We start from the raw sequence: 53913 nt of genomic DNA, 5'->3' as shown, positions 1-53913 counted from the left end.
CCTTACATTGATGCAACAGAAAAGACTTTAGGGAGTATTTGGCCTTGGTAGTTCTTCCAGCCAGTCATTGAAGAGGTGGAATCTAGTTGTGCATTCAGACACTAAAGATGAGAGAGGCATTAATTGCTCATAGGTTATTTTTCCTGAGGGGCTAATTATGACATTGATCTGTTCTTGGAAATTACTAAATTAGCTTTTAAGTTGTTCTCTGTAGGCACGTCCGTGTTTTTCACAGATGGATTCCCAGTGTTGCGAAGATGCAGGCAACAAGGTGTTTCCCAGGGAGGTCAGGGAAGCATAGGGAGCTTCAGCCTCTGTTTTCAGGGCTGTAGCTGTTCATGGTTCAGTGTAAACACCCTGATCTCGTATCTGAGGGCGGATCAAAGTTGGGCTGTTCCAGGTCACAGGATAACAGGCACACCCATGCAGGGACCTTGTGGCACGCTCATCTGAGATGTGGGAGACATGGGTTCAGATTCTCTGCCTGGCTCAGACCTTGGGGGACTCGAACTTAGGGTTTTCTGTATTTCTGAGTGCTGTAACCACCAGCATCCTGGCTTGTTTTGGGGTCCTTGTGTCTCTTGTGAATCATAGAAAATGAGGGCTGGAAGACCTTGGGAGGTCACATCTCATCCAACCCCTGCTCAAAGCAGGACCAGCCCCAACTACATCATTCCAGCCAAGACTTTGTATTCAGCACCTTCAAGGATGGAGACTGCACCACCTCTCTGGGTAAACTGTCCCAGTGCTTCACCACCCTCCTAGTGAGAGTTTTTCCTAATATCCAACCTCAACTTCCCTTGCTGCAGCTTGAGCCCATTGCTCCTTGTCCTGTCATCTGCCCCCACTGACACCAGCCCAGCGCCATCCTCTTTGCAGCCCCCCTGCAGGGAGGTGAAGGCTGCTATTCAATCCCCCTTGGTCTTCTCTTCTGCAGACTAAATCAGCCCACTTCCATCAGCCTGTCCTCACCAGTCCTGTCCCCCAGCCCCACAACCATTTTCATTGCTCTCCTCTGGACTGTCTCCAGTGTGTCCACATCCTTTCTGCAGTGGGGGCCCACAGGTGGACACAGGACTCCAGATGTGGCCTCCCCAGTGCTGAATAGAGGGGAAGAATCACCGCCCTCCATGTGCTGGCACCGCTCCTACCGATGCACCCAGGATGCAGTTGGCCTTCTTGGTGACAAGGGCACATGTGCCAATAGACTTTTTATCCCAGTTCTCTCCTGGTTCTGTCTCGCCAGCCCTGTGCCAAGCCTGTTCCTGTGCTGACCTCCCTACGGATGCTTACTTTGCTGATGCTGCTGGGTTTGTGGTGCCCTCATTTTTAATTCCCTGGTGTGAAGAGTGGTGTGGCTGAATCCCAAACTGAGCCTGGCACTCAAATGCTCCCCTCTAGGAAGGGGTGTGTATGCCACAGGGGCCTAACTACACTCCCATCACCATTTCCTTGCTTGTGCAAAACAACTTTCCTCTAATTACATCTTAATGCCAGATGACTTAACCCTGTTGATGGAAAGTCTGACAGAGCCCTGACTGGTTACCCTGAATTACCTTCCCTGCAGCCCTTTGGGATTTGTGGCTGTGGATCTTCATACTTGATGCTGAAACGATAACGTTCTTTTAGAGATGCATAGCTGGAAGTAGTGTTGTCCTCTTGACACATTCCCACTCCCCAGTACAAAGGGGCTGAAATAGGATCACATGCTTCAAGCTGTCCTGGAAGCCAGGAAGGCCTTCCCTTCCCTTCCCGAAAGAAGTTTTTATATTCTAATCCTGTTAGCATTAGCAGGTATGCAGAGAGCTGCCGTGAGCTCACACTAGAAGTGAGCTGATTATATCGGTTGCCTATTGGATTTGGCACCAACTTCAAAGAGAAATGACACTGTTGACTATTGGCCTTTTTTGGCTGTTGTGGCAAATTTTACTGATTGCAGATAAGTGTGCCTTCTGGCCAGGGCCCTGGATACCTGGGTTCCCTCTCTCCCTTGGGGCCAGGGCCCCCGCATGTCTGGGTTCCCGTGGGAAATGGTGGGTTTCCCCTTGCAGGTGGGGAGCATTGTAGCCTGCAAGGGGTCCTGCTTGGGGCTGAGGGGAGCGGGAGGCAGGGGGCCCACATGCATGTGCGCGGTTGCACGCGTGCACGTGGTCAGGCATACAGCTGGGTGGCATGGAGAGCAACTCCCTGCAGGTAAGTCTTTGGAGGGAAGGGGCATGAGGGGTTGCAGATTGAGACCATGACAGTGAGAGCAGGAGTGGGGCAGCAGCTGGGGGCAGTGCATGAGACCCAGGCCCAGGGCAGGGAGCGGGAGGGAGCAGAGTGCAGAGCCCCAAGCCCACAGCGAGCAGTCCGTATCTGCCCTTGCCTTGCACGCCTCCGTTCTGGTTAGAAATGTCCTCGTGCTTAAAAATGATGGTGGCAGCACTCGAACTAAAAGCTTGTTTGATGAGCTTCATTTCGGGCGGTCCCATCGCCATTTTTAGGTGCCAGGACTTTGGTACATGTGATGCAGGAGGCTGCTGGAGCATGCAAAAGGTTTATTTATGTCAGTATTTTAAAACGCCTTTCATTATTACTAAATGTCAGTTATCGGATCAGCATTGGCTGATACAGTTGGTTAATAATTGGCTATCAGTCAAGAAAATCTTTACTGGTGAATCCCTAGATCACACCAGCTGATCTGTATTTTATCCTAGCTTGGGTAGAAAAAAAGATTTGTATTTTAAAACACACAACTTCATGCATTTTTATTTCTATACTGCTCTTCCCAGCAGGGCAGCTTACAATAAGAGAACAGATGGATTTATAAAATAGGAGAACAAACAGGCAAACAAGGCACCTAGTGTATGAATGTCAAACAGGAACCTCCTAAACGATTTCCCAGTTTAGCTCAAGGTGTGCTTTGCTGTTTTGGGGTAACGGCATCTAGTTTGCTGTGAATGCAGTGTGGTCCCGCAAGGCTTTTAGTAGTTATGATTTGAAAAGCAATGTTTATAAAGTGAAAGCGAGCTGATAACACTTGTGAGTGAGCTGATCATACTTGTGGTTCCTTCCTATTAGGCGATGTACTTCCTTTGTTTCAAAAACACCCCCTTGGCAGCTTCCAGCAGCACGGCCGCGATTGCAAGGGAGATGACAAGGACAGTCCACGTGGTGCCTCCCAGCCATTCATTTTCTGCTACTGCACATGTGAATGACCTGGACTCGGGCACTTTGCCGGGTTATAGAAGTCGCCATGCATAGACAGCTAGGCTTTCATTTGTTACCTTTTTTTGGTGTTCGTTATTCATCGCTGCATTTCTTTCTGGTCCCTTGGCTTGTGGAGGGGATTTGTGCTGCTCTTAGGAGTTCTCGAAGTGCCCCATTGCTTGAGGTCAAAAGCTTGGAAATGGGTTCAGGGGTGTTTCCCACCTGGTACAGCGACGTGTGACCAGCAGGACACGCTTGGGACGGAGCTTTGTGAATGTAAAGATCCAGGTGAGGAATCCCAGAGGCTTGCGGTGCAGGTTGAGGAAGGCAATCGGGGCCCTATCATGGACTCCGTATGGCCAAGGACTTTGGGTTGCATTGGCGACCAGAAGAACCCTTCCAGTCTCAGGCGGGGAAAGGCATTTCCAAATCTCTGGAAATCTGAGTCTGTGATTGACAGAGAGGTTGGCGCTCTCTACAGTCCAAAAGGGAAGGAAAGGAAGCAGAAACTGTGCAGCTGGGTGTGAGACATGGGGAGAGGATGGATTCTGTGACTACGCCCCGACTGGTTTTGCTGGTTGAAGGACTGAAAGCTGTAGCTGCCTGTGCACTCGGGGAACCCCTCCCTCGTACAGGTAATGACGGGGACAGTGTAGACGGAGCAGGGCTACGTGTCGGCTTTGAGCCAAGGCTGTAGGGAGGGGGTGTCCCCGGGTAAGGAGCCAGAACAAGCTGCTGCCACTTCTCGCTCAGCATTCATTCATCCTCTTCCTCCACGCAGGGCAATAATAAATTCACGTTTTCCCTTAAAAGCTGACACATCCTTGCGCTTATATGACAAAATCTGAATCGTAGAGAAGGGCTGGAAGGACCTCGAAAGATCAAGTCCGACCCCCCTGCTCTGGGCAGGAATACTGGTGGAGTCTAGGTCCTTTCAAAAAGGAGTTAATTCAACCCAAAACCATAACCTCTTACTCTCTGATATTGACTCCGGGCCATCTAATGATATGGGTGTAATGTTTTCATACATTTAATGCTTGCAGACAACTTTCATCTCTAGAGTGTCTCCAAACAGGCACGAGACTTGCAGTGTTTGAAATCGGTACACGTGAGCAGTTAGGTTTATTTGGCACCAGCCGTATTTTTCCAAATAGTGCCTTCCTCTTGAATTCAGAGACTGACATTTGTAAAGTTTCATTTTTAATTTGTTCAGAAAGCATCAGCCCCCGCTGCTGCCAGATACCTTGCCCTGTAAAGCATCATCAAAACATTGGCAGTCTCACACTCCTCTTGACACCCCCTTTCAACAAGGCTGTGTTAAACTTGGTGGAGGTAGAAACGGAGTTGTTTGCTCTCCATTGTGCGTGCTTTGCTTGGCACAAATTGCATAAACACAGGGGAGACCCAGTAAACGGGATTAGCACGCACGGTTTCAATGCTAGAACAACGGAAAATCATCTTGGATTGGGTGTAGTTGTTGCTGCGTCGTGGGGGCATGTTTTAATTATGGCATGAGAAGCTGGATTGCCTGTTTTTCGTGGAACCAGCTTGATCCCTTGCAGCCCTGAACTAAACCAGCAAATCCTGTTTACAGACCAAGTGGGATGAAAACATTATTTTGCAACTTCCTGTTTTGGTGTTTTCCCTTTGAGTTTAATTATGGTGTGCTGCACTGATTTGGGGAAGGGGAGGGAGGGAATTCTGCAATTATAGGTTTCAAGTTATGGGCAGAAAGGAGAAAACAGACATTGTTGTGTTGATTATAGGCTTAGCCTGCTCTTTAATCCTTGCCATTACTTCCGAGGGCTTTGGTACTAAATCATCTCCTGCTGTAACAGGTACCTGCGAGATCTTACGGTTGTTTTCAGTTAAAATGTGCAAATGCTCTTTCAAGCACATGCTATGCGGTTCTGTACCTTGTTTCAACACAGAACCAGTAGCAAAAATGGGAGAGCAATAGTCTGGCACACCAGAAGTCTTCGTATTTTCTGCTGTGTGCGTCTTCTGAGAGATGCTGCTAACAAAGACCCCAATGCAGCTTTAGTGTGGATCTGCTCTGAATGAAAGGCACAGACAAAAAGTCAATTTATGCAAAACCTGAACTGGTCTCTGCTGGTTTCACACCTGGAACGAAGGCAGGAGGTGATCCTCCGTGTTCGTGATGAAGGCAGGGTGTTCCCAGCATCTGACAAATAGGCTGCTGCCTACACAAGTGTATGCCTTTCTGAATGAGTCGGTCTCCAAGGTGCTGCCCTGCCCTGACTTCAGACTAACATAGCTAACTATCTCTGTGCACAGATGCAATGTTTCCAAAGCTACCAAGAACATTAACAGGAATTTTACTTGGTGATTAGTCAGTATGTATAGAGATATTTTAATCTCATAATAAGATTTTCCCCCCTCCCCTTCCCCAAGTTAAAATTTGCTGGTGGTTCCTTTTTTAAGAACTTCTGTTTTTATATATTTAACCAAATCCAACTGTGAAAAGTCAAGTCATTTAATTGTTTTTGGTCCAATCTAATTAAAGCCTCCTTTGTACACTCGCATTGATTTATATTGTTTTTTTGGGGGGGGTTGGGGTTTGTTTTTTTTTAATAGAGAAAATGTCAGGCCCTGGCATAATATGGCATTGTTTGGAAAATATTTAGACATCAGCAGAGATGTTTTAGCTGCATGAAAGGATCAGACATGCTGGACTGGAAAGCCTGGATTTTATCTTAACAACTGATTCATAACAGTCTCATTTAGCTCAATCTCTTTGTGGCGGGGTGACATTTTGAACTCGTTAGATATGCTTTAAAGCTCCTCACGAGGTAAGCATGGACGTACCTTTCTAGCGCTACCTTTGCCTCTTTTTGGCAGGGGGAAAGCAAAATGATTGACCACTCTCTCCAGGTTGGATGATCATACAGCGACGTATCCTGTGAGCGGGCCAGAGCATTTCTTTCCTTGTGACCTGAGTCTTTTGCAGGGCCCTTGGACTGGGATGCTTCAGAGCAGTGGGTGGGAGAAGGAGGAAAAAATAAACCGTGCCTGGCCCTGGACCTACTGTTTTTTAGTCTTTAATTTGTGGCATACTTATATGTTGCTCTAGAGAGGTGCATCCGTCTGTATGGGACGCACAGGGCTCCATCCTTGCGTTACTTCTGTTTGTAAGTATAAAGTCCGTTGGGAATCGGCCCGAAGATCTCTCTGAGCATGCATGGACAGCTGATGCTGAACTGTTCTCTGCTTCAAAGGAATTCGTGGCCTTGCTAGACCCCATGCCTCCAGCACAATGACCATCAACCTTTTTAGACTTGGAGGCACCCCTTGGAAAACACCAGCTCTTGGGTTTCTCAAGTCTGGTTGAGAATCGCTGCTCTGGGAAGATGGGAGCTTTGTTCCATGTGACTGGGCACGCGTAAGTGGCGATGGTGGGAAACTGTTGAACATCGGTGCAAGCTGTCAGCAGCCATAGCCTGCTTGACCATGCAGCACAGCAAGCGTTGGGAGCTCTTACCTTCAGAGGCTTTTTTAAACCAAGCTTTTGTTATTTTTGGCATCTCTGACCTTTCCTCCTGAAAGCCCTTGAGCAGGCCCAGGAAAATCCCTTGATGTAGCTCTTGTGGCCAATGCTCAAGCTCTGTTGGACATGGCTCATGGCCGTCCCATGCTCCAGAGGCTCTCAGCATAGTAGTTACTCATCCCAGGAAGCTACAAGTTGCTGCATGTCCTTCCCTTGCCAGTGAAGAGTCCAGAGCAGCGATTCTCAACCACGGTGCTGCGGCCAGTTTGTTGGACTCTTAACAGGCCGCACCGTGAGCGCTTCTGCTACGGCCTCTGTGGTGCCTTGAGATCCTTTCAGTGGTGTCAGGGTTGCAAACATTCATGTGATTAAACCCAGAGATTTCAAATGGGAATCTGTTGCATCAAAAATATTCTGGCCTGTTGGGTCTTTCCGGGTTCTTTGCAACAGAAGAGTTGCTCTAGTATTTTCCGGTAGTCAGAAAGAGAGAAAACGAAGGGATGCCTCATGTCTAGAAAGGTTGAGAACCACTGGTACTCTTCAGTTGTCACAGCATGTCCTGGGGCTTCCTGCAAGAGCCTCATCACTCCTGCTTTGCACCTGGGAGGGCAGAGGTGCATGTGTGTGGGGGGCAGGGGGAGTCAGTAGATTGACTGATGCAGAAACTAGCACCATTTTATAGAAATATGGATGACAGGAAAGGCCATGCTTATGCGAACAAATCACCTTTAGTCCTTCTGGCTGCCCTGGGGCTGCTTGTGCTGTGTGCCAGTCATTCAGCTCTCAAACATGCCCCTAGTCTGTCCGCACTGTTCAGGGATTGTACTTTATCGGGGATGGTAAAGGAGTGTGTGGATCTTGCAACAGGGTAGGTGACTTGCTTTGAGCAGCAGTTCAATGAATGCTCCCTCCTTCTGCATGGTTAATCAGTTGACCTGACTGATTATTGGGTAATTGCCGAACTTTCACGCTTATCCATTATTTGTTCCTGTGTTTCCGGCTGAAGTACTCGGAGAGCTGAGCAATGAAAGCTGGAGGTGACTTTTCCATGACTGCTGCAGTATCATTTTACTAGTTGGCTGCTTGACAGCGCAGCATTGGAAATGAAATCTGCATCCCTTCCAGGGGGTGTTTTGCTTCTGCAAGGCATTTGCAGAGTGGATTATCGCACAATGGCATCGCTGATGGGCGCTGATTGTGCTTGCGGGCTGCATCTGATATAGTGGATATTGTGGATATCCGCTGCTGTGACTTCGGGGTGCTTGTGTGTATTGTACAGTCCCAAGACTTGTGCACAAAACTTTCAAGACCGCCTTCCAGGTGCCAGGGACCCGGCAGCAGAGCTGCGTTATGGGCAGATAACATTGAGTCGACTTCCAAGACTTCTTAAAGAAGTGGGGTTTTTTGATTCTCGACTTTCCAATTTGGTTGTTTCACCCACTTCAGGAAATATTTGCTCTGCATTAACTGAACGTTGACAGTATTCTCCTCCAAGTAGACACCCCCTGTACGTTTGGCAGCTTAGCAGCTCTGGACTTTTGCACTGTTGTCATGTTTGAGAGGCCTTCCAAACCCATTTAGTGCTATGATTTTTAAGTCTGTTTGTACTTAAAGAATCAGCAGCAACATCCAGGCTCATACAGATTACTTGGCCTTTCTCTCATATTTTTCCCCTAAAAGTTTTAACTGGTTTGTTCCTAGCAGAAGGGAGACAAATGCCTTATTTTACATAATTGCACAAAATGAGGGTTGGAAGGGCCTGTAGTGGTTACATGTAGTCTAACCCCCTGCTCCAAGCAGGACCAGCTCTAGCTACATCATCCCAGACAAGGCTTGGTCTACCTGGGTCTTCAAAACCTCCAAGAATGGAGACTATACCACCTCTTTGGGGAGCCTGTCCCACTGCTTCACCACCCCCCGGTGAGAGTTTTTCCTAATATCCAACTCAACTTCCCTTGCTGCAACTTGAGCCCATTGCTCCTTGTCCTGTCATCTGCCCCCACTGAGACCAGTCCAGCTCCATCCTCTTTGCAGCCCCCCTGCAGGGAGGTGAAGGCTGCTACCAAATCCTCCCCTTGGTCTTCTCTTCTGCAGACTAAAGCAGCCCATTTCCCTGAGCCTCTCCTCAAGTCCTGTCCCCCAGCCCCCAACCACTTTCATTGTCCTCCACTGGACTCTCTCCAATGTGCCCACATCCTTTCTGTAGTGGGGGCCCACAGGTGGACACAGGACTCCAGATGTGGCCTCCCCAGTGCTGAATAGAGGGAAGAATCACTTCCCTTGACCTACCAGTGCAGCCCAGATGCCATTCGCCTTCTTGGCACCAAGGGCACACTGCTGGCTCCTGTTCAGCTTCTTGTCCCCTGTCACCCCCAGGTCCTTTTGTGCAGAGCTGCTGCCCAGCCCATCACCCCCAGCCTGCACCGGTGCATGGGATTGCTCCCTCCTAAGTGCAGGACTTTGCACTCGTCCTTGTTGAACCTCCTGCGATGGTTTTTTTTTTTTTTCCTTTTGGCCCAGTCCTCCAACTTGTCTAGGGAACTGAATCCTAGCCCTACCCTCCAGCATACCTACTACTCCTTCCAGCGTGGTGGTATCCGTGAACTGAGGGTGCACTCCATGCCATCTTCCAGGTCCTTGATGAAGATTGTGAACAAAACCAGCCCCATGACCACTCCCTGGGGCACTCCACTTGACACCAGCTGCCAACTAGATATTGAGTCAGTGACTGCGAGTGGGAGCTTACTTCACACAGAGCTTTTGTTTCCACCTACACCAGTTAACACGACTCTGGTGCAAATGCTTATTAAAATGCTGTGACGCAGATTTTGTTTTCCTAGCCCTGGAAATCTGAACATCCCTCCCCTGCCCCCAAACCACAAACGGCTCGGCTTTCTTAGCAAAACGTGAAGCACTGCATTGCTCTTCTGGTCCTCTCCCTCTTCTCTGATCTTTCAGCTCTGCAGGTTTATTCAAAGCTGCTTCATGGCTGATAAGACCTGTAGCCACTTCCTTTTTGGGTAATTTGCTGCTTAGGCTCTTTGACCCTAAATGGATGCAAGGTAGGAGCGGAGTTTTATGGGTCCCCAAGCAGTACGTGCAGGGCTGGCCTTGTGGGAACAGGGCTGTAAGAGGTTTTCGTCGGCCACTGGAAGAGAAGTCCAGGAGACCTGGACGAATGCTGGTATGTCAGCCCATGGAAATGGAGAAGAGCCAAAGCTTTGGCGGGGCTGGGTGAAACTGAATAGAGAAGCAGTCTGACTTTGAACAGGATATAGTCTTTAATTGGAGTCATATGGGTTGGTGCAAACAGAGCCAAGAGATGCAGCCAGCCAAGTATTTCTGTTGCTCCAGTGCTGGGGGGGAAGGGCTCTCTGGGACCATCTCTGAAATTTGTCTTGGAGAATCAGGCTCTTGATTTCCAGGCATTTATGGAAGTACTCTATGGAGGGCATCCGCCTCCCCAGATCTTGTGGGACGTTGCACGTAACCCTGCTAAGTGATCTCTTGATCGGATAATGGACAAACGCTGATTTCCTACAACTTTTTCCTTCCAAGGCTGCTATGTATTGGTTTTCGATATTGTAATCGCAATACTGTCTCTTCTAGGGGAGGGGGTGGTGGGAGGCATATGCTGTTATTCCTGGCTGTTCGGGGCTGGTACAGTACAGCCAGTCGGCATCGCTTCTCCTGTTCTTTCCTACAAAGATTTGTAATCTCCATGCTTCTGCTTTGGGCCCAAACCCTTTCTCTAGTCTTTAGTGTACTGATGAGCTATGCTATTGCCAGGCCACCAGTTTTTCCAATGCAACCTGTTCTGACCTGTGCTTTTCAAACAGTCCTTTTTTCCAAATTTTACTTTTTAAACTTGGCACACTCAGGAAAAGCTTATGTTCCCCAAGTGCCATTTATAGCTGCTGGAGGTTGACTTGCTTCACAGTCATAAGACAGCTTTTGGGGTGACTTAGGCTGTATGTAATCACTTAACTTGTTGTGTGTTGCTTTTTTTTAAATTGGTATGGTTCTGTTGTGGAAACTCTGACGGCAAATAGCTCCTGGTATGTGGATTTTCAAGGAAAACATCTTGGTGTCATAAGGCAAGGGGCTATTTGTCAGAAAGCAAATAAGATCTATTTATTTATTCATACAATGAATATGCTGCTCTTCCCCCATAAAGGTTCAGGGTGGCATATGGGAAGAGAACAGAATAACTTGAAAGGGCAGAAATACTGTAATACTCCCAATGTTGTGAGATGGCTGCACTTTTGCAGGGCAGAGATTGCCTGCACACTGTCTCATTTGTATATGAGGGGGCAGGAGGCTTTGTAAAAACTGTTTTCCTGCCCCCCGATCCGTTTTGGAAGACTATGTTTGCAATCGTGCTGCGTGCGACAGTCTTGCAGGGCTTCTATTTTCCTTTGCACATGTTCATATCCCCAGCAGACAAAACAAGCAATAATCATAAGGTTGACCTAGTCCCCGAAATATGGCATTTAGGAGCTCTCTGTTTAAATTTAAAACGTGTGAAAGGGGACCCGGCCTCTTCGGTACCGTTAATCATTATGCTGTCTACTTAATGTTTTGACAACCTTGGTGGCTCTTCTCGTTTGACACGTTGGGAGACAGGCTGGCAGCAGCCGTAAGCTGAAACCCGGTGGTGTTCAGAATGGGATTTGTTGTAAAAGGAAAATTTTTGAAGTGCCAGGCGTGCGCTTTTCCTAAATTAAAAGCGGTTCCATTTTTGTTGAAATACAACCACGCATTCCACTTGCCGCAGGGCCGCAACTTTGTCTGCCATCAGCTGACCCGAAAGCTGCTTTCGGTGTCGTGTGGTGGCGGGGCGAACTTGTCTCCTGCCAATATTTATAACATCCTATTTAACAGGACGGAGCATGACCCTCCTCTAGTGTCAGTCAAAAGTTAATTGGACTAATGTGTTCGTTCCTTGAAGGTGGATGCCTGTAGCTCTGAAAACCGTGGCTCTGCGGTGGTAACGTGTCATGCATACTTGTCTTATTTGCTAGCAATAAACCTAAAATATATGACTCGGAGGATAAGCACGCATGGAATGTATTATTAGCTATTCCTTTCTATCGCCCGGCTATCAAGTACTGGACAATCAGAAAATAGAACGGGGCTGATGGGAGACTGTCTACATATTGTTTACGGGGTATTTCAGACCTGGGTGGTATTTACTGCGAGTCTGAGTCACTGTGGTTGTCTGTGCTGCAGCAGGGGAGCTGCAAAACTAGACGCCGGGGGTAGGGCTTCCCTACGGGGACAGCCACGGTGACAGCCACAGTACAAAGCGGGACTGGAGGAAGAACTGCTCCGCCTGCCTCGGCTGTCTCTGCACCCTTGGAAAAAGGAGGGGAAGCTCTTATCCAAAGAGTTATGAAGTCTGAAGAAGATCCTGAAGATGGAGAAAACGTCCTGGGGGAACCAAGCTAAGTGAAGGATGGAGCAGAATGAATGTCAAGCAGTAGACATAGCCGGTGTCCTCGAGCAGCCTGCTTTGAACTCCGGCTGGGCGCTTGCTTTGTGAGCTTCAGCAATTTTAAACTGAATGCAAGATAAATTATTTGCTGCTGGCAGCAAATTCTAGGATGAGCTGTTGGTTTTCCTGTGCTGCAAAAAACACAGTAGGTACCTTTTGTGTTTCATGTTACTGGGAGACTTTTTTTATAGCAGCTTTCTCATTATTCCACGTGTCCCTCATTTTCATCAGCCTTAATATTGTCTGCTTGTTGGGAATTTCCAGGCTAAAATTTTAAATGTGGAGCTGTTCTCTGAAGTGCTTAACAGGCACTTGGGTTACTGGACCATAATAAATTGACATAATGATTTCTAGAAAGAGATTATTAATAAACCTTCATATAAATTGTACTCTCTCTTACACTAATACTAAGCATTTTTACGCTAATTATCTTAATCTTGAAGATCTTAATTGTGGGTTTAACATAACAGACCTGTTTCATTTGAAAAAGGGCTTCCATTTTTAAAGGCCCTTGTTGCATTTTTGAATTCATTCCTTCATGTTGAAGGTCAAGCCTGAAAATCTGACAGTCGAAAGCAGCTGTTTGCATACGGAGCGGTGCAAGTCTTGCATTGGATTGGACACGTTGAGTGCTTAAAGAAGTGGAGAGTATTTAGAAAGGAGAAAGTGCTGCTTGTCTACATGGTCCATATTTATATTCTGTGCAATTAAACTCTTAATAGCTCATCGCAGCTTCACAGAGCTGCGTGGAAAAAAACTGAGCATCGCACAGGGGGTCTAAGCAAAACAGCTTCCCTCTCCAGGAATTTATTTATTATTTATTTACATGGTTTTTTGGAGGAATGATACCAAAATGTGTTAATTGTCAGTGCAAGTAAGGGTAGATCTGAACCTTAGATTAACCAAAGTGTGTGTATGTGCACCTGTGATCTACTTGGGTTACAAGGTGTGAATCTACCCTGCCGTCCACTACTCTTTAGACTAAGAGTCTAAGGGGCTAACTTATAGCAACTAGGAGAGAAATTCCAACGCAGTGGCTTTTTACAAGCAAACAAAAGCCAGGGTGCAGATGCATTGATCTCCCTGCATATTGGTTACTTAAGGTACCAGCCATAATGGCTCGGTTATTTTTACCAAGTGTCCTACTAGGTATCCGTTGCTTACTGTTGCATTACAGCAGACGAGAGAGGCTCTGGTCATGCTCACGGCTCCACTGTGCACCTTCCGTGGTGCAAATTCAGATTCCTGCTCCAAACCTGCAGAGAAGACCTTGTAACTGCCCATTGGTCTTACTACTTTACTGAGTGACTAGAGACGGATGTCTTGCTGCGTGATTCCCTAGACCTGCCTGGTTTGAATATGCCCAAAAGCCTCTCATGTTCCTTAATTCAATCTACCCGCTACCCCCATGCTGGGAACACTTGATTTTTTTTTTTCTTTTGAACCCCTATTTTTGAAGTGGATACATTTATATGGATTTCAGCCTTATTTTCCTCTGTCTTGTTACCTTTTCTCTGCATGCTTGTAAAGTCTCAATGTCTTCTGTTATTTAATGTGCTTCAGAATTTAAAGCTGCCAAAAAAAAACAAGGAAAGTTGCCTGCGGCATGCAACTCCAGCGTTTCATGAATGTCAAGTTTGCAGTATTTGAAGTGAGAAAGTGGCATGTAGGGGTCTGGGGGTGGGGAGTGTCTCGCTCCTCTGCTTCGGGAATTCAGTAATTGGCTAAAGATTGACTTTGCATGATCATCATCTTGCTGAAAGAAAAAGTTTCCAAACTAGCATTCAGTGAGTTGGTGCAGCTGGAAATAGCAGTGGTACTGTTTTAATGACTTTTGTAGAGAAGCTGGTCTCTGTGTAGCTCAGCGTGCTGCTATCATTCCTTCATAAGCCTTCTTCTTTGGCCACCGGTCTTGCTAATAGGAATGGATCAGTCTGAAACGCTACATAAAAACTTTTAAGCTCGGAGTAGGTTCCCTTTTTTTCCCCCCCTGCAAAGTGTAAGGCGGCTCAAGTGGCTTCGACCAGGAGATCCAAAAACTGGGTTGCTAATGTGGGTGGATTTGTCAAGTTTCTTGGGTGACAAGCTACGTGGAAACATCAAAGGTGCATACACATGTCTGCGGGACCAAATCTACAATCACACGGCTTGCTTTTAAGGTGTTTGGCTGTAGATGGGGTCCCCACTTGCACACGCATTCGCCGGTGCTGGATCCAAGCTGCAGTGGATGGTGGGGGGCATGGCCTATTGGGAGGGTTTTGGCCGGGGCGGATCGGAGGACTAACAATAGCTTGGTTGGGGGGCGGGGGTATAGGAAAAGCACAGCCTGGGTGCTAGGGTTGGGGCAAGTGGCCTGGCTCCTCCAGCCCTGGGGCTGCTCATCAAATGTGTGTACACATTTGGTTATGTTGGGCTTGGTGTAGCCCAATCAGTGTAGCGCACCTCCTTAGGTGAACTAAGTAGGCTGGCTGGTTCTGCCCAATCTAAATTCCCCAAATGTATGTGCAGTTCAGCACTTGGGTCCACCTAACCCTAGTTAGTTTGATATAAGTGTACCACCAGCAGCCACCCCAGATGCTTTATTCTCCTGGCATTGAGGGGAACGGGTACGGTTTTCTCATGATCGGTCTAGCCTCGATACTCTGTAGGAAACTTGCAGCGGTTGATCTTGAGATGTCAGCTCCCTCATTCTCATTTTTTCTCAAAACAGGGCTAAGCTTTGAAGACTGCACAAAGATGACTAGAATTTCTATCCTAATGGCAGCTAGCAGCCCTGGAAAGCCGTCTTCTCTTGTTCATTCACTGCCAGCAGGGGGTTTTCATGTTAGACTGGGAAAAAGGTACCTAGCTGGTTCCGTTCTGGTCCAGCTAACTTTAAGGGGCCGCGTTCAAGGAGTATTGTTAGGAGTTGTAACTTGGATGGGATTTTTGCACTGAAATAAGTGGGTGTTTGGAAAGGTATAAGCAACATTGACACTAGTGTGCATCGGTTAGGTTAGATATCAGGAGGCGCTACGTCACGGTCACGGTCCCAGCGGCTAGGGTCTGGAACCAACTCCCAAGAGAAGTGGTGCAGGCTCCTACCCTGGGGGTGTTTAAGAGGAGGCTGGATGAACACTTGCTGGGGTCGTTTGATCCCAGTACTCTTTCCTGCCATGGCAGGGGGTCAGACTAGATGATCCACTCAGGTCCCTTCCGACCCTAGAAACTATAGCTATATTATACGCTGCCCAAGAAGGGGCCTAGCCACAAGGTGCTGTAACCGAAAGCTGACCATTCCACAGGTACGTTGGAATTACGCATTCCCTGTAGTCCATGCTGGTGCCCGTTCTCCTCTGTAGGGCCTGAGTGCTGGCAGCCACAGCCCAGCCTGCCTTTCCTAGGACCCGCCTGAGTTTCAGCCTGAGTCCCAGTGTCCCCAAAGAGCCCCTGAAATGGGCCTGAATTAGAAACATTGGTCCCAAATTTATGGCCCCCCCTTGCAAACGGGTAGCTGGCAGCACTTATGCAGCTGGGGAAACTGAGGCATGGCAATTGAGTGACTTGGCCATGGCCGCTCAAGACCCCTGTAGAAGAGGAAGGAGCAGAACCCACTTGCCTGGCCCCTTGGCCACCTCCATGGTGTGTGGCTGTGCCGCTTGCCCCACAAGCCCCTGCCTATCCTTGACTGGGGTCTGGGGCTCAGGAAGAGAGACATGAAGGGCACCAGATCCTTGGAACTCTTTTTGAGGGGGGCAGCAGGATGGATTTCAGGGACTTTATCTTGGTCCTGACCTGGAGTCAGCCCCACTGGCCACACTCTGCATCGTGGTCCTCTCATTAATGGCCTGATCATGCTGGTTTCCTTTAATTCCCTTTTCTCTAGTTGCAGTAGTCCTCTCCTTCCCATATTGCAGTGAGGTCCAGCACCTCATCACTGCTCCAATTAGAAGCCCGTCTGCCAAGGTCCAGGATGGACAGCTTTAGACTCATTCTGGCTGAGCTGGAAGTCATGGGAGAAAAAGCTTGGGCTGGCTAGCTGGTACATGCTCTGCACCGTGTTTGCACTAGTTTGCCCCCCTGGGGTTGGAAGATCACACTCCTGGGACAGAAGAGGGGTTGACTTGGTGCCAGAACCACCACCTGGGCAATAGAGTTCAGGGTGGGGAGGGGCCATGTGCATCCTGGGATACTGGAAGTCTTCAATTTAGGCAGAATAGTTGCCTGTAGTAGCCACACCTTAATGGAAGAGAAGCAAAATTAGGTGGACTAGAGATGATCCTGCTCTGGAGTGGCATAACCTTAAGCCACTTAAAATGTATCAACCCCTGGACTAGCTGGATGTTAAGAGCTCCGGAAGCCCCATGTAACAAAGCCCTTGGTTCCTGCTCTTGCAAAACTGCTTTCTTTGATCCTCTGATCTGTTGCCCACTTGTTTGTCATTTTGCCATTGAACAATCCCCATCCTTTTTTTTTTTTTTTTTTTTTTTTTTCTTTACTATTTAAAAGCCTTGTGTTAATGTCACAAATTTAATTGCAATACTGAAGCAGGAACCCATTGCACTTGGAGGTTAAGCTGTCTGGAAACATGAAGTTGTATTTTTTTTATTGAAAAAAAAAAAGAGGGAGAAATCATAGCTAAGGACGGCTTGTTCTGCTCCTGTTTGACCGTTGGCAAAAGAAATGAAAGGGAGGGCAGCACTGACAGCATGCATCTTGATTGCGTTAGATGCTTTGAAAATTTCTAAGCCCTTTACATGGATGATCTTGCTAACATTTGTTGCACGCTACTGTAACACTTAATGTAAAGAGTGGCAGTATCTTCCACATCAGTAAAGCAAACTCATTTTAAGAGCTTGTATTCTCCAGAAAGATATGCTTGCATGTCAGCATCAGAAGCAAGTGCACCGGGGTCAGTTGTTTGAGGCAGAGGCTTGGCGCGCAGTTTTTTTCAGAGATAGAACTGGTCTGATATCCTGAGACTTGGCATGGATGTTAGCTACTCTTATCTGAAACTACAGGAGCTGGCATAAGTACCACTTAACTTGTATCACGGAGCTGCCGAAGGGCGCTGGATGACACTTCTGTATCCTAAATAGTTGCTTTCCAAGTCAAACGTTCACTTCCCAGGCCTTGGTTCTCCAGCCAATTTAATAGTTATTGTGAAGACATTTTGCTGAAAGGTTTGATCTCTTGCACAAGTAGAACATGGTGTGCTGGCTGGCAAGGGGCAGAATAAGCGTTTCTGCGGTTCGTCTCCTGTCCTACATCTGTTTCTGTCTAGTGCAGGAATGCACTAGATAACGTGACTAACACATCGTTGTACGTGGCTGATCTCTCCTCCACTCTTCAGCTGGAGAATTGTGCATCCACAGCTGCATTTTGCATAAGCTTGTTTTAAAAAAAAAAAAGTGTGTGGTGTGTGTATGTGGGCACATGTAACACACACACATGCTGAATATATACTAGACAGTGGAGGTTTCCAGCTTGAGTTGTAATTTTATTGAAAGCATTTTGCCTGGGAATTGAAACCTAGACTGTGCCTAGCTTTTTCCTGGGGCAGCCGAGAGAGGTTCAGGTTCTGCAGTCACCTCATGCATGCATTCTTTTTTTTTTTTTTTTTTTTTCTCAATCCTTTCTTTTTACAGCTGAATACAGACTGGAACAAATATGACGATCGGTTGATGAAAGCAGCTGAAAGGGGAGATGTGGAGAAAGTGTCGTCGATCCTTGCCAAAAAGGGAGTCAATCCCACTAAACTGGATGTGGAAGGGAGGTCTGCGTAAGTAGCTCCCAGGAATCTACGGGGAGGTTGTCTTGGTCCCATCTTTACCCCTCTCTGCACAGGGTGTTCTCATAAATTCCCACCATGCTGGAAACCCTTCTCATTACAACAGGAGATTTTAAACCAAAGAAGGAGATGTTAAACCAAATATGCAAATGGCATATTTTTCTACAAGAAGGCCCAACTGCATGGACTCGTATAGAAAAAATCACACTTCGTCTGCTCAGGGCTGTCAAACCTCCTGCAGACTGCAATGAGAGCAAAGATAAATCATTCTTTAGTGCCTGCTATCCTCCATGAAAGAAATGCCTGAACCCCCCTGGCTTGGAAGGCCAAAGGGCACAGCTGTTACCCTCAACTCTGCTCCTTGAGGTAGCGATAGCCTGAATGAAGTGCATTTATTCCCGTGGGCAAGGTGAGGCTCTTGTAGGGTGGTGGAGAGGGAGGAAGAGGCAGAGAAGAGAGATTGTAAAGCAGGAGGTTAAGGAAAAAAACATTTTGCTGAAATCTGTGCAGCAAAGGATAATTCCATGGATGTAAGAGACTTGGCCCCTAAAGGTAACAGCGGGTGACCTAACCATCCCTATTGTCTTTTTGTTATACAGATGAATGGTGTATAATCTGGGTGTATGAAACACACACACGTACGCACGCGCGCATACCTCGGAGATACCGCGGGTTCGGTTCCAGACCACCGCGATAAAGCGAGTCACACAAATTTTTTGGTTTCTCAGTGCATATAAAAGTTATGTTTACACTATACTGTAGTCTGTTAAGTGTGCAATAACATTACGTCTAAAAAAACAATGTACATACCTTAATTAAAAAATACTTTATTGCTAAAAATGCTAACCGATGGAAAAATGGTGCCGATAGACTTGCTCGACGCAGGGTTGCCACAAACCTTCAATTTGTAAAAAAACGCAGTATCTGCGAAGTGCAATAAAGCGAAGCACAATAAAACGAAGTGTGTGTGTATGTGTGTGTGTGTGTGTGTGTGTGTGTATAATAAAAATATGAGCTTTATTTGTGCAACAATATAGACAATTTTTTCTATACTCTGCAAAAAAAAAAATCTTAAACTTCTTCTGTGGTTTGGGACCCGTCTGTTTTCAAATTTTGTACAAATTTTATTTGATGTGAAGAATAATGTGGAGGTTTGCTAAAACCTTTTGATTTCTCTATTTTAATCTGGTCACAAGTGTTGAAGGGCCAGTACAATCGGTTTAAAAAAAAAAAATAAAAAAAAAAAAGGGCAATCTTCAGAACTAAACTAAAAATGAGTTTTTGAAAAGCATTCTCCAGATATTACTGCTAGCCATTTGGGGTTGAATTATAGCCTGTACTTTCAGGCTGTTCAACAAGTTTTGCATTGTATTATTTGCAGTAGGTAGTAGAAATGCATGTGCTAGGGAGGAATATTTTGTAGTTCAGTTTAAAATAGTGCCTTTCTGATCCTTGCTGAACTGTTCTGGTTTCTGGATCGTACTTTGTCAAAACGTTGTTTCTGCCAAGTACAGGGGTCTTTGGCTATTCACTTAGCTATTCTGTTTTCAGTCCCTTCCCCCCCCCCCCACCTATGGCTCATGGTTTAATAGCTTTCCAGGTTTAGTGAATGGATATGTGCATGATGAAATGCAAGTCTGGAGGTAGAATCAGTATTCTCCTGGAATGCAGCCGGGGGATCCAGCTGTAGCTTTTAGAAGTTGCTTATCACTTGGCTTAAATATTTTATGGAAGAGTGGTAGCATGGTATTTGTGTATCCAACTCTTATCTGGTTAGAGGGGGTTCTGGTCCATGCCTGTTGGTGGGCTGAGCTACGTCCATAGATCCTGATGGGTAAACTAACCTCAATAATTGCTCCGTTGTCTGGAAAAGAAGCTCCAGTGCTTTAAATGATCCTCCGTGACTGTGGTATACCCTACCTTCCTCTGAGTCCCTAATATTTAAAAATAGAGAGGTCCAGACTTCTGTGTCCCACTGTTAAAGCATTTCAATTCTGCACCTGTCAAATCCCGGAGAGCAAAGCAGGGATGGCAATGTGGAGGTGGTTGGACTAAACAGGAAATGTGTCTGGACCCAGTGGATTTTGAGAGGGGTGAGGTGCAGAAGGAATTGTTCTGTACCCGAATTGATCCATGATCTTTAATACTTGGGTTGGTGGTTCAAAACTCCCCTGGTTCTTGTAATAGTTAAGTTGGCCTTCCCTGTTGTTCATAAAATTTGGACAGAAGCCTGGGTGACTAAAACTCCTTCGGAGTATGAAGGAGCCATGCTTTGAGCATTTAAATGCTTCGTCTTGCCAAATTTGACATGATTTAGAAGTGGACAGCTTGTCTAACTTACTCGTTCTCAGGTACACACCCAATAACCTTACCTGCAAGCCAAGAAATGACTGCTTTCTGCCTTGTAAAACTCTGTCACTTAAGCCTAGAAAGGCACAGTTTTATCTCTTTCCATTTTAGGTTTCATGTTGTAGCATCAAAGGGAAATCTAGACTGCTTGAATACCATTCTTCTACATGGGGTTGATATCAAAGCCACTGATGCTGCAGGTATGTTTTCTCAAAACTTTGAGACCATGTTTTCAAAAATACTAGTGTAGGTCGATATCCCATCCTGAAACAAAATTACTTTGTTAAATGTTTGTCATTTGCTTTACATTAGATCTGTCCTAAGCAGTCTTCCATTAGCACTTCTTACACCTGGTATAAAATGTGTCGTGGTTTCCAACCTTTGAAAATTGCTACAAATTTAGATAACTTTGCAGGAGTAAGGCCAGGGTGGATGGACCACTGTTGCCCTGCTGCCCCCTATTTAAAGTGCAAAGAGCAGGGAGTGCATAGTTTGATAGCAGCTACAGGCCTTCTGAATAACCAGAATCAAGCCGCAGTGAGACGTACACTGCACGTACCTCATTAAGTGATACTGAGCCTAAATGAGGTATGAACAGTTGAATTAACAGGCTCACTTCAGCTAAAGGGCTGTTGTTAATGTAGGATAACATATAGGATTGAGAAGATGGTTTGTGCCCTTTGCATGGTTTAAATGGCTGCTTATGCTAGTGTTATCTTGTACTACATGTTAGTTCCCAGCCTAATCCCATTACGTACTTTTTAACTCTTAGGGAGAAACGCATTGCATCTAGCTGCGAAATATGGACATGCTCTTTGTTTGCAGAAGCTCTTACAGGTATGAAAAACTCAACTAATAGATGCTATGTTTTCACAATTTGAATGCTGAAGAAAGAGACGCACTTTTTCAGAGATGCTATCAGTACACAGACTAGTTGACTTTTAGAGCAGGGGAGTTTAAGTAGCTACTTGACTTGTGCTTGCCCCAAAAGTCCTTTTTATGAGTTTTCTTAATTAAAGAATAAAGTATTTTCCCACTGCTGTGTGAATGTCCTGCCCAAAGACTAGCCATACACATGTGGAGCTGTAGAATAGATTCTGCTAAAAGCTGTTGGATGCGTTGTATTTTAAAAAAAAAAAAAAAAAAAGGTGCATTTTATTGCATATTCAGTGCCACTTCATAGCAACACCAGGTGTTTTGGGGGGGACTTATCTGTATACATGTGTATTTAAATTATGGTGTCCCTTTATGTCTTTGAATTCGACATCGGACTGGGAAGACAGCCTGGGTTGTCAAGTCCTGCTCTTGTAGCAATCAGGTCCCATAACCTGGTGTCATAACATGTTCAAGTTCCATCTTGAACTCCTTGTTCCTGCTGTTCCAGAACCTTAAGACTAGTTTCCAGTTTAATTCTTTTTTTTGTGACTCATTTGCTCTGTGGAAATTCATTATTTTAAATGGTTCCTTTCTTTCCTTGGCATCTTACTTGTCAGCATGCCAGCATGTGCACTGGTAACGATGCCATTTGTGTTGGCTATGGGAAATATATAATTATTTCAGCTTGATGAAGAAACATGTGCAGTGGTTGGGAAAGTGCTAGGAAAAGTGCCTAGAATGTAATCCTTTGCAAATAATAACTGTGGTTACCTTAGACATTGCACACGCACACTGACAGTGTTGAAACTCATCAAGTATGTGCTCTTTATTTCACTGCACATGTTCAGTGTTAAACAAGGCATCTGACTTTATTTGATTATACCAATTTTTAATATTTTTTTTGTGTGGCTAAGGTACATTATAAATAATCCTCTTCAACAAGTCGAGAGTTCAAAATATAAATTTTGGCCTTCTCTGTAAAGTTAGAGAAATTTAATATAATTTTGTTTGCCTTAGTTTCTCAGAAATCCTGATTTTTCCAAACTGAATTCACTTCTCCAACATAATTGTTACAGGTAGTTTTGAGTTAAGAGCAATGTAATTCTATTTTTTTTATTAGCTCTTTGATTTGTAGGACAGGGAGGTCATGCATGCTAAATAAGGGAACTGAATCTTGCTAATCTCAATCAAGAATTATTATTTTAACAGTTCAATTGTCCAACTGAAAATGTGGATTTGCAGGGCAGGACTGCTCTTCACGATGCAGGTAAATTGGGCATTGTTCTATTCTGCTAATTGCTATATGGCATTTCACTTCATGTTGACAGGTTTGTTTTTTTTTTTTTTTAGTCAGCCTCATAAAACATTGTGGTAGAAAATATCTATCATGCATGTTTATCTTCATCTAATTATATCACTCAACTGTGTTCAAGATAGCTGAAAGTACTTGGGCAGTTGTGTTGTCACATGATTAACATTTATGACAAAAAAGGTTGGCTGAAATAGCTGTTGCTTACCCTGAGCTAAGAAAAGGGATCTCTTTCTTGGAAGGAGTGTGATAAAATGCGGTTCACTTTTTTTTTTTGGATCTGCTTGTGTGAGAGGGGAAGGATTATTTAAAAAATGTTGACGCTGTTTTGGACTCTAACCAAAATGCTTGTATGGGGATTCAGAGCTGTCATGGACTTTGCCCTCCTTAGGGGAGCAGAGATTCTGACGTGCCGCGAGCTAACGGAGAAAAAAGACTATTCGGTCTTGGAACCAGCTACAGGGCTTGGATTTTGTACTAAAATCTAAAGAATGTACCAAGAGGCAGTGTTTCGGGTCATGGGTATGCAGTGCTAGCAGACCAAAATAGCTTAGTCTTGACCTTTCTCCAAGTCTTGCCAATACCCTGTGCCCTTTTCTTACCATTTTAAACACTCACTGTGTTCAGCTCAGTTGGCACGTGCTTTCCAGAGCATGGTACCCGAGCTCATTAAATCCTAAATGATAGGCACCCTCCATGTGTTTCTGTGTGCCTTTGCAGTTGCCTTTTTAGTGGGGAACTGTACATTATAAACCATCCATGTTGGCTTACAGTATTCTGGAAGTGGCTGTTACAGCTGCTATATCCCAAACAACATTACTTTTTAGCAAAGTGGACACTCAGCGTAAGACTGAGGCCAACTGATTTAAAAGTATAGTATTCTCGGTGTTCTTCTTGATGAGCTTTTTCTCTACAGCTGATGTTGAGCCACGCTGATAAGCGTAGATGGAGTTTTCTGCGGAGCCAGTCTTGTCTCAAAGTGCCACGCTTTTAGATCTTAAATGCTTGAATGTGTGCAGTAAATAGACCCATTATCCTACATGGATCAAAATACAAGCAGCTGACGTTTGTTTCCTGCACTTCGCTCCATACGATGTTGGCATCGTTCATGTAGCGTGCTTTAGGGGTGTGCATGTGCAGTAGTCCCTCTTGCACCACCCAGTATCTTTCCTGGCTAACTCAAGGGTAGCGATGGGTTCTCGGGGGTCTTTCAGGGTCTGTCGGACCTTGAGAGAGAGTGACTGTGCAGTGGAGCCTGGTAGCTGACTGGGGCTTTGGGTATTGTGGGGGTTTGTGGAAGGCTGTGCCCAGATGTATAAATAGCTTTCTTCTCCTTGTTTTGCTCTTGAAAGCGATGTCGGACTGTTCCTCTGGCATACAGTTACTGTGTGATCATGGAGCTGCGGTGAATGCCAAAGATGGGGTAAGTATATTGCTCTCTCCCCTTGCCTGAATTGTCCAGGGCTGCTCATGTCTTGTCTTCCACAATGTGTCCTTTCATTCACTTATTTTTTCCTTTTTTCCCCAGGATGGGAGGACACCACTGGTGCTGGCCACTCAGATGTGTCGTCCGAGCATATGTCAGAGTCTGCTGGATAGGGGAGCTGACCTCAACTCCAGAGACAAACAAAACAGGTGATGCATGCAGCTGGGCTGTGCTGGAAGTAGGTTTTGCATTGTTGAAGACCAGAGCTATCCCTCAGCTTTCAGTCTTTCAAGTTTACACAGATTCACAGAGGTCTAGGGCTGGAAGGGACCTTGTGAGATCATTGGGTCCAGCCCCCCTGGTTTGGGGAGGAAAGACTGCAGGGGTCAAATAACAGCAGCAAAGTATGCATCCAATCTCCTTTTAAAGATCTCCAGGGTAGATGCCTGCACCATCCTGTCTGGGAGTCTCTTTCAGAGTCTGGTCACACAAGTTGTAGGACAGATGTTTCAGCTGTGCAGTTGCATGATACCCTGTCTTATGAATATTGGTTAGATAACTCACTGTGGCAGTGGGTTATCTAATCAGTCCTTGTTTCTACCAAAGCCTGTCTCAGTTGAACTTCCAGCAGTTTTTTCTATTCTTCAGTGTGTAGATTGCTGGCTTTGTGCAGCTGAAATGCTGCCGATTTGTGCAGTCATGTCAGGTGGCTGCTTGTAGTGAACTGGAAGGAGATGGATCCCACAGCTGGAAGGTCAAGGTGCCTCTCCTACACTTAAAAACTCATGACTACCTACCTGCACACTACATTCATAGGCTCCCTGCTACCCCTCTGTGGCCCCTGTTAAGGTTTCTTTTTTAAAAGCCTTTAAGTTCTTTCAAGGCCCCTGTCTGACTTTGGTGCTTTTGAGACATTTATTATGTGTGTGTTTGTACTCTGATTTTTCAGATGCAAGCTTTTCATCCCCTACTTATTCCTGTGAAGAATAAAAGTGTAGAGTGCTAGCCCAGAACATGGGTGCATATGAAACCTGCTTCTCAAGGGCATGTGCACTCCTTTTGGGGTGGGATTACCTGTGTGTCCAGGCACCTTCCAGTGTTTGGCCCAAAGTTTATGGCCATTTTGAACTGAGCAGCTGGGTAATAAACAAACAAAAAAAAAACCACAAAAAACCCCACACAACTATCTTTGCTTTTCTGAAACCCATGACAAATCAAGGAGAAAACAAAGACTAAGTCTTATTTCAATTTTTTCCTTTAATCACAGTTATGTCAATGGCGTTAAGCTGTCAAACACCTTACAGATTGGTTAACCAATCATTTGATTTGGTTTTTCTTTTTATTGGGGAAAGTGTCTTGTCTGTAAACAGCACAGCCTTTTGTCACTGAGTTCACAAAGTACTGAACTGCTCTTTTTGAGTAACTGTCCATCAGAAATATCTCATCTTCCTCAAGTGTCTGTGTGGTCTCTTTCCCACCCCAGGACTGCTCTAATGTTAGGCTGTGAATATGGCTGCAGGGATGCAGTAGAAGTGTTGCTCAGAAACAGTGCGGATGTTAGTTTGGTTGATGCCCTTGGTCATGACTGTGCTTACTATGCCAGAATTGGTGACCATGTTGACATTTTGGCCCTACTAAAGACTGCCATTGAGGATTCCAGCAAAGGTAGGAAGAGCATGCCTGTATTTAGAAAATGTTTCTCTTTCTTTTTGTTGGATTGTTTTCCCCTCTCTCCTCTTGATGTGTTCAGATGTATCATTTCTCACACAGGGACCATGTCTGTTTTTGAGCGGGCAGGTGGTAATTATACTCTTTATACTTTTACTCTCTCAAGAATTTTGGAGTACAAATTGAAATTATAGGGGGAAAATGACTTCTTGGAAATGAATGCCTTCAATATAAGAATGTGTTTGGTATAACAAAGCTATTAGACACTTCCCTCCCCGTTCGGAATAAAATGACAAGTTTCCCTAGGTGTGGCATACTCTGTAAGGATATGCTTTTAAGAAATTGCTACTCTTGTGAGGCTGTAACTAGTCTGAATTAAAAAACAAACATGGAAATGATGAATTTGAAATCAGAGGAGATGACTTGTTTAGCCTACAGCTGAAACAAGTCTAGAAGTCGGACTCATGGAAGCCAGTCAGTCATATTTATATTGAAACGATTTGGCTTTGGATGTCTGAATATTTTTTCAGGTTATCCTGAAATCAATGTGAGCTGGTAAATACGTGCAAAAATATTAGTAGGTTAATGTCTACTCTGTGGCATGAGTTTGAATGGGAGAGAGCCTGCGGACAGATGTGCTGTTTGAAGTGCTTGGAGTGCCAGTGAGCATGCAGATGTTGATGCTTGAAGAAGCCCTTCACATGTGACCTTCAAAATCCAGGAGCCTTTTGCAAAACAGAATGCTACCCTACGTGTCCGCACCCTCCAGCGCAGTGCGACAGGGTTGCCTGGTCCTCTTGCCTTCCGCCCTATCCTGCTGCCTCCACCGGTAGTGGGTTGGGAAGAGAGTGGGGCAGAGGCTGAGCCAACGAGCGCTCTCCTCTGTGCTTGTCCTTGGGATCCTCTGGAGACAAGGAGGGATTCAGGGGTCCATGCTTTTCAGCCCCGTGGCTGGATACAGCTGCTGCTGCATGCTCTTGTGGCCTCTGTAAAAAGCACTCCAGGTGTTGGGGAAGGTGGGAGGGTGCATGTCCAATGGACCTGAAGCACTTGAAATTGGAGCAGGATTTGGAGTGCTTCAGGTGCCATCTATCCATGCCCAAAGATGACTCCCATTTTTGTGTGGTGTTTTTTTTTTTTTGTCTTTTTTTTAGTGAGGGACCTCACGAAGAAAGGGCAGCCTGAACAGAAGGTAAGGCTTTTCTGTGCCAAGTCGCTGATTTCCTTTCCTGATTATAGAAGAAGTTTATGTCTGTTGCTGCCACTCCATTTTCTTCCTTGACAATGGTTCCATCTTTGGGAAGATAGGCACACCCGTTCCTCTCTGCTCACTTCTGATGGTTTCATAGAGGAGGAAACCGCTAGTAATATAATGCGGTTTAATATAGATTTAATATAATCTAGTAGATCTTGCCTGACTAACCTAGTCTCTTTTTATGACCAGGTTACAAAGCACTTGGACGCAGGAGTAGGGGTAGATATCATTTACTTAGACTTCAGGAAGGCCTTCGGTACGGTATCCCACCCCGTACTGGTGAACAAGTTAAAAGGCTGTGATTTGGATGATTACATAGTCCAATGGGTGGCAAATTGGCTAGAGGGTCATACCCAGAGACTGGTGGTGGATGGGTCGGTGTCGACCAGGAAGAGAGTGGGCAGTGGGGTCCTGCAGGGCTCGGTCCTTGGACCGATACTCTTCAATATCTTCATCAGTGATTTGGATGAGGGAATGAACTGTACTCTGTCCAAGTGTGCGGATGATATAAAACGGTGTGTCTGCTTCTCCCCACAGGAGGGCAGAGAACAACCACAGGCAGACATGGACAGGTTGGGCAAATGGGCAGAAAACAATAGAATGTGATTTAACAAGGAGAAATGCAAAGTGATGCACCTAGGGAAGAAAAATGTCCAGCACACCTACTGCCTAGGAAATGACCTGCTCGGCAGCATGCGAGTGGAAAGGGATCTTGGAGTCCTAGTGGACTTCAAGATGAACACGGGTCATCAGTGTGATGAAGCTAACGGCACTTTATTGTGCATCAGCAGATGCATGACAAACAGAACCAAGGAAGTGATACCTCCCCTCTGTCAGGCACTGGTCAGACCTCAGCTGGAGTACTGCGTCCAGTTTTGGGTGCCGCACTTCAAGAGGGATGTGGATAACCTGGAGAGGGTCCAGAGAAGGGCCACTCGTATGGTTAAGGGCCTGCAGGCCGAGCCCTACGAGGAGAGACTAGGGCACCTGGACCTCTTCAGTCTCTGCAACAGAAGGTTGAGAGGCGACCTTGTTGCTGCCTATAAATTCATCATGGGGGCGCAGAAGGGAATTGGTGAGGCTCTACTCACCAAGAAGCCCCTGGGGGGTCACAAGAAATAATGGCCATAAGCTAGCAGAGAGCAGATGTAGACTGGGCATTAGCAGGAACTTCACGGTTAGAGGGGCCAAGGTCTGGAATGGGCTCTGAAGGGAGGTGGTGCTCTCCCCTACCCTGGGGGTCTTCAAGGGGAGGTTGGATGGGCATCTGGCTGGGGTCATCTGAACCCAGCACTCTTTCCTGCCCAGGGCAGGGGGTTGGACTTGATGATCTATTGAGGTCCCTTCCGACCCTAACATCTATGAATCTATAATGCATTATTCAGAATGAGTGGGGACATCCAACATTGTTTGTCAGTAAAACCTCTTCTGTTGTCTGAGCTCTGTACAAGCAATTGCTGAGCATACCAGCGACTCTTGTCTGCCATTAGTGCGCTCTCACCAAGCTCATTGCTTTGTGGAGTAGGCTTGAGATGCTTTCTTGCCTACATGAAAGACAGAAACTTTATTCTGAATGTCTCTTGAGCAATATTTTCTCCAGGCCTTTATTATTCTTTATAAATTACCCTCTGTGGCTAATGCTGAAAAGCTTATCAGCATGTAACCCAAGTTCTCCGGGGGTTTTACCTTTCACTGAAATTCAGTGAGTGGTAACCCTGCTGAATAGCCTTGCCAACTGGCTGGGATGGAAAGGGAATTCATAAGCTAAATTGCTATACTTGCTAAAGAGAGGTGGCTGCTTTTTTCCCCCCCCCCTTGCTTGTTGTCTGCCATTTGGTCTAGTCATATCAAAGTCAATGTGAAACATTTCTGTGCTGGACGGCTATATCACACTGCAGAAATATTTTGCTGAATAATACTTCACGCTGGCAGGGGCTCGGTAGGTTCTTTTCTTAAAACTGTTTGGTCCCTATAACAAAAAAAATAATTTGTCTGCGTGGCTCGGGCACTTCAGTGCCGATTCTCCTTTTGTACGATTTTCAAATTTGTCAGCCCTTCTGGCTGCTTTTCTGGTCTGTGGTTGCAGCAATGAATCTGGACCTTGCTCTTTTAAATAGGTGGCATGTTTGTTAGTTTGGGGGTTTTAAGTTTGACTCGCATCGTGGTTTAACTCTGTTGCGATGGTGGCAAACGTTTGGACTGTGTGTGTTGTTTCCCCCCACCCCACAAAATAAAATCAAATCCTCCCAGACGAAGTGTGAACTAACACTGCCCTCCTGTGGAATATATAACGAAGGCACGGTGGCAACTGAAGTTGGAAGGCAGTGCCTGCACAGCAGCAGCTCTGCCCAGAGCCGAGTGCTCTCGGCAACAGAACTAAGCCTTCCTCTGTTTAAATCCCCTATTTCATGCTGCCACAACAGGTTGCTAGCACACCCCAGAAATGGAACCAGCAGCAGGCACAGGGTGAAGTGAACTTCCAACCGTATCAGAGGGAACACCTGACTATGCAGGTAAATCGGAAAACCGTCTGCGTTGCTGTCTAGGCTCACAAAGGATTGGCGTTTGGTTGCCCATTGGCACGTGTGAAATGCAATGTCTCGCTCACAAAGTTGGTCTGACTGTACTGACAGTGCGGTCTAAACCCTTCACTGCAAAACTGTTGGTGCAAAAGTGTTTAGAGTTATACATGCCTTCTGCCTCCATGGAAAAGGATGCTCATCCATTGAGTCAGACAGCCTGATGCTGAGAAATGATGTATGCCCTGCATTGAGCGTGCTGTCAGGGAAGTGAGAGTTTCTGCTGTCTTGCAGGACGGGCTGTAGTAATAAATTGCTGGCTCAAGCATTGGAGTCATTCCCCATAGGCAACAAGTGCGATGTTTTAAAGCCATCCTGCACGCAGCTTCACCAGTCTCTGGTGTGACTGGTGAGCCAAGGTACTCATTTCTCTGGCAACAACAAGCAAATTTGATTTTTTGAACTGTTTCACCTTTTTGCATCCCACATGTGTATAGTGGGTGCTCATAAAGCATGCTGATCAGAGACCTAAATTAGCTAAATGACAGTTTTTGTCAGCGCGTTGAGCTATTGATAGATGGCAGCGTCATAGGCCGCTAACACTCATATGAACTTCCTTTGAGCACTTCCCTGAATGACTAACTTAGGGAAGATATATTTTTTAGGCATCTCGCCAAAAAGAATGAATCAGCCCGTTATAATTGTGTCTGCTGATTGGCATTAATGTCCTCCTCATTAAGAGTTTCATTTACATTAAGGAAAACAGCCACTTCAAAACTGCGGCTGTTATTTTGAAACATGGTGGGTACTTAACAGAACGACATAAGAGCAGTGGCCTTAAACCTGAGAACCTGACTGCAGTCTATCAACAGGGCTACTAAAGGGCACACCTTGTTATACTGCACATCAGGGAGGGAGTAGTAGCATTAATTATGATTTTTTTTTCTTGGTTTAAATTGAGCTCTTAATTTTATTGCATATTTTATATTAAGAATATGGCTTTTCAGTAATGGAGCAGATTGTTAAAAGTACTAGTGGTGACTTCAGAAAGCGTGCATATGTCTGGATTTGACAGAGAGTGCTAGGCTAATGGAAAATAGAGTAGATGCACTTATGCTCGTTTTAAAATACATGGCTAAGGCTTCATCTGTGCCGCTCCAGACATGCTGAGTTAAAAGGCTATCATTATGCGTCATGCAGATGAAGAGGCTTTCACGTTACATCATTGACCGTGGTGGCTGGGTTTCAGACACTTTAGCACGAGTTAAATCGCTACCTGTCAACATGTACAAGATAAGAAACAGTTTTTGAAGTATCTGAGTATGGACAGGCAAAGATTGTGGTAAGGACTGTGCAATATATCTAGAGACAAGCTTTCAAAGTCACTCTAAATCCTTTTATATGTAAGCACTTCGGGATCAGATCTAGGTTGAAGCTACAAATATGTTAGAGATCTTGTTAAATAAGAATAGGTCTTTTGCCTGACTGTCCTAACACTTTTATGTTTGGACTTCCCTCTTCTTTATTTAAGGAACTGGAGACAGAAAATAAAGATTTGAAAGACAGATTGAGAGAAGTTCAGCAGGAACAGAGAATGCTACTAGACAGATTCAATGGACTTCAACTACAGCTGAACGAGGTAAAAATAGTGTCTGTGTAGTCTCATTGAAAAGCCATAATAATCCCCAGACTTCACAAGACCAGGTTCTGCATAAACCTCAGAAAAGGGTGGCTTTGCCTAGAGTTGTGCCCTGCAAATTGTCAGCATTTTTGCTTATGTAAGAAGCAAAAATGTACTGGCAGGTTGTTACTTTTAGTAAATTGGGTGTTCTGTTAGAGGGTTCTCTGCTTTGATAACCATCTGAAAACTGAATGACTTTAATTAAAGGAAAAAAAAATACAGCTCCAGACTTTGTTCATCAAGCAACATCAGAGTAACAAATGCATCCCTTTCCAGAGGATGAGAATGCTTCGTGCAACGGACTGTCACTCTGATGTTTTCAAGGATTTTTCAGTACTCATTTTACTTACTCAGCTTACTGGGTGTGTCCACATGTGTTTTTATGCGCACCCAAACATAACGCATACTAGCCTAATGTGCTTCAAGGTGATTTAGGCATGCGTCTACATGTGCACGTGCTAAGGTGCATTAGCATGGGAGTGCGGACTGACTTAGGACTAAAGTTAGTCCTGAGTCGGTGGACACGTAGTGCGTTAATGCGCGTTAGTGTGTCTACATGGTCACCAATGTGACTTAGCTATTCACGCATAAATTTGATACCTGCTTTATGCAGGTATCTAATTTAGGCTTGAATAGCCTAAAATTGCCATTTTAAGGCACATTAAGGGTGCGCTTATGGAGACGCGTGCCCTTAATGTGCCTTAAATTGGGCTAATGCACATTAAATGTGCACGTGTAGATGTACCCAATGTGTCATTTATTAACCTGATAATGTAGATTCTTAGAACCATAGAAAATGAGGGTTGGAAGGGACGTCAGGAGGTCACATCTACTCCTACTCCCTGCTCCAAGCAGGACCAGCCCCAAATGCATCATCCCAGCAAAGGCTTTGTCTAGTCTGATCTTAAACACCTCCAAGGATGGAGACTAGACCACCCCTCTGGGTAACCTGTTCCAGTGCTTCACCACCCTCCTAGTGAGAGAGTTTTTCCTAATATCCAACCTCAACTTCCCTTGCTGCAGCTTGAGCCCATTGCTTCTTTTCCTATCACCTGCCCCCACTGAGAACAGTCCAGCTCCATCCTCTGATACGTCTCGCATAGCAGGCATTCCTACTGCTCAAAACCAGTCTGACTAATGGCATTTTCTGGTAGCTGTTAACACTTCCCAGGCAAAACTGTCTAGACTCTGTCGTGGTTACTGTTATAGCTCTAGGAATAAATTCTAACCTCATGCATGGCCATAGGTAGGTTTTTTTTTTTTTATATATATGTGACTGTTGCTTGCTAGTAACATTGATTGGTTGTGGGGTATTTCTAGGAAGTGGATGATAGGAGGGACAGATTAGTATGGGGTTTAATTCTAAACTGGAAGGTGGCAATCACATTGTCACCTGCTGGCAAACCACTTGCAAACTTATAATTGAAACGTGTTTGAACTTACAATTGAAACATGGTCTCTTGTCTGCCTTACAGGAGCAAATGGTTGCTGATGATCTTGAAAATGAGGTAAGCGAATGTCACTCCCTTTCCTTGGTGATTACTAAACCCCTTGGTGAGGGGTTGTGAAGATCGGATTGGGTTGGGGCAGCAGCCATGGGCTCGGGGGGGCTGTGCAGGCAGTGGTCTGGGGGGGCCCAGCTGGGGCTGCCCAGCAAGAAGGGGCTCCTCTGCCTTCCGTGGGAGCAAGCAGCAGAGCCACCTCCTTGTTCTCTGCCCCAGGCATTTCCCCGCCCGCATCCCCCTGCTCCCAGCTGTGGGCGAGGCTGGGGGGGTGCTGTCTGGCCTGGCATGGACCCTGGTATCTGCTGTGCAGGCAGCATCTTGCCGGGCATGGCCATGGCAGCAGGAGCAGGATGGGGTGCATGGAGCCAGCTATCTCCCTCCTGGGGCTGTCCCGCTGCCCAGCTTGAACCCTGCACGTGACTGCTGGTGGCAGAAACAGCTCACCTGGGTGGACAGGTGGGGGTCCAAGTTGGGGCAGGCAGGCAGGAGCCTGCAGCCCAGGGCGGGCAGGGAGCTCAACAGCCACAACTTGGTAGCCAGCCCTTCGCAGCCCAGTAGCAGGCTGTGGTCCGGTGGTTGGGAACCCCTGCTCTAGACAATGAGCAGTGACTTAGGAAATCAGAGTTGTAATGCACGTTGTTATTATCAGTGAGTTTTTTTGTTTGTTTTTTGTTTTTTTGTTCTGCCATATCCATCTCCATGTGCTTCATATATGTACAGATGTTAGTATCGTAGCGAAGCATATGGAATCGGGAAGTGAGGGGTTTTCAACGTTAATTCTGGAGAAATGTCCACCAGGGTTTTCATTTTGGGGTTTTATTACATGTTTTGAATACTTGTGGGCTGAGCTAGTGCCGAGTAACTGATCTTAAACCTGGAATTTTGTTTGCAGAAAGATGAGCTGAGGAGACTTCTGACAGCCAAAGAAAACCAACAGGAAGAGAGCCTAAGAACTATTGACACTCTGAAATCTAAGCTTAAGTACTATGAGGTATGTGAATTGAATTACAGGAAATGACATCTATTAGTAAATGTTGAAGCAATTGTAGTCAAACTCATAAATGTCTCGTCCCAGAAGTCATTACACACTGCTTAAAATGGATCTGGAAATGAGTATCAACATTTCATCGTCTAGAGACAAGTAGAATGAAATGAATATTTATCTTACTTTAACCTAAATTACAGCAATCTTTTTTCCCCTTTGTTTCAGGGTGACTACATGGGGTCTGGAAGCAATTTTGGCAACAGTGAGTATATTTTATTTTCAGAACTGACCTTGTGGATTGTGCCATCTCAGAAAATCCAAGTGAAACTGTTGCTTTTTATTTCTGTTTACTTTTTTTTTTTTTCTTCCAGTCTTGTAGTCTTAGCTGTAGCTGCACTTAGTAAGTGGGTCATGCTGCCTTACTTTCAGGTTTAGGGTTTATATGAATCATGTACCTGTCTTGGATGGATATAAAAATTACCATATTTTCTTGAATTTAAGACAAGGTTATTTTTCCACATTCAGCATGGGGGGACCTCTCTTGGATTCAAGGGTGGGGAAGCGGCTGTTTTGGTTACAGCTCTAGCCCTGTCCCAGGGTCAGAGTCAGAGCCGTAGCTACTGCCAGCCCCCCCACCACATGCTTCCTTGATGCTGCTTTCCCTATTGCAGCGGTGGGAAGGGATGGATTTGAAGAAAACCCTCCAATAATTAGATTCTAGGCATGGTAAATTATAACATTTGTAAGTTTTCTGTATATGGTATCTAATTATTGGGGGTCATCTTGAATTCATAGTTGCCTTGGATTCCAGTAAATGTGGTAATAAGATGGAGGGATGGGATGGGGATGGGGAAACACATGCACATGCCTACACACAAGTAGAGATGGTCTCATGTAGCAGTTGTTCTCCAAAAGGAAATGTCAGCTATATTCTGAATAGAGAGAGGTAAATTTTAGTATCTTGCATGATGGCATTAGTTAAGACCACACAACTCACTGGCCATGTTCAAGAAATGCTCGTTCAGATGAATGGGCGCAGAGAAGGGCTGCTAGGATGATCAGGGGACCCCATCCTGCCAGAGGAGAAAAGACGTGGCTGCTTTAGCTGAGCCAAAACAAGGCTGAGAGAGGATAGGTATCAGGTAAACAGCAGGTAGGGAGAAATCCATTTAAGTTAAATGGCACATGAATAAATGGGTGTAGAACTGTAGGGAAGTAGGGCTGGAAGGGACCTCGCAAGGTCACCTTGTCCAGCCCCTTGCTCACGCGGGTTCAGTTATTGCGATTTCTTAGACTGGTTCAGGGAGCAGATTTTCTCTTGCCTCTGATCCACATGGGTTACCTTCTTTGCTGCCAGGGGTTCATATCTTCCAATGGGTGTTTGTGTTCAGAATAGCTCAGTGGCTGTTTTGACGTTGAACACTTGCATGCATCAACCTAATCCCTAATGTAACTCCGTTAGCAGGCTAGAATTCTACCCCAGGATGAAGTTCAGCTTTCTTACTCCTATTTTGCTATTTTTAAGTTTAATAAAGTGCCTTTTTTTCTCCCTCCCTGCCTCCTTTTTGGTGAACTAGGGAAGGAAGATATGCTGCATAAACAGGGTCAAGTATTTGCTGCAGAATCGCAGGTAATGTTTACTTTTTGAGACCCTATTAACACATTTATTCGGCTAATATTTGTGACATATCTGCAAATTCCCAGGTGCAAAAGCAGTGCTGGAAGCAGGCACAGTTGTAATACAGAACTGTGGATACAGGAGTGAGCTACGAGACTCCAACTTCTCTGCGTTAATTTTACGACTGCTGATGCCCTCTAGAGTAACTGTTCTGGCATAGCTCGTTAAGGCTTGGCTCCTACTGTTTTAAGAGCAGGGTTTGTTTTTTCCCCCAGCTTTACACCAGTATAGGAGGAAGTTCCATCCTGTTGCAGTATAACCAGTTGCCCTTTTTTTATTTTTCCTAAAGCTGGTGTGTTAAATTGAGTGGAAGTGGAAGTTAATTTATTGTAAATTTAAATTCCAGGGAAAACCAGTTGTTCTTTTGGGGTTTGTTCTTCATCCTTTGGCAATCCCTCGCAGTTGAGGATGATTGTCTTCCATGATTGTCTCGTGTGTGTGTGTGTGTCAGATGGTCCACAGGTGGCGGTTGGTGGAATGACCTTCAGGGAAGGTTAGCTGCGAAACGAGCAGGGGTAACTCTGCTGAATAAGCAGTCACAGAGCAAGCAGCGACAGCACCACCGGGATGTGGTGAGGACCAAAGATGGCAATGGTTTCCCTCCTGAAAAGCCACATACATCTTTTGATGGTGCTGTGGCATGGCAAATACAGGTTGCCACTATCATAAGCCTGCCCAGCTGCCAGCCATGGATCTACAAGTCCTCAACGGTGGAGCAGGTGGAAGAAGATGTTAGAATATCAATGGTTGTGAAGGTAGATGAAGGATACAGCCGAACAAGATCCCCAGTTGTCTTTGCCTCCTTGCTACTGGGTGAGGGTCCTGTTTTGTCAAGAGCTGTGTGGAAGCTGATGTGCAGCAGCTTCTGGGGTTCATACTGGCTGATGGCAACATGCGATGGGGAGTCCTTCCCCGGTTCTTCAAAGAAGCGTGATCAGCCCTGAGATGACATGTGCAAGAACATTTCCCACATACTTCATAGATTTCATAGACATCAGGGCTGGAAGGGACCTCGGGAGATCATCGAGTCCAGGAATACTTCCTTTTTATATTTTCAAAGCATAGTTTGGAGCGGTGGCTCCAAGGAGACCTGCATTGCTGGATAAATGCATGCTTCATTTCTACTTAGTAATTTTTCAGCCCAACAAATTTAATTTAGGGAACGATGATGATTCCATTTTTAAGTAGATGATTAGCATTGGCTCTGCTGAAGGCCAAAGCAGTGCTCGGGGGACTGGAATAGATAGACCGTGGTTTGTCCTTTAATATGACTGCAATTGATATTGTTGGACTAACTTTAGCATTGTAGCAAAGCTGCATGGCCCCAGCCAGGCAGCATCCCATCACAAGCTGGGCAGGGATGATAAATTGCTGCCTCTGTACCAAGTAAAGTCACCTGTAAGCAAAATGTGCTAGGCTGATAGGGGCTAGATGTTTCTATTCAGTGGCTTTTGTTTGGACTGGGTGACAGTGATGTTCTCATGCCCATAATTGCCATCATGGTTTGCACTGAATTGGGACCTTTTTCAGCCTCATCAGAGGCGTGGACATGCCGGGGGTAGAAACAGAGGTACCTTGTTTTTTTTTTTTTCCAAGGAGTCCCTTGACTGGACATTGGAAGGAAAAATGACAATCTTTTTGCTCCTAGTTACTAGGCTTTCCAAGTACAAAATGCAGTTGCTTATTTGTCCTATTCCAAGGTGATTGTTCTTATGCCTTTCGTAAGTGCTGGTGTGCATTTAAAAATTTGCTAATAAGCAGTTAGAAAATAATAGCTTGCTTTAGGAATTGAACCACTAATTGTCATCGGCTAAAGCAAAAAAGTGTGTATATGCTGGAGCTATGCTTAGCAAATCTTATTGGGGTGGGGGGAAGATGTATTTTTGGTTCCCGGTTTAAATTATCTGCATTATCCCCCCCTGCTTATAATATAAATTGCTTTTGTAAAAGTGGGGCTCATGAGGGTGAAGATGTTGGGTTTTGGAGTGCTGTATGGACAATTAGAGGGAAAAGTGTGATTTATTTAAATGAGCAAAGCAGTTTAAGCATATGTCTCTTTCTGTGCCGATTTAATTTGCAGACTAGGTCTATGCTGAGGCCACTGGAGCTTTCCCTCCCCAACCATTCCTTCATGTCTGAGAATGAACTTCTAAGGAGAGAGCTTGACAACTTGAGAGCTGCCTATGGTGCTGCAAAAGAAGAAACGAGCAGACTTCAGCGAGAGCTGTCTCATAAGGCAGCTGAATGCAAAGCGTTGGCACTGGAATACGAGAGAACCAAAGTGGAATCGGATGGGCAGATAAAGCAGTTGGAGGATGCTCTGAAAGATGTGCAGAAGCGAATGTTTGACTCGGAAGGCAAAGTCAAGCAAATGCAAACCCACTTCCTTGTGCTGAAGGATCACTTGACTAACGAAGCCGCTACAGGAAACAGTAAGCTAGTAGAAGAGCTGAAGGATCAGGTGAAAGACATGAAAGCAAAATACGAAGGAGCCTCCGCAGAAGTAGGCAAGCTAAGGAACCAGATCAAGCAGAACGAGCTGCTGGTTGCAGAGTTCAGGCGAGATGAAGGGAGGCTGGTGGAGGAAAACAAGAGGATGCAGAAGGAGCTTGGTAAGTTTGAGATGGAGCGAGAGAAGAGAGCGAGGAACGTCCTGGAGGCCGAAGGGCAGCTCAAAGACATGGCTGCAAAGCTAGCCCTCTCTGTGCCTGCTGAGAAGTTCGAGGCAATGAAGAGTTCGTTATCAAACGAAGTGAATGAGAAGGCGAAGAAGTTAGCAGAGATGGAAAGAGAGAATGGAAAGCTGCAGGCAGAATTTTGGCTTTTAAAGAGAGACCTTGAGAGTCAGAAAGTGAAATTGGTTCAGCATGTGAAGCCGGAGGAACATGAACAAATGAGGCGCAGACTTGAGCAAAAAAACGAGGAACTTGGGAAGACCGTTTCTGAAGCGGTGTCAAAGAATCAGTCTCTGCAGAAGGAAATGGAGAGGGTTCACACGGACAACAAGCTGCTGAAGCAGCAACTACAAGCACTAAAAACGGAAATTAAAAGCCAGCACGTGCCATTAAAACTGATGGAAGAGGTGAAAAGAGCCAATGAAGTGACCGTGGGTGATCTGACCAAGAAACTTTCTGAAGTCACGCAGAAGTATAGTGAGAACAAAGCAGAAGCAGAGAAGTTGCTGGCAGAAAAGACCAGCTTAAGTCAGAATATAAGTCACTTCCAGGCTGTGTACCTGTCCCCAGAACAACATGAGAAAGAAACAGCAGCCTTGAAATCCAGCCTGGCTGAAGTGAAAAGGCAGCTTGCCGAGGCTGTTCAAAAATGTGTCGGCGAGCGAGCGAAAGCCTGCAAGCTGGCATCGGAAAACACAGCTCTGAAAGATGCCATGAGGGATCAGTACGTACCAGTCGCAACACATGAGGAGACTAAAACAATCCTGAACAGCACATTGGAAAAGACAACCAGGGACCTGTCAGATCTCAAGGGAAAAACCGAAGAGATAAAGCAAGAATTCGTGAGAGTCAATGAAGAGAATGGAACTTTGAAAAACAAGATGAAACTCCTGCAAACCCAAATCCAGACAGAATACATCAGCGGAAAAGATCACGAGCATCAAGTGTCTGGCTTGAACAAAAGCCTGCTCGAGCTTCAGGAAAGCAATGCTGACCTGATGGCTAAATATAAGGGAGGCCAAGAGGAGATCTTACAGTTGCATGCAGAAATTGAAGCCCAGAAGAAAGAACTCGACACAATCCAAGAATGCATCAAGTCCAAATATGCTCCACTTTCCTATTTTGAGGAGAAAGAGCAAAACTTTGAAGCTGTGGTGAAAGAGCTGAAAGAGCAGTTGCTGGACCAGACGCAGAAGTGCCAAGAAAGTGAGGAGGAGACCAGGAGGTGTAAAGAGGAGAATGAAAAGTTAAGGAGTGAGTTTTTGTCCATACAAAATGACCTGCAACAGAACTATGTTCTGGCTGAGAAATCCCACGAAATGGAAAAAATGTTCACCACCAGAATGGAAGAGCTGAACAAGCAGCTGAGAGACTTGCTGAAAAAATACACTGATGTAAAGCAGGAGAAGGACAAGCTGCAAGAGGAGAGCACGAAGCAGATCTCAGAAGCTCATGCCATGCAAAGTCATCTACAGGGCCAGTACGTTCCAGTGAAGGAGTTTGAAGGCTTGAAGGAGAGTCTTGGCCGCGCATTTGAGGATCTGAAAGAGGACCTTGGTAGAAAGAAGGCAAGTTATGACAGAGAGGTGCAAAAAGTAGCCAAACTGCAGCAGGAGTTAGCAGATCTAAAGAATTCCTCAATACCTTTGGCAGACCACACGCGGGCAAAGGAAGCGTTGGAACGAGAAATCTTAGCAATCAAAATGACTTTGAAAGAAAAGGAGGAGGAGAACCAAGGAAAAAGCGAGGAACTCTCGAAACTCCGGTTGGAGATCCAGAGTGCTAAGCAAGCCTTAACAGGCCTGGAGAGCAAAGAAGTAGTTGATATGTCGGAGTATAAATCCATGAGAAGTGCTCTAGAGACCCAGATTGCCAACGTGACTGAAAACTTGGCCAGCTTGACTAAGAAATATGAGGAAGCATGCGAAGAAGCCTTGCAAGCCAAGAAGAGTGAGCTGTCTTTGAAAGATGAAAAAGAATTGCTTCAATCCCGGAGTTCCAGCATAGAGCAAGAAATCAAGGACCAGAAAGAGAGATGCGATAAGTCTTTGACGACCATTATTGACTTGCAGAAGAGAATACAGGAATCTGCAAAGCAAGTGGAAGCAAAAGACAACAAGGTAGGCAGGAGGTGCAGAGTGCTGGATGGAAATCTGACGGGCTTTGTGTAGAGCATGAGGGCCAGACATTCAAATGTAGCTACCCAAGTACCAAAACGCATGATTTGGGCATCTACATTTGGACCATATTTGCAAAGCTGGGGACTTTGGACTGGGTATTTCATAGAATCATAGAAAATTAGTGTGGGAAGGGACCTCTGGAGGTCACACCTAGTCCAACCCCCTGCTCCAAGCAGGACCAGCCCCAGCTACATTATCCCAGCCAAGGCTTTGTCCAGCTGCGTCTTAACCACGTCCAAGGATGGAGACTCCGTCACCTCTCTGCATAATCTGTCCCAGTGCTTCACCACCCTCCTAGTGAGAGAGGTTTTTTTTCTAATATCCCACCTCGACTTCCCTTGCTGCAGCTTGAGCCCATTGCTCCTTGTCCTGTCATCTGCCCCCACTGAGAACAGTCCAGCTCCACCTCTTTGCAGGGGGTTGAAAGCTGCTATTCAATCCCCCCTGGGTGCATCCAGATGAGCACAGACATGGTTTCCCAGGGATAAGTATCAGCGGCACACCTTGTACCGCTCCTGCTTGTCCCTGGGAAACACCCATGCCACACATGCTCTGACGCATGGCAGGTTACCTTTGCTGGAGCAGGGGAGGCAGGGGCCAGCAACCACGTTTACCTGAGGTTCTGGGAGGCCTCGTGGGGCTGCAGCCATGCAGCCGGAGCATGGCTCCGACCAGGTTTAGGTGGCGCACACTGCCGCCACATGTGCCATCCCACTGGCATGTGTTTTGTTTTTGTTTTTTTTGACCCCGGGATGTCTTGGGGTCAACCCCTCCTGTGCTGCAAGGTAGTAGTGCGGGGAATGCTTGCATGCACGGTGGGTGTGATGGGTTCGCGGCACCACATAGCGCATGTCCACACTTGTTGAGACATAGCCTCTCCGTCCTCTCTTTTCTAGACTAAATAAGCCCGGTTCCCTTAGCCTCTCCTTATAAGTCATTTCGAGTCCTGTCTAATTTCTCAAACACTTTAAAATTGTGCTTAACTTAAAATGATTCATAACAGAGACCTAGTCAACTACTTCAAGTTTTCAGTGTCAATTTGGTGCCATATTCACATTGGAGAAGCATCAGGTACCTTTCCCCAGCATTTCTTTAATCTGGTAAAATTGCACTTGTTTCATGACTTCTGGTTCCTTTTGGGCATGGCCTTAGCATTCTGGCACTGCCGCCTGCCAGTTGCCAAAAGATACGGGCAGCTGATGTGCAGTGTCTGACCGTGTTTAAAAGTGCATTATAAAGCTGAAAGCTGTGTTAAAGAACAGGTTAGGATGGAAGAGCATGGTGCTAACTTCACCTGCCTGTATCTTTCAACATCAGTTCGTGCTGTCCAGACAAATGGATGTTGCATCTCTTGCTGGTGCCTACAGCTGCAGTTAAATGCGTACTCTGTGCTCTCCTCCCTGGAACTTGGTTCAGTATATGCTTTAAGAAGCAAATTTCCCTATGGGTTGCCCCCTTACAAGCACTCCTGCACCTGCCGTGGGACCTAGAGGCTGATTTCCCTTGGAGATCTGGGCCTGAGCATCCCCAGGGTCTGAACTGCTGAAGTTTAACCTCTGTGGTCCAGACTTTAAGGTTTTCCCCATCTTGGGAAGCAAAGAGCAAAGCAACAGAAGCACGTGACTTGTATTCAAAGCATCTAGATTGCTTTCTCATGGTAAACCTAGTATAGGCTGCCTTTAAAAGTCAAATGATGCCTCCACCTGCTGGTGTTAGCCTTTTCGTGACCCTGAAAACTAATATTCGTGGCTTCTTTTCAAGATAACGGAGCTGCTAAATGATGTGGAGCGGCTGAAGCAGGCTCTGAATGGCCTGTCTCAGCTCACGTACACCAGCGGAGTTTCTTCAAAGAGGCAGAACCAGCAGGTTGAAATGCTCCAGCACCAAGTGAAAACCCTGCAGCAGCAGCTGGCTGTAAGTCGCGTGAAACATAGCTCTGGAGTCTGCTAGCCAGGCGCAGCATTGGTCATACGTGGTGCAACGTGTGTGTGTGTGGTCGTGGGTATGGGCAGGAAGTTCTGGTTCTCCTGAGGCAGGGGGACTCGACCTCTGTCCTGAGATTTTGGTGGTACCAACTCTTGCTTCCCTGCTGCCAAATTTTGGGGCCTGTAGGGAGCTTTGCGGGTCAGATGGCGTGCTACACAGGTGTGCCTCGGGGGCTGATCTGGGCACACAAGGGCCAACTAAAAGTAGCGCGGGCCTGATTCCTGCAGCTTGGGGCTGAGGAAGCGGGCTGTGAACATGCACAGAGCTCTGGGAGGCGGTGTAAGGCCTGATCTGGTCCGTGGAGCATCCCAGAGCCTTTCTGGTCCATGTCAGTAAAAGGCTGACTGCCCCCATCCGAAAGAAAGGAACGGCATTGTTTGAACTTGCTTTTTCTGTGAATGACTGTCTTGCGAGAGACCCCTTGCATTTGCTCCCTTGTCCCCATGTGGAATTTGCAGCGTCTTTCAAGAGAGTGCGTCCAGGGGAAGCGGATGGGGAAAAACGATTAATCGAGGCAGAGACCCTTTGCTCTTACCACGTCCTCCCATTAGTATCCTCCAAAAATAATGAATGATCCCTGAATGCAACTGCTGCAGTAATTCCTGACAAACAGTTGCCCATGGTGCTTTCTGAAACGCGGAGAGGTAGTTCCTGCCCCAGGGACTTGCTGATCTAATGTCTCACACCTGCAAATACTTTTGAGCATGTTGCTCACTTCTGTGAACAGTCCAACTTGAGTGGGGCTATTCATTGTAGCAAATGCCTGAGCAAACCACTTTTTTCCCCCCCATGTTGGTCATCCTGCTTGTTTTGTGGAACTGCTCGTGGGAAAAATCACCCGTGTCGCCCGTGTGACTCACCTGCATGAATCTGCACAGAACTGGGCCAGCTTCTCAGTGGCAGGATTGATGCTTACAGTGAGGAAATGAGCTTGGGGCTCCCACACAGAGCCAGCACCTGGACTCGATACTGAATCAGCACATCTTTTTCTGATTAGGCTTGGTTCCAGGCAAAACACTTTGTCAAGATGAAAGCAAAGGTGTAAGCCTCTGTCATTCAGCTAATGGCAGGGGGAGGGGAGTGCAGCCATTGGGAACACTAATCTTGAAATTTCAAATTAACCCACGCTGATGCCAGCAAAGTCAGGCCAGTTATGCGAAGAAGGGACATTGGAAATGCACGTGACTCATTTGTCTCTTCTGTCGCCCTCTCCATCTTCTATCTACAGGATGCTAAAAGACAGCACCAAGAGGTGATTGCAGTTTATCGGACCCATCTTCTCAGTGCTGTGCAGGTGTGTGAGCTGGTCTGACACGTTTGAGTCCAGCCCTTTTCCCCACCCCCAAAGAATTCTTTATTTAAAGCCTGTCTACACAATGATTAATGCCTTACATTAGAGCCTCCAGTCTGCCTTTTTAAAAATTACAGGCAAGACAAGCCCCTCCCCCCCCTGCTTTTTATCACCAGAAGGAAAGTGAGAAGCAAAACAGCAACACAGCAGGTTTAAATTTAGTGTCATCTTAATCTGCTTTTCACTTTTTGGAGGCAGCTTGATATAATATACAGGGTTGACCCAGTTTGAAGTTGTGGTCTCTGGTGATGATGGAAGTCTGTTAACATACACAATGTCCCAAATATTTCTGGAAAGGAGTTAACTTGAAAGCTTCCAATGTTCACTTTTCTTGAATGGGAAATGCGAGTTTATGCAGCGAGAAGCATGCTTTTCCTGGGGGTACTCACTGAGCACACTAATAGGATTTGGCTAAGAAGTTTAATAAGGTATGAAGTTTCAGACCCTCAAATATAAAATTATAGAATCGTAGAAAATTAGGGTTGGAAGGGACCTCAGGAGGTCACATCTAGTCCAACCCCTGCTCCGAGCAGGACCAGCCCAAAAACATCATCCCAGACGAGGCTCGGTCTAGCCAGGTCTCAGACACCTCCAACGATGGAGAGTCCACCACCTCTCTGGGTAACCTGGTCCAGTGCTTTAACACTCCTAATGAGAGTTTTTTCCTAATATCCAACCTCAACTTCCCTTGCTGCAACTTGAGCCCATTGCTCCTTGTCCTGTCGTCTGCCCCCACTGAGACCAGTCCAGCTCCATCCTCTTTGCAGCCCCCCTGCAGGGAGGTGAAGGCTGCTATGCAATCCCCCCTCAGTCTTCTCTTCTGCAGACTACATCAGCCCAGTTCCCTGAGCCTCTCCTCGCCAGTCATGTGCCCCAGTCGCCAACCCTTTCCACTGGATTCTTTCCAATGTGTCCATATCCTTTCTGTGGTGGGGAGCCCACAGCTGGACACAGGACTCCCCAGTGGTAAACAGAGGGGAAGAATCACTGCCCTCCGTCTGCTGGCAGCACTCCTCCCGATGCAGCCCAGGGTGCCGCCTGCCTTCTTGGAAACAAGGGCACACTGCTTGCCCATATTCAGCTTAAATCTATATGGGTCACCGTGAGAGCAAGGAACTGTCAAACTATGGGAAACCAGTAGGATGTGTGGAGGGTGAATAGCAGCTCCTCTGAATAGGCACAGGGTTTCTAAATGGGAAGTTTTCTAGCTCTCGAGCACTGTTGTAGCCAGTAGGTTACATTTGGCAACTGCTCGTCCCATCGGCGGTGACTTAACAATGCAAAGATTGCATATTTGGTTTGGGAGGGCAGGAGCCTCTTGTTGCTGGAGTCCTGAACGGTGCAGTCCCTTGTGTTTTTTGTCCACTCCAGGGTCACATGGATGAAGATGTCCAAGCTGCATTGCTTCAGATCATCCGCATGAGACAGGGGCTTGTATGTTAGTGTGCTCAGAGCTGCGCCTCCACAACACCCAACTGCTGCATCCAGGAAGAGCACTGTGATTACAGGAGTGTTAACCTTCGCGAGCTTTATCTTATTGTGATGTTCTTAACTGTAAAAACAAAACAAAACAAAAAACCCCTAAGAAATATTTATTCCAAGTAGGAAGCAGATGTGAGGTGGCTGGAATCCATTTACTCCTTGTAAAATAGAACAATAGGATAAATGAAGTTCAAATCAGGCACTTCAGATACGTGGACTCTAAACGTACCTTACAGTTGGTGTATGAGCTGGCAGTCAAAATGATGACATGGCAATTCATTTTTTTAATGTCGGATTGACCACGCTTAAAACCCACATCCCAAAACTTCAGCTTGATCCTATTGTTAATTGACAAAGTGTGAATGAAGATCTAAGGCTAAACTGAAGTGACCTTGGCTGAAATACTGTGGCTATTTGCGTGTTTTCTTCTGGTTAAAAAGTGTGTTTTCTTTTTCTTCTTTTGCCGGTCATATTAATTGACCAAGACTAGTTTCAAAATCTACAGTGTGTCGACTACATAACAAGACTGATGGTGTCAAAGTCTACATGGTAACTTGGCTGGCCAAGTTGCATTTGCTATTTAAGTAATTTTTAAAACTTGGTGCCTTTTGCTTTTTACTAGTGGTACAAATACCAGGTTCTTTCCTATCAAACACTAACTTGTATGACTTTTTTTTTTTTTTTTTTTTACAAGAGCTATTTTTTCATGAATGCTTTTTAACTCCAATTACTAGGCTAAGCAACAGCGGGACTGGAGTAGATTACAGTGGTAGAACAGCGTTGCAACCTTAAATGTTGCAGTGAGAGTTGTATGTTTTTATAATCATTTCCTACTTCAGTGTGCATAAGATGGACGTAGACCAGGGATAGGCAAAGCCTGGCCTGCAGGCTGGATTGGACCCGCAGCAGACTCCATTTCCCAGCATCCCCTGCCTGCGTTGCTGCAGGCAGTTTCCCTGGAGACCCCAGCAGCCCTGGTAGGGTGACAGCGGGGCTGGGGTTTCCATGGAGACCAGCTCCAGCAGTGCTGGCAGGGCAGGCAGCTGGACGCGGGGGCTGGGATCTTGCAGCTCTGCCTCGGGTCTGGCCCATGCTATCAGCACCGCAAGATCCCAGTCCCAGTGCAGCTCCCATCCCAGTGCCGGTGCCGCTGGGAAACTGGCTGCAGCGACGTGGGCGCAGGGGCTGCTGGAAAGGCGGGGTCTGCCACGGACCCAGTCTGGCCCGCAGGCCAGATATTGCTCACGCCTGACATAGTCGAACTCTTTGGATAAATTTGTCCATCAATAATTCGAGTGTCACCTAATCAGCCCTTTTCTAGCAAAGTTTTAAGATGTCTGGTTTTTATTAACCGTGTAAATTATGGACTGTAATCAGTTCTTGATTATTTATGGGGAAGCTGCAAATAGTAACATTCATACCATAAAAAATCTAACTGGCTTGGGATTTACATGTTAAACAAGGTGGGGCTTCATCTTTCAGTGCAATAATACCAAAGGATAAAGCATCTAAATGCAAGTTCAGCAAAAGAAAAATCCAGCAGTTGGGAATGGTTTAAAGGAAAACATCAGTGAAACGCACGGCTATTTACAAAGAAGGGTGTCGTCGTTTTTCATGTCTTACCTGACCCTATACGTTCCACCTATTGCATATGATGCTCCTCACTACGCGAGTTGTCTTGTTAGCTTCAAATTATTCTATCGTTAGCATTTTAGCCTGTAACTAGCAAACAGGCACCTGGCATCCTGGTGTAGAACAAGACAAAATTTGGCTTTTGTGGGGGAGGGGGTTGGGAAACAGGAAACTTGAGGTTGTAAAGTAAGCGTGTGTGTACGAGATCTAACTGATGTAGAACAAGACAAAATTTGTCTTTGTGGGGGTAAATAGGAAATTTGAGGTGTAAAGCAAGTGTGTGTGGGCATGATCTGACTTCTGTTCACAAGGCAAGGTTAACTTTTGCAACTTTCAAGTTTTTCTGTTTTCCAGCAGAGTCCTTTGTCCACGCTCTGAGTCTGGGTCTCTGGCTCTGGGGCCTGAAATGAAAGCCTGGCAAAGGAGATACAGAGGCATTGAGATGCATTTGTAGAACAAGCTCCTTTGACAATCCGTTTTTAAGGTTTAATAAGTACTTTGCTGTGGTGTGACATCTGATCCACGGCTGCGTTCCTTTAATTTCCAGGGGGAATCCCATAGGAAGCATCAATTCACCGAGTGTACTTTTAGTTCCTAGTTAAGTTCTTTCCTAATCTCACTACTTGAAGCTCTGTCTGGAGAGCAACTGATTGTTATACTAATGCTGGCATATTTTGCTATTGTATTTGTCCTTATGGGGGGGGAGGGGGCGGGGATTTTTATGGGTTTTTTTTAATTTCTCCCGTATTACATAACAATAAAGTGGTTTTTGTCTCCTTGTAATGATGATGGTACCAACGTGAAAGAAGTGTATTACCTTGCCTGTTAGCAAGTTCATCTGTGGGTAGCAGAGAGTATTAGCCTTCCTTTTCAGCTCTGTACAATAATTGATATGCAATAGCCAAGATTTCTGTTCAAACAGCAACTTGGGGAATTTTTTCAGCACTTGTGAAAGGCAGTTTGCCCCTCTGAAATCCTGTGGGCTGGCCCATCACTATCAGTCTCTGAGCACTTCCAAACTGAGCGTTTAATTCAGTTTGTCTGTTGGTACAGCCAAAAAAAAGGAGAAAGTATCAGCTGTGGTGGGGAAGGGGTCAACTTCACATCCAAATGGCTGTTTTGCCTCTCAGAGGGAACCAAGCATCCTTGGGATGTTCGCTCACAAGCGCTGCCAACATTTACTGGAGTTGAACTGGTAACCCTGAAAGGGAAAGGCCAAATCTGTAGCTGCATCTGAATTTCTCTAGCATAAATATGTCCATGAAGCAGGGGAGTGTGGTAAGATTGGGAGAGGGATGGGAAGCATAAATTGAGCCTTATGAAATCCTGCATTAAACAGTCCCTGGGATGATGACTCTTCCCTTGGGGACCTCATGGAAGTTAGTGTCTTGGAGCAAGAGTTTGCAGCTGTCCTGCAAGCAGTTTGCTCGGTGTACCATAAGTACCGGCCCCCAGTAGTCAGTACCAGACCTTTGCAGGCGCTTTCCTCGATTGACTTACCACGAAATTCTCAGTACATTTGAGCTACATCTACTGGAGACTGCAACCAAAGCCCTTTGGAGTAGCCTTTGTATTCATTTAAGCAAAATAACTCCTTTCTGCTGAATTTCCCCGGGAGGAACATTATCTTTTCTATCTTTTTTAATAAGTGATTTTTATGACTCTTGCACTCAGTTGAAATTTGCTCAGGAACAACCTGCTCCTTTAAACATGTTCCTTCTCTCCCACCTTTGAAGCGTTCACTCACGTTGGGGTCTGGCAGTGCTGGCAGTATCCTCTTGAATGCCAGTCATGCAGGAACATCAAGACCCACGTGTGAGGGGCTGTTGTAGAGCCTGACAATTTAACCAGGTTCAAAAGGATTAGAGAGGGACCTATTGGTGGATATTGAACACAGCTGCTGCCTCCAGATGAGGGCTTCCTACACCTGCAAACCCTGGGGGTGGTGAAGGAAGAGAGACAAGGGACAGGTCGCTGTGTAGGTCCTGCATAAATATTCTTCCCCGTGGCACCCGTCCTGCCACAGTGAGAGATGGGACATGGGGCTGAGCCAACATGTGGCATCTCTTACGTTCTGCGGGTGCAGTGCGGTAGGGCAGGATGGCACCTTAGGGACCGACTGGTTCAGAGAAGCTTTTGTAAACAACAGGCAGGTTCATCAGAGCTTTTACCCAGAGAGGTGGGGGAGTCTCCATCCTTGGAGGTGTTTAAGACAAAGCCTTGGCTGGGATGATGTAGTTGGGGCTGGTCCTGCCTGGAGCAGGGGGTTGGACTAGATGTGCCCTCCCTGAGGTCCCTTCCAGCTGAATTTTGTATGAGTCCATCAGATGCCTCTGAAGTTGGCTGCTACCTACAGAAGGTCGTGCCTCTCTTGAGCCAGTCAGTCTCTGAGGTGTTGCCCTGCCTTGCCTCTGTCCTGGCAGCTGACTAATGTGGCTACCTGCCCTCCGTTTTGCAGGGTTAGTTATCACCCATGCCCCTTACCCAGTGCATGAGACGCCCCTAGAGCAGGATGCAGGACACATCCCTCTAGTCACCAGCGACAGCAATCATCCCTCCCGCTTGATGCCTTCTCCTCCACTCCATGCGCTCTGGCTCTTTCTTGCTTTTCCCTTTCCTTTGAGCTCTTCCATCCCTGGCTGGAGGTGGCTGCCCCAGCCGTGTCTAGTCCGCAGCTGAGAGCACTCCCCTGAGCAGGGGCAGATACGGATTTGAATCCCCCCAGCCTGGGAGGCCCAGGTCTCCCATTTCCTGGGTGCAGGGTCTAGCCATAGTTTGCTGTGTGAAGCCATGGTTTACTGCCTGCCATGGGCTCCTCTTAGGGCAGCCCCTTGTGTGCGAAGGTGTCACGTAGGCGCTGAAGCCTGGGATTGGGTCTCAGTGCCCCACAGGTGCCTAAATCCGAGAGACGGACCCTTCCCTTCAGCATTTCCTGATGGCTTCTCCCTCCCCTTCCCAAGCTCCTGCTGTCTTCCGTATTTCCAGGTGCTTCACTCTTCCCCATCGATTGATGATAGAGCTACAGGCCTCGCTCGCTCTGCAGATGTGCACCTAAAACTCGGGAGACTGAGCATCACGCCAGGCCCACCTGTGGCTCTGGCCCTGGATCACTAGCACGTCCTCTCATTCCCGCTAGCAGGGTAGCACGGTGGTGAGGCACAGGTGCTCTTCTGGAAACAAGCAAGGTCCTCAAAACGACTGAGATTTGAACGTAGCCAGGGGGAGGACATTTGAATGCAGTTGCAAATGGGTGCTCTGGATCGTCTCGTATCATCCCTACTGGGTTTTCCTGTCGGTGTCGGCACTGAACGGCTCTTCTGCTTTGCAAGAAATCCAGCTCTTTTCAGGAGACTTGAATTCAAACATTGGATGTTATTTCAGTCGTGTGGAAAACAGATTTGCAGGCACGAGCCTGTTCCAGTGGAGACTTCACCAGCCTGGTGTACCTGCTCCCAGGCTCGACTGACTCGTGAAGGTGGCGATAAAATCTGGATTGCGTCTATTTATCAACGGGGCTCTCGCCGCAGCGGTAATGCAAATGTTTAGCATAATCAAGCGTGTGGCATCACCTACATGGCAAAGGACGTTTTCATTATTTATGCCTCCGGGGACAAACATCGATGATAAATGAAAGCAGAGCTGCAAGGTCACAAAAAATGTCAGCTCTAAATGAAATGCATCTGACGGGTGACTCGCAGGAGAGATTGGGATCCGTTCCACGAAACAGCAAAGCAACATCAATAAAGTACAACTTATAATTGATTGGTGGTGCCATCTTGCCATGCTCCACAGCCAGTCTTGATGTGGGTATATAAGGGTGGGGGTTTTGGTTTGTTTTTTTTGGTGGGTAGCTGGCCTGAGAACCTCTCTGATTCTGGAAAGTTGATAGAGGTTATTGCCTTCTTAATAATTTAATGCTTGCATTGCTCTGCCAGCTCAGAAAATTAACTTTTAATAGAAAAAATGGATATAGTTGAGACACGGCTATTACATCAGATGGATTTTACATTAAGTGAAAAAGATGTTGAGCATTTAGGGCCCATTAAGCTGTAGGGTTTCTTTCTTATTAGAATCACAGGCTTCCAAGCCAGCACTGTGCTGTGAAGAGTATTTATTTTTACTTTCCCAGAGCATGTTAGATGATGGGAAAGGCGCACGTTTTCGGAGAAAATAGGGCATGAAAACATGATTTTTTTCCCCCTCTCTTTTTCCTCCACGTTGCGAATAGCTAGTTTTATTTCATAATAATTAGTTTTACACCTCATTAAGTAGTAGGTTTTCTTATATGCTGGTAGGATACAGTGGAGAGCACTGCAAAATGATCTGCAGGATATCGAGGCAGGGTGCATTATAAGCTAATGGGGCTGTTTCGCTGCAGGGAAGCATCCTTCGGTAGCTCCCACTGCACTGAGGGTCACGCATGATTTTCAGGTTTGTTGAAGTGCCAGCTTCACGCTTGAATCTGCAATCAGCTGCTAGCACAGGCCGGAGGTCAGAGACGGGGAAACCGTGCTGTGTAGGCTTGGTGGATGGCGTCACGAACTCTTGCGATGCTCAGGAAGCCCCTCACTCTTCAGGTAGCTAATTCCCGACAACAAGAATCCTTCCTTGGGTAGAGACGTATAAAAAGGGACCCCTTTTTCAATTGCAGAAGGGCTTGTAGTTTGGACTGGGAGATATGTGGGATCTGCAACACATTTGCTTAGGGACTGCTGTACTGGTGGGGAGGGGAAGACTAGGTGGCCTCTCTTGTCGATGGTGAGATGGGATGCCTAAGGGAAGGGGTCAGAGGGAAAAGCTTCCAGACCCAGCAGAGAAACCCCGGGTGTGGGAACCAGGGGCAACACGTGCATGTGTTCATGGTCGCCTTTGGGGTTAGACATCTGGGGCGCTGTAAACCCCCTCCCCGCCTGGCCTGCTGTAACCAGGAGGGGAGCTGCCGCTTTGAAGAGTTGGGTGGGTGATCTCCATCAAATGCTGCAAGTCTGCCTTTGACCTGGAAAACGAGCCTGTGCCCAAGCTATCCCTGCAAGGAGCATCGCTGGAGGTGACAAAACGGGTGGTGAAGCATAATAGGGAGTGCACAGAGCAGTCTTGGAGCCTGGAGAGTCTTAAACAGTGCCTGCTGTCGGCAGCTTCTCTGCCCAGATGGTAAATTAAAGGCAGCTGCACATTTCATATCTGTTCCCTCTCCTGTCCCCTCCAACTGACAGTGTCTTTTTTCATTATCTCCTGTCTGGAAAGAGCCCTGGGGTCGCGTTGCCTGTGGTGGACTATGGGGTAGTTGCATCCCCTGCAGTGCAGTTCATGCCAGTCTCTCCTAGATAAGAGTCCAGCCTGTTGAATATCCACCCCCATGTATGTGTTGGAGGCAAAGGGGGGGAGACTAGCACATCTTATGGGAACAGGAAAAAGAAAACACCCTGCTCTTGATGTGCTAAGGCACAAGACCTCAAACAATCCCAGCCATGAATCCTGCAGAGAAAATTAAAGCAACACGGCATCTGCCAGGTTCATTGACTCTCCGGCTTTGATAGATGACAACGGAAGTGCAAAGATTTCTTGTCTTCCTCCACAAGGATCTAAAACCTTCACCTCCAAAAATGAATTTGGCCCCGGTATAATACGCTTCTCGTTGTGGGTGGATTGAGAGACATGGGCATCAATTCCAGCGGCGGAGGGGCTTGCCTGATGTATTATGCACACAGCATTGCAAAATAAACCCACCTGCTTGTTGGAGGTGTGGGGTGGATGCAAGTTGTGACATGCCAGAGAGCATCTGTTTTCTCTGCTGCTTTTCCTGACAGTAGGCAGAGCTCCTCTCCAGCAGGATGGTCTTCATCGTCCCGCTGAGCTGGCTTATTGCAGGCTGGACATGCACAAGTTGCTTCTGGCGTGCCAAGCGTTGCCTCTTCCACTGAAGGGCACAAGGCTATGAGATAGTAGGAGATGCATAAGGAGAGCCATGGGTAGAGACAGCTGCCATGAGTGCGTGTAAATGCCCGGGGTGGAAATGGGGGTGTGTGAGGGATTTCAGGGGAAATGATGAAGGAAGCAAAGGTTTTGCAGCTGGTGCATGTTAATGCTGCTGCCAGAGGGAAAGCCCAGACCCCACCGGAGTAGTGGGACTTCTACCATAGGGCCAAAATCCTGCCCCACAGCTCTATTTCAGGATCAGGCAGTTGTTTCTCCCAGTTGCGGTGCCAAGCAAAGGAGCTGAGCAGCTGCCTGGGCCACTGCGCCTTGTGCGTTTTGCAGCCGGGCACTGGGCATGACTCCGAGCTTGGCCTGGGGACAACTCCAGTGAGACTGGGGAGAGCGAAACTGGGGGTCTGCCTCCCCCCTTCTTTAGCTCTGTCCTTGCAGCTGAGTCGAAGGTGATGGCTGGTGCCGTTGCACTCCTGCTGCGTGCAGCACATCTCATTCTTGCTGCCCTAAAGTGTGCATGAAAGCAACCCCCATGGCTTTGTGTACTGCTCCTTTCTTGGTGCAGGGCCTACTCCCAGCTCTCCCACTTGGAGCCCTGGCTTGGTGCATATGTCACCTGAATGTGACCGCTCCCAACAGCCCATAAGACCTGCCACATCCTGGGTCAGAGCAGCGGTCCCTCGTGCCCGGTCTCCTAGGTGACCCTGTTATAGTTTCACGGGCAGGGCCTTTTTCCCATGAGTCCGTGAAGTGCCAAATAGGGAGAGTGAACAGGGCACGACTGGGTTTTTTCATCTCCATTCCTCTCTCCATTGCAGCCTCCAGCATTGAAGGTCTAGGAAGGCCTGATGCCCCTTACTCCCCTGCTCCAGAGCTCCTAATGCACCTGGCCTCCAAGTTCATGTTCAGTTCCTCCCTGATTCTGGCTAAACTCAGCTTCCAGCACAGCTGGTGGCAACAAGCCCTACCTTTTAACAACACGCTTGGTGAAAACTTTTTGGTATTCATTTTAAACGGACTGCCTCCTAGTTTCATGTTGTGACCCCTGGTTCTTGTCTGGTGATGGAGAGTCCATAATAAATGCCTAGTGATTTTATCTTTGCTATTTAGTATGTTGTAAACTCTTCTCATGTGCCCCCCCCAAGCATCTCTTTTCTAAACGGAGCAGGCCTGGCCTCTTCGGTCTCTTCCCATAGGGAATCCCCTTCATACTGGGCTCTGGCTGCAGGCGACCACCTAAAGGCCTGGCAGTAGCAGCCTTAGAGGAGTGCAAACCAGGCCCCAAAATTTTGCAACAATTTTTTTGGGGGCGGGGGGGTGAAGTTATTTAAAACTTTGTTCTTTCTTCAAATTATGAATAAGTTTCATAGTTTCTAGGGTCCGAAGGGACCTGAGTAGATCATCTAGTCCGACCTCCTGCCATGGCAGGAAAGAGTGCTGGGGTCAAACGACCCCAGCAAG

The 53913-nt window shown here is 46.4% G+C and overlaps 1 protein-coding gene across 1 annotated transcript; it reads left to right on the top strand.

Moving 5' to 3' along the window:
* Nucleotides 1–12011: 12011 nt before the first annotated feature.
* UACA (uveal autoantigen with coiled-coil domains and ankyrin repeats) lies at nucleotides 12012–45545 on the top strand. The gene is made up of 19 exons (XM_019533901.1): nucleotides 12012–12342; nucleotides 17825–17958; nucleotides 20428–20516; nucleotides 21089–21153; nucleotides 22402–22459; nucleotides 23854–23924; nucleotides 24030–24136; nucleotides 25411–25592; nucleotides 26750–26787; nucleotides 29274–29363; nucleotides 30901–31008; nucleotides 32526–32558; nucleotides 33448–33546; nucleotides 33766–33802; nucleotides 35118–35170; nucleotides 37299–40013; nucleotides 41835–41987; nucleotides 43288–43353; nucleotides 44782–45545. The coding sequence occupies exons 1-19, from the start codon at nucleotides 12307–12309 to the stop codon at nucleotides 44851–44853; spliced, it is 4206 nt and encodes a 1401-aa protein (XP_019389446.1). The 5' UTR covers nucleotides 12012–12306; the 3' UTR covers nucleotides 44854–45545.
* Nucleotides 45546–53913: the final 8368 nt, after the last annotated feature.

The sequence above is a fragment of the Crocodylus porosus genome, unplaced genomic scaffold (genome assembly GCF_001723895.1).
Source record: "Crocodylus porosus isolate Cpor-Errol unplaced genomic scaffold, CroPor_comp1, whole genome shotgun sequence".
In the NCBI taxonomy this organism is placed as follows: Eukaryota; Metazoa; Chordata; order Crocodylia; family Crocodylidae; genus Crocodylus; species Crocodylus porosus.
The sequence above is the reverse complement of the archived record's forward strand: the minus strand, read 5'-3'. Positions and strand labels throughout refer to the sequence as shown.

Excerpts from the sequence above, each read along its gene's own strand:
- UACA (XM_019533901.1), top strand. The coding sequence starts at position 12,307 with ATGAGCTGTTGGTTTTCCTGTGCTGCAAAAAACACA. Across the intron at positions 32,559-33,447 it reads CTGATGATCTTGAAAATGAG|AAAGATGAGCTGAGGAGACT; the intron begins GTAAGCGAATGT and ends TTTTGTTTGCAG. Across the intron at positions 33,547-33,765 it reads CTAAGCTTAAGTACTATGAG|GGTGACTACATGGGGTCTGG; the intron begins GTATGTGAATTG and ends CCTTTGTTTCAG.